The sequence below is a fragment of the Lampetra planeri genome, chromosome 12, assembly GCF_965212315.1.
Source record: "Lampetra planeri chromosome 12, kcLamPlan1.2.h2, whole genome shotgun sequence".
In the NCBI taxonomy this organism is placed as follows: Eukaryota; Metazoa; Chordata; class Hyperoartia; order Petromyzontiformes; family Petromyzontidae; genus Lampetra; species Lampetra planeri.
In genome coordinates this window covers 11,102,828-11,174,916 of record NC_136118.1, presented here as the reverse complement: position 1 = coordinate 11,174,916, position 72,089 = coordinate 11,102,828, and the positions used below count along the sequence as shown (strand labels likewise).

At 43.6% G+C, this 72,089-nt stretch overlaps 3 protein-coding genes across 5 annotated transcripts; 1 reads left to right on the top strand and 2 right to left on the bottom strand.

The window, feature by feature from the left end:
* Positions 1–14,782: 14,782 nt before the first annotated feature.
* LOC144721800 (zinc finger and BTB domain-containing protein 39-like) lies at positions 14,783–24,141 on the bottom strand. The gene is made up of 2 exons (XM_078599722.1): positions 23,874–24,141; positions 14,783–20,845 (listed from the first exon to the last, which is right to left on the bottom strand). The coding sequence occupies exons 1-2, from the start codon at positions 24,139–24,141 to the stop codon at positions 19,002–19,004; spliced, it is 2,112 nt and encodes a 703-aa protein (XP_078455848.1). The 3' UTR covers positions 14,783–19,001.
* Positions 24,142–26,158: 2,017 nt separating this feature from the next.
* LYAR (Ly1 antibody reactive) lies at positions 26,159–35,259 on the bottom strand. Of its 2 annotated transcripts, none has more exons than XM_078599537.1 (9): positions 35,139–35,259; positions 32,198–32,337; positions 31,512–31,626; positions 30,240–30,347; positions 29,787–29,867; positions 27,959–28,406; positions 27,234–27,308; positions 27,009–27,097; positions 26,159–26,859 (listed from the first exon to the last, which is right to left on the bottom strand). In XM_078599537.1, the coding sequence occupies exons 2-9, from the start codon at positions 32,317–32,319 to the stop codon at positions 26,719–26,721; spliced, it is 1,179 nt and encodes a 392-aa protein (XP_078455663.1). In that variant the 5' UTR covers positions 32,320–32,337; positions 35,139–35,259; the 3' UTR covers positions 26,159–26,718. The 2 variants fall into 2 exon arrangements, with proteins under 2 accessions (XP_078455663.1, XP_078455664.1); XM_078599538.1 differs by lacking the exon at positions 35,139–35,259 and adding an exon at positions 34,472–35,113.
* Positions 35,260–41,313: 6,054 nt separating this feature from the next.
* Positions 41,314–68,102, top strand: LOC144721692 (pleckstrin homology domain-containing family A member 1-like). 2 transcript variants are annotated; one of them, XM_078599539.1, is made up of 12 exons: positions 41,314–41,525; positions 47,914–48,056; positions 51,034–51,090; positions 51,355–51,400; positions 52,362–52,459; positions 55,922–56,071; positions 57,372–57,482; positions 58,971–59,039; positions 60,921–60,985; positions 63,400–63,463; positions 64,454–64,534; positions 65,559–68,102. In XM_078599539.1, the coding sequence occupies exons 2-12, from the start codon at positions 47,916–47,918 to the stop codon at positions 65,823–65,825; spliced, it is 1,149 nt and encodes a 382-aa protein (XP_078455665.1). In that variant the 5' UTR covers positions 41,314–41,525; positions 47,914–47,915; the 3' UTR covers positions 65,826–68,102. The 2 variants fall into 2 exon arrangements, with proteins under 2 accessions (XP_078455665.1, XP_078455666.1); XM_078599540.1 differs by lacking the exon at positions 41,314–41,525 and adding an exon at positions 52,709–52,771 and having other exon boundaries at positions 47,918–48,056; positions 51,330–51,400.
* The last annotated feature ends 3,987 nt before the right edge of the window (positions 68,103–72,089 follow it).

Sequence of the window (72,089 nt, the reverse complement as noted above, 5' to 3'; positions counted from 1 at the left end):
CGCAGAATAGACTTACTTTAAAGTGTGTCTTCAGGCAGCACATGCAAAACCTAGTTATGTATGTACTACATAAATCTGCCTCGTAACACACGTTTTCATTTTTTTTTACAAAATACATTACCTAAGGAAACTTCTGAAAAATAACCTTGAGACTCGGTGATCATTTTTTCGTGAATAAAAAGTTAGGGGTCGTCATCGGGCATACTTAAACCACTGCTCGATGAAGAACTCCCCAACCATTGGCTTTCTGTTCCGGTCCTGTGGTGTAATAATCCATCGCAGCTACCTCCACACAAACCCATTCCACCACTCCGTCTCTTGCAGCGGATGTCTTCTTGGGCGTAGTCTCTCGTCTGCCTGTCACTCCATCATTCGTTTTGACCACTTGCCATCCCAGTCCCACTTTACTTTTCTCGACAGCGGACCTTCCGCCTGGAGATTTGCGAAGGTGAAACACTGCCGCCAACGACGACAACGACTACGTCTACTACGTCGTCGTCGTCACACCTAAACCACAACCCTTAAATGGGCGCATTTCACAATCTAGCCTTGGGTTAGAATCGGACAGTTGAGGCCTGTCTCCGGCCAGTGCCGGATTATCCTAGTAGCAAAAGTAGCTACATATGTAGTAGTAGCTACGGGCCCCGCACTTTCAAAGGCCCCGCGCTAAATGCTTTCAAGATATCAATTGCGGTTCAGTGAATCTACACTTGCTCTATTACTATAGTACTATACCGCCTTCAACTTTTATGAACGACTGGGTGTTTAAAGTGAGTGATTTGTCGTATTCTCTGGCTGTATTGCAAATGAAAAAATAAAATTACATTACAATGCAAGTAAAAAAATGTGTGTTTTCATATTTATGGGTTTTTTTTCATTTAGGGTCCCTTTATAACATATGCTACAGGCCCCGCACTAGCTTAATCCGGCACGGTCTCCAGCACGTAACAGCTCACAGGATTAACACAATTTTAAAGGGGCTTTAAATTCCCCCAAAAAAGCATCATGTAAAGAAAATACAAATCCAGTTTTCTTAACATAGTAGAGAACACATCTGGTCTGAAAGAACCCACTTAGCAGATGGTGAGCCTACATATTGTGCATTCATCACTGACTCAATTTGCTTGCGATAACTTGGATAATGAGGTTTTTGGGTTAGATCGCGTAAATATAAATGTGTCGTTAAACCCGCCACCTCCCGGCACAGCCAATTTGTAAGTTTTGCCACGTAAACAAAACATGCCAATTCGTTACTACTACAGCACACCGATGTGTTGGAGAGTAAACCCACAACATTTACATTTCGAGAGCGACGTTTCGCCAGTAATTACAACCAGCATCATCAGGCAACAGCCATCGTTGTGGATACATCCTCTTGTTTCGGGGTTTAAACAGAGAAATACATGTGATGTCGTCACTTGTGAGACAATCAGGCCAGAGGGTGGTTAATGTATGCATGTAAATTACAATGGATAATAGTGGTCGCGAAAGCCTACGTGTTAATGCGATAACTAGTTGGGTTTCCCAAATGTCCTCGATGATCCTTGTGGAGAATTACCAAAATTGTTTATGTCCAGTGTAAGTAAAACATCCTGTAACCCCCGTCTGTTGAAAGGGCAGGCCGTTGAGTTCTATTGCCGTAGCTCTAATCGCGTTTCGATTTAAAGCTTTCGTGACTGCAGGGATTCATCTTCTTGGTTCTTTCGGTAAAGTCACGTAGAAGGGAAATAATACAATTATGATGTTTCATTTATATTATTTTATTATTTCCCTTCTACGTGACTTTACCGAAAGAACCAAGAAGATCTAATCGCGTTGTTGAACATTACCTGCGAATAAGAACGCGCATGTGCATTCCTTTGTCAACGCACTGCTGGATGAGAGATGAGGGACCCCACCCCCCCCATTCGGTACGGGGTGTGGGGGTTCAATTGAACACGCTTCATCGCATCGGTCAGTGCGGGCTTGTTGGAGGGGCACATTTGTGGGAGCTGAGCACAGATGTCGAAAACAAGCAGAGAACGGAATTGGACTTTATCTAAAGGACATTTTTTTTGGCAGTATAACAAAAATGAGGAAAAGTAAGAAAACGTTTTTACCCTTTCTGATGTTAATATGTTCAAAGAGATCTGTTTTAAGATCTATGTGGTATCTATTTGGTGTTTGAACATCTTAATACCCATTTCATCACCACCAAACAGATACCTTTTTTTGGACTTTTCTGTATTGCACTTTGCTGCCAACAAGGTAATTCCACAGCCTATAATCCCTGGTATATGTAATTAATAATCATAAGCAAAATTAACAAATATATATAAACCAGCCGCCAACACCTTGCATCATAGGGACATAACCTTTCTGCACAAGAGGCATGGACAATGTTGTAATGTCCACTGAAGACTCTTTCGTCAAGTGAAAAAGTAAGTGTGTTTACAATTTGCATATTGCTCGAGGCCGCTATCAGGGGAAACCCACAATATGAAGCTAAACAAAGCCATAATTAACCTGTCATGAACTTCCTTATGTGTCAACAAAAACCGTGTTTATTTATGTAGCCCAGTGAAAACTTGAGACAGCAGGATAGGTCTCACAAGAGTGCCCTGGATAGAGCCTCAAGGTACAGTGAATCCCCAGGTATTCAAGGGTGTAATGCAGACGACCTATTTTTTTTATTACCAGAAATGGCCCAAAGGCGTCACGGTCAGGATCGAACCCACGACCCCCTGTATGCCAGACGAGGTAGTTAACATCTCGCCACCGTGGCACCCCCAATTCAAGTAGGGTCACAGATGCGTAGGTATGGGAGTAGAGAAGTACAGAACAGCAGCGGATTTTCCCGCATTGTCCTCCGCTGCCTCCCAGGTAATTCCATAAACAGAACATGCCAATTGGTTACTAGTGCAGCGCACACACCGGTGTGTTGGAGAGCCAAGCCACAACACACCGGTGTGTTGGAGAGCCAAGCCACAACACACCGGTGTGTTGGAGAGCCAAGCCACAACACACCGGTGTGTTGGAGAGCCAAGCCACAACACACCGGTGTGTTGGAGAGCCAAGCCACAACACACCGGTGTGTTGGAGAGCCAAGCCACAACACACCGGTGTGATGTAGAGCAAGGCCACAACACACCGGTGTGTTGGAGAGCCAAGCCACAACACACCCAGTGTGATGTAGAGCAAGGCCACAACACACCGGTGTGTTGGAGAGCCAAGCCACAACACACCCAGTGTGATGTAGAGCAAGGCCACAACACACCGGTGTGTTGGAGAGCAAAGCCACAACACACCCAGTGTGATGTAGAGCAAGGCCACAACACAACCAGTGTGATGTAGAGCAAAGCCACAACACAACCAGTGTGATGTAGAGCAAGGCCACAACACAACCAGTATGATGTAGAGCAAGGCCACAACACAACCAGTGTGATGTAGAGCAAGGCCACAACACACCCAGTGTGATGTAGAGCAAGGCCACAACACAACCAGTGTGATGTAGAGCAAGGCCACAACACAACCAGTGTGATGTAGAGCACAACCACAACACACCCAGTGTGATGTAGAGCAAAACCACAACACACCCAGTGTGATGTAGAGCAAGGCCACAACACACCGGTGTGTTGGAGAGCAAGGCCACAACACACCCAGTGTGATGTAGAGCAAGGCCACAACACACCCAGTGTGATGTAGAGCAAGGCCACAACACAACCAGTGTGATGTAGAGCAAGGCCACAACACAACCAGTGTGATGTAGAGCAAAGCCACAACACAACCAGTGTGATGTAGAGCAAAACCACAACACACCCAGTGTGTATTGTCCTCGTGTAGTGACATGGAATGGGTAACTATGGCGTGTAGCGTGAGCTGCTGGCAATAAGGGTCTCGGCTGCCATAGCAACTCTGTCGACCAGCAGGTGATGGGGGAGGCAGGAAGAAGGGATGTGGGGAGAGGTGACGGAGGGGGCACGGGAGGGGGCACGGGAGGAAGCCAGGAACTTTCGAGGGGGTTCAGGAAGGGGGGCGGAGCCGAGGCTGCGCTGGGAGGATAAAAGGGGGACCCTGGAGAGGACTCGGGGCCGTTGTTGGAGTGGACCCCTGGAGCTCATCAAGTCTTCGTCATCATCTGGAAGACCGCGTCTCGAGCCTCGTCTTCAGCGGTGTGGGGGGTCAGACCCGATTGTAGTCTCCCTTGTGCCTGCGAAGGCGATAATCAGCAGTGCCTCCTAATAAAGTGTCTCTAAAGTGCATCACTAGTCACGAATGGGCATGTTGTTTTACGTGACAAACCTTACTAATTGGCTGTGGCGGGCTTAACGACACATATTTACGCGATCTCACCCCAAAAAAAACCTGTATTATGTATATTTGGAGTTTGCAGGTCTCTCTCCACGTGGTCGCGTGGATTTTTCTCTGGGTCCACCGTTTTTTCCCTCCACATTTAGAAACACGCATTTAGGGTATTTGGCTGCTGCAAATGTCCACGTGATGAGAAGCCACTTGGTTTAGCGATCATTTGTGGCCAGGTCGCTTCTGAAAGAGAGCTACGTAGCTCAGTGCGCCTTATCTGGTAAAATAAAATAATGTAATATGTTAATGAGATAATATTAATTAAAAGAAACACACAACAGCCTTCACTTTGCTTCACGTGGAAGTAAGCTTGTTGAATAACACCCGTGGGAAATTCTGAAGTTGCATTCAGCTTATTCGCGTAGGCATAATCGTATACTTGTAAATGTAATTAACTTAGATTTGAGGGTTCCACAGCCTTGATTGAAATCCATGTATTTGCTTATTTATTCGGTTATCACCAAGCCCCACGAGAAGCCTGAAGCAACTCAAGTAAATCCGATGCCAGACGAAGGCTTCTGAAACGAGGCTGTTGCCTGCTGTGCAATTCTGCTCCTGATGTTATCGTATGCGCTGCTGCTGCTGCTGCTACACACGCCACCTGTTCTACAGAAAGCGATTGTTCGAGAGACAATCAGTGAGGATTACAGATTCACTTGCTGGTGACATTTGCCATTGTGTTACATTCCCACTCCTCATGCATTGTTTGCATTCATGGTGTACGGCGACCGGGTGAAAGGGGGTGAGGGTTTCTCAGCAACCGGTTGAAGAAGTCACACACAGTCATATCCGAATACTTTAGATTTTACATGTGAATGTTAATTTTTGCATATTGCTCGAGGAAGCCATCTGGAAATCCCCCGAAATATAACAAAAATAAACAATTCACTCGAAAAAAAACGTCAACGTGTTTCCACATGTCAAGAGAATAATGCATGTCAACTATATTTAGTGCGCATTTTGGTCGAACGCCATTTCAGGTATCCACCCGGGAGGGTTTAGATACTCCTTCTCGTGTCAGAAAGAGAGAGAGAGAAAATCAACGCGAGCTGTGCAACGTAGCAGACGTGGCAAGTGACGAGCAGAAGCGCCGTAGAAATAATTGCGTAACAACTTTTAACGTGAAGAAAAAAAAACATCCCAATGCGGAGGACATGCATCGTCACTATGTTTCGCGAGGTGGACACGTTACCGGCAGGGTCTCAGTGGTGTTGGTTCAACACGTTGTCTGATAAATACGTACACTTCAATGTACAACGTGCTTTAAAGATGACGAATGCCCATATCATGCTCAACAAACTTAAATCCTCACCTGCCAGTCGATGGATCTGTACGATATGTATTTACTAATATTCTTTCGTATGGCTGCTCTAGATGCAGAGCAAAAACTACAATTTCACATTTAGGTGGTCAAGCCAGACAACCGCGTCAGGAGCCAGCGGACTGTATCGCTGTGATGTCTCCTTCGCATTTGTGGATGGTTTGTTCTGGATGACCGCAGTCACACATAAAGAGAGTTTTCAATTTTCCATTTGTAGCATCAGGTGTCTGCGTCTGCCATGGTTTGTGCAGATGCGGTTTAGGGTGGGCCATGAGCTTCGTGGAAGATCAAAACCGGAGATCTTCGTTGGGTCATTCACAAGGTTAAGTCACGTCTAAAGATAAAATAATAAATTAAATTAAATAATAGAATACGACGTTTCGATTGCAACACAAGCAATCATCATCAGGTATAATGAAATAGCGACATAAAATCTAACCAGAAAACTATAGACAGACATATTAGCAGACAGATATCACCAAGATACATAGCGAGAGCAACACAGGTAACAGAGAGGGGTGATCGTCTCTGTGTGGTGGCCTTAAATAGACAGAGGGGGGGCGGAGGCAGAGAGAGGGAGGAGGGTTAGAGAAAAATTAGCATATCAATGAGTGGTCAACAGACGTGGTGCTGCGAATGCGATGGCACGGCAAGCAAGCCTGAAAATCAGGAGAAGGACACACTAAAATTAAATAACCTAGTAAAAATCGAAATGTAATGTAATACAACACAGAGGGTCCGTCAACACACAATTAACGCATAGCCTGGTTGATTACGTATTTCAAAGATTGCTAAGTTAGAATTTAAGTGTGAACAATCTAAAGAGAGGACACAGGCAGAGAAAACAAGTCGCCAGAGAGAGAGAAAAAAGATAAGCTTAAAACTTCCCCGTAGAAGTGGTTCAATCTTAATTTTAGAACTTTCGTGACTGCAGGAATTATTATTTGTTTCTTTCGGTTAAGTCACGTCTAAAGATAAAATAATACATTAAATTAAATAATAGAATACGACGTTTCTATTTAAGGCCACCACACAGAGACGATCACCCCTCTCTGTTACCTGTGTTGCTCTCGCTATGTATCTTGGTGATATCTGTCTGCTAATATGTCTGTCTATAGTTTTCTGGTTAGATTTTATGTCGCTATTTCATTATACCTGATGATGATTGCTTGTGTTGCAATCGAAACGTCGTATTCTATTATTTAATTTAATTTATTATTTTATCTTTAGACGTGACTTAACCGAAAGAAACAAATAATAATTCCTGCAGTCACGAAAGTTCTAAAATTAAGATCATTCACAAGGTGTTTGTGAGTTTTACTTATGCATGCATGCATGGTTCAGGGGTCAAGTTCGCTTCGCCAGCACCATTGATATTCTGGCTTCGACTCCAGTCAGCACGCCACGACTAAAAACGCATTTCTCGAGTTTGACGAGTTGATGGCTTCAGCACCAAGCACTAATAACTGCACAGATTCAAAGATGTTAGTCCGACATGTAACGAACGCTCTTTGCTGGGCAAATAAAATGTGTCCCTTTAAATTCGGATTCAAGAGGCTTTATTCAAGTGATTTCAAAAGCGTGCCTGTGATGTCATCTCTCCGGGCGTCTCACCGACCGCTTTCTGCAAGAGTTCCTTGGAACACAGAGATGGCTTCATCTCATGACAAGACCCTAAGCGCACAATTGAAATATAATTATTAGCTTTTGACTTGTCCTAATTGTACAAGAGTTAAAGGTGCATCCCTACAATTACTTGCTCACACCACTGCTGCGAGAAGGGCCTGTGCACTCGCGGTCGCCTCCAGAGAGCCACTCAAAAGGGCATTTCAGCCTGAATCTCCCACGCTGGACTGACATCTTGGAAGATGTAGGAGTACCCAACATCTCACCCTACCACACACGATCTCCCGATCCACTGTGTGTACGCATTGGCAATGCGTACCCAACATCTCACCCTACCACACACGATCTCCCGATCCACTGTGTGTACGCATTGGCAATGCGTACCCAACATCTCACCCTACCACACGCGATCTCCCGATCCACTGTGTGTACGCATTGGCAATGCGTACCCAACATCTCACCCTACCACACGCGATCTCCCGATCCACTGTGTGTACGCATTGGCAATGCGTACCCAACATCTCACCCTACCACACGCGATCTCCCGATCCACTGTGTGTACGCATTGGCAATGCGTACCCAACATCTCACCCTACCACACGCGATCTCCCGATCCACTGTGTGTACGCATTGGCAATGCGTACCCAACATCTCACCCTACCACACACGATCTCCCGATCCACTGTGTGTACGCATTGGCAATGCGTACCCAACATCTCACCCTACCACACACGATCTCCCGATCCACTGTGTGTACGCATTGGCAATGCGTACCCAACATCTCACCCTACCACACGCGATCTCCCGATCCACTGTGTGTACGCATTGGCAATGCGTACCCAACATCTCACCCTACCACACGCGATCTCCCGATCCACTGTGTGTACGCATTGGCAATGCGTACCCAACATCTCACCCTACCACACGCGATCTCCCGATCCACTGTGTGTACGCATTGGCAATGCGTACCCAACATCTCACCCTACCACACGCGATCTCCCGATCCACTGTGTGTACGCATTGGCAATGCGTACCCAACATCTCACCCTACCACACGCGATCTCCCGATCCACTGTGTGTACGCATTGGCAATGCGTACCCAACATCTCACCCTACCACACGCGATCTCCCGATCCACTGTGTGTACGCATTGGCAATGCGTACCCAACATCTCACCCTACCACACGCGATCTCCCGATCCACTGTGTGTACGCATTGGCAATGCGTACCCAACATCTCACCCTACCACACGCGATCTCCCGATCCACTGTGTGTACGCATTGGCAATGCGTACCCAACATCTCACCCTACCACACACGATCTCCCGATCCACTGTGTGTACGCATTGGCAATGCGTACCCAACATCTCACCCTACCACACGCGATCTCCCGATCCACTGTGTGTACGCATTGGCAATGCGTACCCAACATCTCACCCTACCACACGCGATCTCCCGATCCACTGTGTGTACGCATTGGCAATGCGTACCCAACATCTCACCCTACCACACGCGATCTCCCGATCCACTGTGTGTACGCATTGGCAATGCGTACCCAACATCTCACCCTACCACACGCGATCTCCCGATCCACTGTGTGTACGCATTGGCAATGCGTACCCAACATCTCACCCTACCACACGCGATCTCCCGATCCACTGTGTGTACGCATTGGCAATGCGTACCCAACATCTCACCCTACCACACACGATCTCCCGATCCACTGTGTGTACGCATTGGCAATGCGTACCCAACATCTCACCCTACCACACACGATCTCCCGATCCACTGTGTGTACGCATTGGCAATGCGTACCCAACATCTCACCCTGCCACACACGATCTCCCGATCCACTGTGTGTACGCATTGGCAATGCGTACCCAACATCTCACCCTACCACACACGATCTCCCGATCCACTGTGTGTACGCATTGGCAATGCGTGGTGGGCAATAAGGTTGGTGGGCGGTGGGGGACATTTACGAAAGCTTGCCCTTTAGTTTTCAAATGCCACGTTGAGAACGGATGACGCAGCAGTACCTGCCACGAGAGAGCTATAGTCTGAAACTAAAACTTGCGTCAGCACAGCCAAGTTGCAGTGCTGCTATAACCGCAGCTTGTGGTGCACGCAAGGCCTACTCAATGCTGCCGTGATGGAGCAGTCACATTGTTTGGTTCTGTTGTTGTGCACAATACACTCCAACTGCGGTCAGTAGGCACTGATGGTAGGATGGTTGACGTGGTTCGTTTGTAAAAAAAAAGGCTTCTGTTGGAGCCACTTGCCGTTTTAATTTAACACGTCAACTCCCTTTGCAGGTTCACCTGGTTTTGCTTGCGTCCCATTGAACCGAACTCTTTTCGAATGCTATTAAGCCTTTAACTATGAGCTCAGGTCAGCATGACCGAGTAATATTCCAAAATGTCAATGAGCAATGTAGTGACGTCCACACATAACGACATTGCCTTTAACAACCAGCGTAGCACATATTACCGAAGTTTAACAGTAACAGAACTGTATGTGACTATTCTAAACGTAGATTTAATTGACCTGTTTTGATGTTTTATAGAAATGTTATACGAACAGCAACAAAGCTCGAGCATAGCAACATCGCTCCCTACGACGAAAACTTGGCAGAAGCCTCCTGAAAGATGTCTCGAGGACTCGGTGAGGTTTTTTTTTGTCGGGATGGTGTGCGGAGTGCATACACCCGAGTTACATTTCAGGCCTCGACTTAACATCGGTGGCACAAGTGATACCTGAACCGATTTTCAGCCTTCCTATCCCTGCCGCGTGTATTGGCCAGTGAGGTGAAGTATGGTAACGCCTTCCCCCACGTCCGATACACCGCATTGGGGAAGCCTTCATCCAGCAGTAGATCGACAAGAGATGGGGTTTTTTGTTTTTCTAGATGTAAGATACAGTTATTAACATACTAAGGAGTGGAATGTGTAAAAAACAGATAAGCAGCAGATTTTCAAGTCTTAGAATTAAAAATAAAATATCTTAGGTTTGTGAAATAAAAAGAAAGCGACATTACAAAGTGACATTCACATTTATTCGACATCAGTATCGGGACACGGATGTCAAGGGGGAACAAGTTTTTTTTAAATATAAATATGGTTAACGCAAACTTGTCAGTCCATAAGGTTTATCCCGTCTTCTTGTACAGGGAAATGTAGTTCAGGTCCATACGGCATAACAGCCGTTTCAATACCGGCCAATTAAAAAAAAACATCTATTTGTTTGTGTTTCTCCCTTGTGATGGGGCTTTGTAGGATGAACGTTGAGATTCATAAGGGGTACGGGGTGACCAATAAGGTCTGATAAGGGGTTGACAGATATGTAATTATAGTAGTGTAGTGTATGGTAGTGTCAACCCATACGGTTTACCTCGTATTCTTGTACAGGGAAATTTAGTTTTCAGGTCCATACGGCGTAACAGCCGTTCCAATACGGGCGAATTGTTTATGTCTGTTAGTGTTTCTCTGCTTGTGATGCGACCGTGTAGGATGAACGTTGAGATTTCCAAGGGAGACGGGGTGACCAATAAGGTCTGAATAGGTCTGTAATAAGGTGGGGCACTACTGATACGACGTTCAGAGGGATGGTTGACAGGTATGAGCACGTGGCTCGAGGGAAATTACTTCACGGACCAAGAAGCACTGGCCGCTCTCGGGCTGAGGACATTCCGTGATTCTTACCACCCCACCCACTTCGGCAGATGTCGCGTGAGCTCACGCATTGCACGACTTAAATGTTTAAAAAAAAATATTTGACTAGGCAATGCCCACTGAGCTATGTAGCTATTGTTTTTTTCAAAAGCGACCCGGTCATCATAATCAACTAAAGTGGCTTATATCGTGTGGAAATGTATATAGAGGAGCCAAATTATCGAAAAGCGCACGTTAATTGTAGATGTGGTGGGGAGGAAAAAAACGGAGGACTTGGAGAAAAATCCACGCGACCACGTCGAGAGAGACACGCAAACTCCAAGTATACAGCAGGCGTCAGGGGTCGGGAACGAACGCACGACCTCTTGCATACCAGGCGAGGGAGTTAACATCTAGCAAATGCGGCGCGCCCTTTGCGAGCACACGGGTCGCAGATCTTGCACGCATCTCTTACCGAGAGTTACAACCCTTCGCGTCACGAATGGGACACTGCAGAGTAAACACTGCACCCTTGTGCGGCCACACGGGACAGCCTTGCAAGTGGACTGCAAGCCACTTCGCATTGTGTTCCAATCAACAGCCGCGGCGCTGCAGGTTGCGTTGAAACATTCCTGCTCAGAAAGCTCCACGTGTGTGGACGTGTGTTCTTCTGCAGCCAGACGCACGGCATGTAACGTCCTTAACAAGGAACACATTTAGCTTTTAAACTACTCTCGATTTGCAATTAAAATTACGTGTGCATGATTATATTAAGCGATACGCATCGATATCCAGTTTCCGCAAAACTGCCTGTTTTCATCTACAAAGACAAAGATCCCCACAGCCTTTAACAGTCTGTTATGGGTAAGTGTTGTTAGCAAGCACCTATTAAGGCCGGCACGTGCAGGCTTGCAGACATTTTAGCGGAAAAAACCCCGTAAGTCATTACCACTGCCTTCAAAAGAAGCAGCATATGAGAGGTTTCATCCGAGTGGTCCCCCGTCTTAACAGCACATCGGCTAGAGGTAAGAGTATCACCTAATAATGTATGTAGTTTACCGAGACAAAGTGTAACTTATTATTAATAACATTTGTATTAAACAAAACATGTTGATAATTGTTTTGTCAATAGCTTTGATTGAACTTCAACAATATTTGTTTTATATTCAGAGCAATCTGTCGTTGTGGTTGATCGTTAGACGCGTAAACCACAAAGGCAATTAGAAACATCACTTCACGTCTACCTTTCATCCTTACAAAAGCATGCCTTGACATTATGATGAATGCCTGTTCAAGTGGATACATGTAATATGGAGTGTGTGATGTAATTTTGAAGCCACAAAAACTAAAATGTAAATCACGTGCGACGATTGTGGTAAGCTAACCTTTGAGCTACCCTATGAGATTAATGCAGAAAAGCCGTGCTTCTTGTTGAAGCTGGGGGACTGTGCATTTCAGTGTAAATACAAACGTAAACGACTTTGTAAATACTGCTAGATGATCTCCCCACACCGTATCCGTCATGGACATTGTTTTTCCATACATAACCACGCAATGCTCGGTGTGGGTTGAATTAGAAACCTCGGACCAGTGGTGCCATTTAATCAACGCCGATTTTAACCCCAGAGCTGAGAATCAAAACCTGGTCGCCGGGTTCATAGCACAATGCTCTCAACCACTGTGCCATTTTGCTCCATACTATTTCAGGTGCACGTGTACATAACATTATACGACCACATTCTAATTGTGCTTCAGTCATCCCACCCCCAATCTGGGTTTCATTAAACAAGAACCTTGGCTTGATCTTGCCCTAAACAATGTAATCAACTTAATCGGTCTGTACCCTTTGGTTTTTTCGGTAAAGTCACGTAGGTACAAAATTGAAATAAATAAAATCACGTTTCGGAGGCGGAAGCTTGTGTTGCCTCCGAAACGTCGTGATTTTTTATTTTTTTACCTACGTGATTTTACCGAAAAAACCAAAGAGTATGAATCCTTGCAGTCACGAAAACTTCTAATCTAGAATTAATCGGTCTGCACGCGATGCTAGGCATTCAAGGACTGCATTGTCAGTTCAGGCAGTACGGGGGGGAAAAAAACCGTGCGAGTGACAGAATGTCCAGCCTTTTCACCCAGATATTGTATTGTAACTTACAAATGACAATGGTTGTCATTGTTTAAGTACTTTGCATCTGTCAAATGGGCGAATACTTTAATGCATTGGACTAACTACTCTTGGTCAGATGGACTTGGTGAGAGAAATTGCCGTGACATGTAAGGATTTACCGAGGGTTGAACAGAGTATGTGATGGAGCTGGGTAGTTGATGTTTTTCTTTAGTTACGAATTAAAGGATGTTTAAAAATGTGCATACATCAAATATAGCAGCCCACTGCTACAGAAAACCTACTTGTCCACATTAAATTTCACATTACCAGTCTGTTACCGTTCTGCGACTGTTGCGTGAAATCACAGAAAACCAAGCAAACAATGAAACAAGTATGACTATAACAATGCACAATCAAGCTCAACGGCACCAAGCGATTAAACCGTTAGGACAAACGTAACACGATTTGTGCTTTTTGAAAAAGGGATTACCGTCATGAATACAGAGACGGGACCAACTACAGAATAATTTAAATGTCATGCCAATGGTCCATTAAACTATAACGTTACAATGCAGACAAAAATAATTCCATGACATCAGCCAGTCAGTCAAGCATTGACTGAGAATTCAATGCGAGGCCTTATGAAAAAAACAGACACGCAACGCGAAGCTAAATGTCATGTGCCACTCAGACTGCAACCTGCAGGCAGATATGTCTGTAACAATGGAAGCCAGTTACTGCTGGACACAGAACTAAATAAACTGGATATCTAGCATTGGCTTTTCTATCATGTGTTGCTAAACAGAAAGTATACAATTTATCTATTTAACCATTGTGGAAAGGTGGTATTTTTTTCATAGAGATATACAGTTGAGAGCTCAAGCATTATTTGTAAATAGTTTGATGTGAAGCTTTCGTGACTGCAATGATTCATATTCTTAGGTTTTTTCGGTAAATGGCTATTACCTACGTGACTTTACCGAAAAAACCTAAGAATATAGTTTGATGTATTTGGATTCCATTAGTCATACGATCAAATGTCTTCCCAACATTCATTTTCCAAACATATTCCTGCCTGCAATGTCTTAGGTACCTGAAAATGCCACGTGATAAAAACAGTGGATACCGACATGTGTGGTTAATGAATTAAAAGTGGCATATCTCACAAGTGTACTATATTATACTATATTATTTTTATTTTGTTTTATTTTTCTACCTACGGGACTTTACCGAAAGAACCAAAGAGTATATTATACTATGTAACACGATTTTTGTTCCTGGGTAGTGTTATTTTCTAATTGTTTAAGCCTCAAAAGTATAGAAAATGGCTATTATCCTCCACAAACTTTGCTTTTGTGATCAGGACTTTACGTGAAGACACAAATGCACACGTTTTCGCATTGAAAATAGGTAAATTTCAAAATATCACTGTCCTGAGCAAAGTTTGTGGTGAATAATAGCCATTTTCTGTACTTTTGAGGCATAAGCAATTGGAAAATAACACTTACTACCCAGGAACAATTTTTTTTATGTTTTAATGTATAGGCCATTTGAAGCAAAATATGAAAATGTGAGGAATACAGATGGCTACATTGTCACATGACACAATGCATATAAACACAATCGGGATGAATTCAGGAAAAAAAACATTTTACAAATGTTAAAGTAAAAAGACCAAGAATACACTTAAAAACATTGGCCATGGCCTCCCTCCCCAAGTCACCACCACCTCCCGCGATGATCATCTGCAAACCAGCTTTATTTCACACTAATTCCTCGATGGACATCCTCAGACACATTTCCTTTCCTTGGCTGCCCACTCCATTATTCTTGAGCATCATCCCTTCTATCGGCATGTCCAGGAATTTGTGAACCACGTCATATCAGTTATACATACCGATTAAAAACTCTTCTTTTAAGCTTCACCAATAAAACCATTACAAAAACAATCTTGATTTGAAGCGTTCGTGACTGCAGGAAACCATACTCAGGTTCTTTCGGTAGTCACATAGGTAGAAAATAACAATAAAACACGACGTTTCGGCCGAAAGAACCAGAGGAGAATTACAAAAACAATTCAGCTGTAACCGCAGCAGACTCACCTAGATAAATCAGATGCAAACCAAAGAGATTGTTTTAATATATTTATTGAAGTTTTTTCATATTTTCATTTATCTACTTTAGGTTGTTATTTTTAAAAGTATGGTCTGGCGCGTTAAAAATAACCAAAACAAAAAAATTAACTATTCACAACTAAAAATGAAGTTACACACTGAAAATATTTCCATTATCAACATAACATTTTCAGATATATCGGCCTCCTACTGGTCACGAGCCCCCACCTTGCCTTTATCCTTAGAGTATGCAATGCAATGTTATAATTGTTAACAGATTAAAAGGCGAGCAATGCAAACTTGCACATTTATCATCCTTCGAACAGAACGTGCCTAAAAAGACGCACTCATTTTCTCTCTGACAAAAGTGTTTAGTGGTTTAAATGTCGTTCATCCAAGCTTTTCTGTTTATATCATTTAAATAATAGCTTGGGTGAGCTTACAAGGAAGGTGGGCACTGAACTCTGCAATGAATTATTTAACAATATACACCATATATGAAACATTCACTCTCATGTCAACATTTTAAGCAAACGAGCACACTGCAAGTTTTCTTCGGCATGAGACATCAGTATTCTTGGGCTGCCACAGAGCCCTCTGCTGGGGCCGTTTCGTTGCAACAGGTCCCAATGGTAGAATATCCACTTGCTGCTAGAGCAGAGGGCAACCCTTGAGCTTCTGCAATTAAGACACTGAGCGCTGTTTGCCGAGAAGGGCCAATTGCGTGGATTAAAGGACATCTGTTGCGCTGCAATAGTTGAGTCTCACTTTCAAGAACCGTGTTAGCACATGTGTATCGCTACATATATGTGCATGTATATATGCATGCAACACAGCCATTACTTGCATTGGAAAACTGGGGGCAGGATAGGGGTGTATAAGACACGATATGCTACCCGATCAGTCACAATGGAATAAATAAGCCATGGAAAGCGCCTGTCCATTTGGGAAGACTTCATCCATTCCTCCCAAAAGAGCCTCAGTTTTATGCACTTGTAATGACTTATGCATTCATAAATGCATTTCTTAAAACACAACGAGCTACCTTAACTTCCTGTTTAACCACTGCACACCAAAAGGTAAATTTCACCCTCCGCATGAGTAAAAATCCAATGCTCTCAATTGTTACACTTTTAGTTCATGTTGCAGTCAAAGAAAAGAAACAGTTTTAATGAAAAAAAAAGCTGTAAAAGTGGATGGTTAGCGAAGGAAAAACCATGCGCTATTTTCGTAGAACAAAAAGGTAAATATAACTGGCAAGTATAGAGCACAATTGGCAGAATGTTAATTGTTGAAACCGGGACCATTACCAAAGGATGTGAGATTCAGCATAATTATAGGAGTGTTACAAAAATCGCTTACATATACATTTTGTACACGTTTATTACAAAATAATTAACAAGACTTCCAATTCAAAACGTGACAATGCAAACTTTAACCCAATCGCCATCACCTAAGCCCAGATTTGTTAAAAGCTTGTTGCAGAATAATTTTGCCATATAATTATATAACCATGTTTTGAATATAAAACATAACAGAAATTGTGCACCATATTTTTACATTGGACGGAATACTCAAAAACTGTCCATGTTATATCGTAAGTTAATGAAGATGAAGTAAATGTTCCCTGGTTGGAATATACAAGATACCAGCTTGAAGGAGTTGCTCAGCTGCTCAAGTTATTAAAATTACAAACACCTTTTTTGGTTGTGTTCAGCAGTTGCAAAACTTTTTCAAGTTGCAAAAGGGGTCAGGGTACAGACGCTGCCCGTAGCAAACATGAAATCCATGTCAATTTACACCAAACAGTGGCCATTGAGTAATGGAGAAAAACCAGTGAACCACTTTCCATCAACGACAGCAAGACAGTATGACAAAACCATCCAACAGTGTTCGGTAAGTGGCCCTTTAAGGATAGAGCACAAAGGAAATAAACAAAGCAACACGTCTTTCGTTTTAGTGAAAACTGTGATGGGGTTCTGTGGAAAGTGTTCATCGAACGTCAGCGCATTTGTCAACACGCCTTTTATGTAACAAAAGACAAAAAGTTGTACTTGTGTTGCTAGTTCCGTTACATCTGATAACATACATGTACAGCCCTTTTTTCCCAATATACTGCTGAAGGAGGGCCTCTCTTTATCCGTCAATGTCATGGAGGATATTTTACCAGAACCCCACTGGACTGGTCGGTGTGGGTTAATGAAAACGTGACACATTTTTTACTGTTTGGCCGTGTCGGGTGGTGGAGGGTTACGACACATTTATACATATCGCGATCCGACCTAAAAACCTATATTATGTATATTATGAAGGCAAGGGATTGTAGACCCGGGAGCATAGCAGACCAGCACAGCATTGGCTTTTGCACAACCCTCTGCTGCTTGCTATGTCGCCCCAGTCGATAACCCATTGTGCATGTGGCCACCCATCAATGCATCAGGCATGAATAACTTCCCAGATCTATGGAATTTCCGAGAGATTTGGTCATAGGCCTTTAAGAAAATTGTATTTATTAACTGGCGACATGATTCGCCAACACTAACCACGAGGTACTTGCAAATGGGAAAACCACGAAGGGTATATAGCCAAAAATAACACCACACTTTGGACAAAAATAAAGTATACGGAGGACATTATTCACAGCACACGTGATGTGAAAGCCACCAGTTGATAATAGTGACTTCCAAGAATTAATTTCTTCTGCAGAATTAGAACTAAAGACTCCCAGAGGTTACAAGCGCAGGAGGCTCTGCTGAGCAGGGATTTTGCCTAAGGGTTTAGTCCAATGTATCTGTACCCCTGTAATCATCTTGCAAGACACCACTTATTTTGAAACAAGGAGAGGTAAGAACAATTGTTTTTTTTACCATGCCTGCAAAATATTTTTTTACCATGCAGCAACCATGGCACAAGGGACAGGGTATTCGGGAGGTTCGTCGTAACAGCTTCAAGGCTCCTCGCCGATGAGCATTAGTTTGCGACCAAAAGCCCAGGGAGCCCATTAGACCCAAGTTGAAATAACCAACAGTCAGTGACGACATCTGCCCAATGACATATGGACCATTGTGGACAGTTGCAATCCAGACCTACCGATATGGGGACCAAGAGTTTTTTTCAGGTTAAGAGCCCAGTATACCCTTTAGACCTGCTCATTACATTTCGTGAATGCACCAAAAAAGGAATAAAGAAACATACGGATGCACGTGTTTAAAATTCCCTACGTGAAAGTCCAATGTTATTATAAAGGTAGACAATGCTGTGTTTAAAAAAAATAGTCCTGTAACACCAGCAAAGCACAAATACAGCATATTACAAACATGCACAAGCTCTCTCAAATGTTGACATGTGTCTTTAGTTTGGCACAATTGTCAGAATGTTTCAGCTGTACAATCCCTTACTTTTCAACGGGATGGATTTTATGTAAAGGTTTATACGCACAACATAATTTAATTGATGAACGTGGAATTATTGGAATGCAGAATGTTAAAAATAATAAATAAAAAGGATTGAAAAAAGGGGGACAAAGGGAAATATATAACTTACTTATGCAGTTATCATAGACATGGGCTGTATGTCAATTGGTCCATTGACGAGGTGTTTGCAAATGTAATATGCAACAGTGTTTGTAACGCACGCAATACATACGCTGAACAAAAGCACTTATGCGAGATTAAGAGTTCAAAAATGTCAAAATATGAAAACGATACCTATAAGCATCATCAATATAATTATCAGCTTCTTTCATTTAATGAACATTTCAAAATAATAATAATAAAAATTACACGCATAAGAAACACTAAGACACACGAAACCCTCGTTGGTTTGTGCCACGTAAATACGCGTTTACGTCTGGAAACTATTTTCGCCTTCCACCGGCGCAGACGACTGGAATGATCCTGACTGCAGGTAAAAGTGCACAGCCTCCGCCACCTGGGGGTTTCCAGCAAACGAGCCGGACTCCGGCCCCGGCGCGTCCGGCGTAGACACCGCCTCCTGCACCATGCACATGCGCCGCTGGTGCTGCTGTAGCAGGCTCTGGAAAGGGAAGCCCTTGCCACACACGCTGCACTCGTGGATGAACACGCCGATGTGCAGCAGCGTGTGCTTCACTAGGTTTCCGCTCGACGTTGTCTGCAGGCCGCACACCTTGCACACCAGCTTCTCCATGTCCACGTGCAGCCGCGCGTGCCTCCGCACCACCGCCATCTTCTTGGGCACGGCCATGCCGCACACCTGGCACGGCATGGAGCCGTAACCATCGTCCGAGGTGTCCGCTATCCCGTCAGACGTCTGCTGCGGCTGCGAAGGCTGCTGGCGCTGCCAGGCGTTCTGCCGACCGGCGTACGATTTACGCATCTTGCAGTTCTTGTAGTGCAGGCTGAGCCGCGCGGGGGAAAGCAGCTTCTTACCGCAGTCATTGCAGGAGAGGACCGTGATGCCGGCGTGGGACAGGATATGCTCCACCGCCCTGTTGAAGAGGCTGAACTTGCGCCTGCACACCCTGCACTCGAGAGTCTCGCGATCGACATGCATCGTTGCATGCTCACGCAGGGAGGACATGTTCTCTTCCAGGGTCTCTCCGCAGATCTGGCACTGCACGTACCCGTACGCCTTTGGAGAGTCAACAACTGATCCTTCCTCAGGCGTTTCGTTTTTCAAGCCTGAGGCCGTCATTAACGCCGTTGGCATGTACTTTCCTTCCACTCCAATAACGTTATAATCTTGTTCATTCTGCAAAATCTCAATCTTGTCTTCTTTCGCGTGCATTCCTTGGCTACCAACAATGTCGGCAGTGTCGTAGGAACACATATTACTGTCGTCATCCAGCTCTTGTTTAACCTCTATCATGGGGAGGGGCAGCTGTCCATTTTCGTCCTCTGTGGACCCGCGCGGGATTCCGTCAGTTCTGACCTGATCTCCGGAGCTCCCATTGTGAAATCCGATAATGGACTGCTGCTCAGAGTTTCTCCTACACCTACCCTGGCTGTCATCGGAACCACTCAAAAATCTCGGACCCAAGGTGGGAAAGAGGTCCTTTTCATTTCCGCAGCCCTCAATGGCCGACTCGTGACCTGCATATCGCTCCTGGAGACACTGTGTATTGTTAACACGCTCAGTTTTTACATCGCAGCTCATCCGCGCTTTCCTGTCTTTGAAGTTTGCGCTCTCGGTTCTCTTTTTCAGCTGAACCAGCTCCCGGACGTCTGCAGTGTATCGCTCCTGTTGCACATCATCATCGAAGGAAGTGCTGGTACCATTTGCGATCTCATCCACATCGTCGAGCGTTTCCAGGATGGGCTGGATGATCAGCTCGAGCGACTCGAGGCCTAGGTTCTGCGCCGCACTGTAGAGTTCGCGCACGTCACCCCGGCCGACCAACACGTCCCCGCGGTACAGGAAGTCGAGGACCTTCTCAAAGGCCACCACCCCCACAAAGTCCAACACAAATGGACCCAGGCTGCTACAGGGAGCATTGAAGAGAACGGTCCGGAAGTATCTGCAGGTGCTGCTCAGCACAGCCTTGTGGGCCAGGTAGCGCCGGCTCTGCACCTCCACGACGACGTCGCAGAAGGAGCCCGTCTGACGGAGCTCACACAGCTCTCCCAGCAGCTCGGGCATCATTTGGACGTTCTTCAGGCGAAACCCATCCTCCACCGCCTCCGCCATGGTAGACTCCCCTCTGTCAACTAAAGGAGGGGAAAATGTGTGTTGGAATTAGTAAGAGCAGGTAAAACAAGCATTTCCTTATGTTTATAAAAAAATTAATGTAAAGTTTGGCAAGCCACAAAATGACGTCCTGCTTGGCATTTGCGCACGGGCTAATGATGGCCACAGCAATAAAGCTGCTAGGTGCTGATAACATTAGCTTGCAGGTATGAGTTCATATCGCACACAAAAAAACCCTCAATAATCTTACCTATATTTCTGCGTTTTTATCAATGTTACATCGTAAAAGAAACCACTGTGTTAAAGTATGCCAATCAATAATGTTTAGCATGCCAAAATGAAAATTAAAGCACAAAATCTATTTTGCTCATGTGTGTGCGTTTTCAAAAGTCCACTCATCATTCTGGTTCACATACATTGTCAGCCTCAATTCATATTTGAATAAGATGTGCATTCATTCAGCTGTTTAACAACCAATGTCAGCTGCGTGAGAACCACTAGGGTATAAAAAGCTGTTACTGGAGATAAGGGTATGTGTGTGATATGCACACCATAGTAACTTTTTCAGACTAATTTTATACTCAATGCTTTACATTCCCCCCTATTGTTTTAAATAAAGGATACTCAAATGAATTGTATCATTGCAGTACTCACTATTGTTATTTTTGTCAAAAGGTTTCCTTTTGGTTGCAACAAGCGATTGAGCTGGTCACACAGGCAACATTGCTCTCAATGATGCAGTGCACATTCTGCCAACACCTCCAGGACCAATTAAGACGGGAACACATTGTAACACACATCTATACCGTTAACTTAATTCACTTTAAAAACATCATTAAAACTCATTTTTATCATGAACGAAGTTCAGGAGAGACAACCTAGGTACACAGCTACAAGTGATGTTTTATTAGCTGGGTCTTCCTTCAACAGATATCACTAATTTCATTTTATGCTCCTGTGATGAAAGATTGGCGCAATTATCGAAATGGAGTTGTTGGTTTCCATCAGACAACTTCAAGCTCATCAGTTGGACAGTCCATCTTTAAATAAATTAATCGTCCAATAACAGACGATTCTCGTCAAAATGTACATACTGCATGTTCATTCAGATGAAAAGATTGACCGACAATGATTCGAGTTTATTATGTCGGATAACCATCACGAGACGAATGTTAAAATACCATCCACCAAAGGATGTAGAATGAATTGTGGAGTATCAAAACTCACTTTTTACTTCTTATAAGCTGCATTGTATTTAAGTTACAGTATCCTCTTAAGGGGGCAAAGGCTGACAGCCTTTTTAACAATACTCATACAGTATGCGATGTTTGCTGGCGAGGACGTCCAGTCACAAGTGATTGAGCTGCAAGGTGAATAGGACCTTCCTCGCGTTACTCGCGACTTTTGTGTTTAGTATTTTTCTCTATTCGTGTTTCTGAACAATGGGAATTCCACCCCCCCAAATGCTGTCTGTGCTTTTATTTTATTTTTTCATTCAGTTGGTTAGGGTAAAAAAAAGCATTTGAAAACAAAAGGAAAGCGAGCGGCTATGCAGCGGCTGGCAACAACGGCTGGTGGCCTGAAAAGCAGAGCAGCAGATGGGGGGGGGAGGAAGGAAAAAAGAGACGGAAGACAGAACTTGGCCCAGACACACACGGCCAAACTACGCTTCCAGCTTTAGGGCGTCTCGTGAAAATACCGTCGACTACAAAGCCTTGGGAGCGGCGCACAATACACCGGGCAACACCGCAAATGCGCCCCCCTTTACTCAGTGTGCTTGCAACACACCTGGGGCAGCGAGTGGCATCGTTTTGCCAGGGCTAGCTCAGCGGTTTGACACTGTAAATACACCATGCACTCGGACAACAAAGGAAGGCTTTTAACCGCACCTCAACCCACGCTACTAGACAGAAGTGGCGTACATATACCGCTCCACGTACATATACCGCTCTACGGAAATTCACCCCCCCCATCCTCCTGCAGTATCACAGTACAGCATCGAGCCGCGTTATATACGTGGGACCGATTGCACGTACGGTTGGGTTACTCAATCAACTTCTACCCACGCGACTCTGCGTGCAACGATTAAATCGTGACGATTAAAGAAAATAAATGGCACTTACAATGGACGTAACATTCCGACTAAATGGCATTATCGAGAGAGATGACACGCCGGTGCAAAAAGGTACCAATAATCAATAATGGGACTCTCGATTATTTAAGCCCAAATTGTGTGCCGATGAGACCCAGGAGGAGGAGGAGGCCCGAATCCAGTCCGGAGTTTTCTTGCGCAAACAAATGCCCGTGGGGGACAGATAATTGCTTGGAAAAAGACAACGAATAAGCTCTCCGGACCTAACAAAAACCACCGTAACGTCACGGTGGGAAGACGGTCAGAGCGAGATGCCGCGTGTCTCAGACTCCACGTAGAACGCCTCGACTGCGCTGAGACCGCGATCTGATCCCTCGAGGTACCGGGGAGTGGTGGTGGTAGGGGGGGTGGCCGGAAAGCGGCCACACGGCCTCCTCACACAGCCACTGAGACTCCGCCAGCCTCGATCCCAGGCGCCACCGGCGGCGTTAGAGAGGCGTTCAACCCTCGTCCTCCTCGACACCGACGGCGAGACAAATGCGGGATAGGACAACAAGCGTGACGGCGGGCATACGGCAGCCGCAAGCCACGCGTCTGATATCCACCCCCACCACCACTCACCACCACCAACCACCACCACGCATCCGGCACGGCGCCTCCATTGAGCGGCGGGGCGTGTGGGAGAAGAGACCACTGGGACATTCAAATTCATTGTCTCACGCCAGCCCCGGCGGGCGGCATTTTCCCATTGTACTGCACCGATCGCGTGCCCGCCACACAAACCCCCACTCGGGCCCTGGTGGCTGCAATAATGTGCCCACCTTAGCGGGCGTGTGTGTGTGTGGTGGCGGGCGTGTGTGTGGCGGCCTTCAGCAACAAAAGCGTCCGTCGCCACCGAGTGAGGGCCCCCGAAATGATTGTCTTTTATCCCTCCAAGGAAGACGCGAACGACTCACGCCGTGACGAGCAGAGCGGGTGGCAGAGGGAGGCGGACCGCTTCGTGTTGATAAGACGACGAGAAGGCTGTGGCGATGAGTGGGGGGAGAGAGAGAGACGAAGGGCGATGAGTACCTCAGACGCGAAGGCCGCCACCGCCGCCTGCCTTGCCGCCTCGCTCGATCGCTCAGCCAGCCTCCCGCTTTTGCCCTTTGACCCCCCTCCCCCGTCGCGTGACGTCACTGCCTGCCGACGTCCCCGCCTGCCGTTTCCTGTGCGTGACGTCATTGCTGGCTGACGTCACAGCCCTCCCCTCTCCTCGCCCGCCGTTTCCTGCGCGTGACGTCATTGCTGGCAGACGTCACAGCCCCCCCCTCCTCGCCCGACGTTTCCTTCGCGAGACGTCACGGCCGTGAGATGGGCGGGGCCCGCTAAGGGGTGGCAGTTATCGCCGTGGTAAGACGAACGCTGATTGGCTGAGAGGCGAGTTTAAATAGTGGGGGGGGGGGGGGATTTGTTCTCCTGCCTCGGCAGCTCTCCGGCTATGTTTTTTCACCTGATGACGATTGCTTGTGTTGCGATCGAAACGTCGTGATAATTTTATTGTTTTTGTATCTACGTGGCTTTACCGAAAGAGCCAAAGAATATGAATTCCTGCAGTCACGAAAGCTTTAAGTCAAGATTTGATGTGGCGCCCTTACACAGAGGCTACGTAACGTTAATTCTTACCGATTTATAATGAGAACGATAGGAGTTCCAGTTTAGCACGTAGGCTTTCGCGACCAATATCATCCATAATACAGGTTTTTAAATCCTTTATATTAAGTTTACTTGCTTGCTTGCGCGCTTACGACCGTGCAAATCTTTCGGTCGTTTTTTAACCCACTTCCCGTGATCCAATCGAGCTGATATTTTTCACACAGACTCGTTGTGCGTGACAATTAATTTTCGTGAAATTTTTTTCCATAACTTTACACTTTTTAGGAAAAAAAATATTATATTTAATTACCAATTGCTTAATGGTGGCAGGCAATCATCTGACCCATAGGTGGCAGCCATCTCAAGCCAGAGGACGAGAGCACTCTAGCCGCCACGCATATAAAGGATGTATAGTGAAAAACTTTGTTTTTACGGGTTAAATTTGTTTTGGGTTTGATCGCGTAAACAGCACGAATCGGCATGTTCTGTTTACGTGACAAACGTTACTAATTGGCTGTGATATTGGTGGCGAAAGCGTACGTGTTAAATAGCCAACTAGAATAAGAAATTAAATGCACGCATAGGGCATCCATAATACAAGGCTTCATTATACATTTACTTACGTACATTATTCCCAAATAATTTGCTCGTCGTGCACTTACAAACTGCCCGCGTACCCCTAACCGGCATTACGTTGTACACACAATACAGTCGAATATCATGCGAATCTCTCACATTAACATAGCCACTTCCGTACCCTCTAATTTCTCACATTAACAACATGCGAATCTCTCTCATTAACAAAGCCACTTCCGTGCCCTCGTCTAGGAGGCCGCTTTCCTTCTTTCCTAGTTACATGCTAATTTCTCACATTAACATCACTAGCCCCGGCCACTTCTTTATGACCCTTAGGCTACACCCATTTCAAACCTTTTAAAACAGTCTGCCTCAGCAGCAGACCAAGCTTTCCCACCTGATGACGGACGCTTGTGTTGCGCCCGAAACGTCGTGATTTATTTTCTACCTACGTGACTTTACTGAAAGAACCAAAGAGTATGGATTCCTGCAGTCACGAAAGCTTCAAATCAAGATTAAATAGTCAAATTTTCATGTTTGGACAATCCGGCAAGGTGGATGGCAGGGCGAGTAGCTCGTCAAAAAGGGATTCCAAGTTGCAAGTTCCAAGTCCCGGGCAGTATATTCATGTTATGCTGCTGTAAGTCCTCTTTCAGCAGTCAGAAATAATCTGAATGAATCCGATGTAACTTTTCAGTACCACCGTATAGACGTGGCTGTTGCCCCCTCCAAACACAATCCTGGCTGAATTTTGCCTTTAGCTGCCGAGATTGGGGATTCGTTAATAGGCGTGAAAAATATATTTGGATATATAATTAAAATATAAAGAGCGTGTATTCACGGACTTGAAATGAACACGAGGTAATACACACTCAGGAAAAAAAACATTTCAATTTATATTTCTTCCGAGTACAGTATATGCTGCTTATTGCCTTCAATTACCTTATTTTCCATTGAAGTCGAGGGGAACTAAATTCAACATGCATTGAATGCACATAAAACTGGATGAAACAAGTGAAAATATTTGCAGTTTATGGTTAGCATATACGTTTTTATTGACAAGCCTTAAAATATCCATTCCAAACCATTATCAGTTTGTACAATTGCCGTATAAAAATGGAATTCTGCATCATGTTTTTGATATAAGACAACAATAGATGTACGTTACTACAGGTAAAACGCTCACCCACGCAATTTCACCCAAAATTAAATGTACAGCATTTACAAGTACAGTATGTAACCAGGTTTGATTTGGCACACAGCACTCTAAAGAATGCAAGGGTCGTGTTTCAATCCAGGCGCCAAAATCTCAACCACCAACTCGTCATCTGTTCCCAACGTTTTTCATAAAAAAAACAGCTTGTTCCTCAGAATTCCAACAAGACGTAATCCCAGAAGCTTTTGAAATGTGTTGCAGTGCATCAATAAAAAGTGTACAACATAACCACTTGTATCACGATTACATATTATACCCAGGTATATCAAAACATATCTCAACATAAAAAAACATTGAAGTTCCTTCTCTGCTCTGATACAAAGCAGTTCAATTACTGATTCTGCAAAGTGTTCCTGGCTGGACGATTCCTTGTTCTAGTCGACAAGCCGAACGACCTTGTCCTTGAGAACTCTGAACTTTGGATTACTTTGAATCTTCTTATTGAACAAGGCCAAGAGTTCCTCTTCAGTGTATGGCTTCCCACCGACGTCCATGGCCAAATACTGGCCCAATACCTGTGGGTAAACATCACAAAATTGATGACCAAACGAAGCGTCATAGACGCTTTTTAGAGTAGCTGACCGAGAAGATCGAGAATAATCCTGTTGACTTAATAATATCCTTAGTCGTGATGGCACTCTTTTTTATGCATGTGTAACATTACCTTCTTCCTCAGCTTTTTAACCGACATCTCCTTGTTCTCAGCCACGCGCAGTACAGCCGTGATTGTTCCTTTCCAGTTAAATTTACCTGCTGACAAATGCAGAAAGATAAAAAAAAAGTTTAGCAGGCATCTGACAAGTTAAGTACATGTATACACAACATTGCAGGTATAATCCAAAATACCTGCACATTGTTCTTGATCAGCTTCGCATCAGGGCTCTCATACCTTTCTGTGCGCCATTTTCGCATTCGTCTTTCTTAGCCTCATCTGATATCTTACTCTTCTTCTTTTCTTGCTCATCTGAGAAACACAAGAACATTGTTCAAATTAAAACCACCAAATAATATTGCAATGGGGGGCTTGAGGTGTTGGCTCAGTGGTAAGTGCACTTGAGTTTGATTCCAAACCATGGCCAAAATCGGTGGCGAGTGATTTCTGAAATATCTTGAACATTTCTGGACTCGCAATCGTTCATCAATTCACATTGAGCTGCACGGTAAAATATGGTCAAATAATCCCCATGACTGAGAGGCATGGGGAGGCCTTTATCAAGCACTGGATTTAAAAAGGAGTATTTTTAATTTAATCCTAAAATACATTACTACACGGAAGGGAAAAATAAATAGCAATGTCCAGTAAACTGGAAGATGACCAGTGCTGAACTAAAATGTAAAATGACATTATGCAAAAAAATCCAAAAGTACGATTTCTTTAAGTAAGGCCTGTCTGTGATGCCAATTCTAATTTACTTCAGACACGCTAGGACCAGGAGTTTCAATATTCAGGTGAACTACGAAAGTGAAATGTCCCTTTTTGATACACTTGCTAGCAGATGCTTTTTTTTACAACCTGAAAAATACAAGCCGTCAATATTGTCAGCTGGAGGTGTAGTTATCGTCAAACTATGCGTATATGTTAACAGTGGTGCCGTTTTGATGACCACCCCTCACCTCCATTGCGTTTGACCTTTTTAGCTTTGCTCGGCTCCTCGCTATTCTCATTCTCACGAATCGCCTCCTCGGCCTCCTCCCCCTTCCGCTTGCGTTTCTTTTTCCCTCCGGTCTCTCCATTCTTCTGCACCTCCCCATTGCCCTCCTCCACCGCCTCACCCTCTTCTTCAGTCGCCTGTCCTTTCTTGTTTTTCTTTTTACTCTTCTTGCTCTCTTCATTTTGCTCCGAGTCATCGGTGTTCTGAGTCCTCTTATCCTTTTTCTCGACCCTGTTTTGCTTTTGCCGCTCCTCCTTCCGCTCTTGTTTACTCTTTTTGCGTTCCAAGGGTTCCTGCTTTGTGTTTTCATCATGCAGCGAAGTCCCGCCATTCGTGGGCACCACATTGCTTTGTGGAGTCTCCTCATTCTCCACCTTGTTCTGCTGCTGGTGGTTGGGGTTACCTTGGTTCTGGATGGAAAGAAAACCCAATATAATGTTTAATATTGTAAAGTATTATTTTGTTCTTCATCACAGCTGTCAGAATAAAACAAAAGGTAAAATCATGTCCTTGACGAAGGGATAAGTGCTATGGAGTTGGCGGCTAGCTACATAGTATCTCTACATTCATTAAACTTGATTACATTACTGTTGGTCTTGTTTGATCAGTTTGTATTGTTTACAAGCCTATCATTTTGTACCATCAATTGTATTACCTGCATCACTCTACCTGTACTATGTGTCCTCGTCTGTATTGTTTGTACCATCTGCGCCATTTGATATTGTTTGATCCTGTGCTCGCTCTTGCATATTATGTCTATGCCGTCCTTAGCGCCCATCTCATGTTTAATGATCATTGTTTTTTTTCCCTCTCCAATGTGAACTGTCTTGTTTTGAATAACTTCCCCATTTCGATTGCACGTCTCGTGCTTGTTTTCCCCGTTTGCAATGTCTGGCTCTTGTTTGCACTCTTCTATTTATACTGTCTGCATCACGAGTCCATAGTAAGAAAAAATTGTTGAAACACTCCTCACCATAACCCTACCACCTTCCTTGAGCTCAGAGGCAATCGTGTTATTGATCCAGTCCCCTCCAGGCACCAGAGCCTTTGGCTCCAACGCAGAAACTTCCAAACCTCACGACCAAACTGTTCTCTTACGTGTGGTGAATGATCTTTCTTTAGACCCTGGATCACTCCCAATTGGAGTTCTTCACGAGCATGCTGATGCTTTTGACACCACAAATAAGAGTCCTGCAATGGGTTGGGTACTCAAGGATACCCGTGGGCATCCCACAAAATGAGTCGGTTTCGATTAATGCCGAAAACGTGCTCAAGGCTTGCGGTTCGGGATTTTAAGACTTGCGGTTCATCGCAGGTTACTCGCGGTGACCCGTGACTGGCCTGTCGAAGCCCCAGTCAGTCAACCTTCCCTCAGTGGGGGTTTGCCCATTTTACTCTGCTGCCCACGTAGTCTGGAACCGCATTCCCCCTGCCATCCATACTTGCTCTTGTTCAATTCCATGCTCAAGACTTAGCTTTTTTCCCCTGCATAAGCCAACTGTTTCTGTACACTGGTTTTATATGCGGTCTCATGTAGACATTACATAATTATAAATGACATTGCACTGTATACAGCAAGATAACCGTCATTAAGCTCATACGTTCAATTACCAAACTTTTTGTTCCAACATTTCATACCAAAGCCATATGACGTGACCTGTAAAACAACACTTCAAGCATGAAGTAAAACCACAAATAGTGACATTTGGGATCTGACACAAATAGCATTGCTTGTCGTATGCATATGCTTGAGCGCGATGCACAAAGACGAGGGGAGAGAGCACCCTCACCGCATGTGCCGAGGAGAAGACCTCCCACACCCTGTCCAGGAGCTCCTGCTTGTGAATACGCAGGCTGTTTTTCATCCAGTTCTAAAAAAAAAACACATTTTCCACAAGCAATGCAAATGCTACGAGAAGACACAGGGAACAATTGCCACTGACAAATATTAACCTTGCACGCCCCTTGGATAGTGGATTTAATATTTACATGTATTGATTAAATGACTTATGAGTCGTTCTCCTCACCGTACGTTGGGTATGTACGGTACGAAAGAACTTCCAAAATACATGAATTTGGAATAAAAAAATATTTTCATGGCATCTGAAACCAAATACATTTTACAATATTCATACAATTGATTACAAAAAAAGTGTTGATTTTTAAACTTCCAAATGAAAAATGCTGCTGTAATTACAAACTACTGTATATATTTAACCAATAATTACAAAAAATTACAATACCTGGAACTTTGGCTTCTTCCTTGGGACATTGTCATAGCCAACAATTGAGTTCATGATATCACGGACCTGGGGGCTGATGCCTGGGGCATTGATTGAATCTTGTACTTTCTGAAGAAATCAAACACAAATCAAATTATGCGGTGATACTAATGGGACATGAACTAGCTGCAACCAAAGTAATGCATACAAAAGAGTATTTTTTTCCAACAAGAAACTGCAAAATTAAATGTAATTATATTTCTTAGCATGTCAGCATGTGTATTCGCATTGTTTTAAATAAATACACTTAGGGGTGCTATCTCTTTGATAGAGCTAGATATCGAGTTTGTGCGTGAAAATTGTATTTAAAAATGTATCTACCTCAGTGAACATGACAACGATGTAATCAGGGCAGTAAAGGCACAGTTTTTTTAAGAATAAAATGTAAACATTTAGCCCGAGTTGTTATCTCCTTCCATATAAGGAGTTACAGGATTGAAGCAACATAATCAGCTCAGTTAATCTGCAGCTTGCAATGTTCTGGTGCAGACACAAGGCACGAGGTATGCATTTATACAAAACACAGAGGCGGCACACACCAACTACAGATAACCATCTGCATTGCCACAAATTGAGCCCAGACAACTGAGCTGGCACACCGTGTATACCACGAGATGGTGATACCATGTATTTTGATTTAAAGCTTTCGTGACTGCAGGGATTCATATTCTTGTTTCTTTTGGTAAAGTCACGTAGAAGGGAAATAATAAAATAATATTAATATAAAACAAAAATTCTCACAACGTTTCGACTGCTGCGGATTTGACACCTGATGATGATTGCATGTGTTGCAGTCGCAACGTCGTGAGAATTTGTATTGTCTTATATTTATATTATTTTATTATTTCCCTTCTACGTGACTTTACCGAAAGAACCAAGAATATGATACCATGTATGTTCACTACACACAAGACTCTGCGAGAATACCACCAGGCTCACAACACGCACATTAAATCCCATGGTGTGTAAGAACTGGGTATGTCCGGCTAATACAAACCATACGCAAATGAGACGTGCATATTACATCAAGGTTAATGGAGGGAAATAAAAAAGTAAATATGTAACAAAAAAATTGAAGTAGAAATGAAAGAAAAACTATTTTTGTTTATCGAATTATGCCTCGTAATTGTGAAAATTCATTGAATCGCTGGGGAAGGTGAATTATTTTATACCAAGTGAGTACACTGGACCATTACGAGTCCTCATGAGAGCGCATTACAAGCCAAGAATTACCTGCAACCACAGCTGCTGCTTGACATCTCCTTTGTTGGCCTTTGCCTCAAATCCCTTGCCACCGTACTTCTCGTTTTCGCTGATGCACCGCAGGTGTGTTTTGTAGTCCTGACCCCTGTGCAGGCAAACAGATTACAAAACATGAAATCGTATCTCATCTTATATAGGTATATATAGCACCTTATTCCAAAGCACTGCATAAAATGTTCAATAACAAATACATACAAGCTCAACAGACCTACCATTTGAAGACTGTTGTGGGGCATTCTGGGTACTACACGAATCACCTTCCAAATCTCAATACGATGGGCATCACTAATGCAATGGCTGGACATATGGAGGTTTAAAAGGCTGAAACTTACACAAGAAAAGCTTCAATAGACTAAGTGTATGTGGGTATAGTCGTTATTGGTTGAGCTCAAACTATAGTTTAATGATTTTATAGGTAAGATTACATTTTTATGAGCACGGTGTTTGTTGAAGATGGCATTACATTAACACTCAGATGCTGTTATTAATTTTGTGTATTGTATTTAAGTAGAATTTCACTTCATCTTGAATTGTTCCGTGGAACGTGTTTTCTACATTGATGTATTTTATTTAGGAACCTTTGAAAATTTTTTTTGCATAAATGGCTCTGAGCTGGGTTTTCCGGTGAGTGCAATATCTTTCAACCAAATCCTTACCGGAAGTCCTTCCCACAATCGATGCAGGACAAGCACTGGCAGTTACGGCAAACGTTCAAATGCTTCTCTACCTGGGCCTTCTTCACAGACTCCCCACACGCATCGCAAGTGAAGAACACCATGGTCTGCTTCTCTGGCACCTAAAAGCACAACAGAAAAGCCAGAGTTAACAAAAAATACAGCTCAGCTGCCACTGATTAGACTATGGCACCTCAAAGTACAACAGAAAAGCTGAGACTTAAATAAAAACCTACAGCTCAGCTGCGAATTAGACCAGACTTGCATCGACCACTAGGGGGCAGGCAAACATAAGACAAGAAGACCTTCTTCCACACTTCACCTCCGACAACAAAAGTTCAATTCAATGTTGGACCACAAAAGTTGAAGCTGAACATCGTTGTTTCTTGCCCTGACGATAGCAACATGTCGCTTAAACAATGTGTCTGCTCTCGACTGTGATGTACTATGGTGGGTGTATATTCACTTGAAATTTGGGCTGATACGGAGCAGGGGAAATAGCAGTCTAGCCAGTTTTAATTACTTACCGTTAAAACCTATTAATCCCGATCATGGTCTGGGCACCAGAGCACACTGCACAACATCCATTTCGGTATTGTACAGTATATCTATGCTCCCCACTTAACCAAGCCACACTGTGCACAAGATAACTTATGAGAGGACATGTTTATTTGAAAGTTAACTTGTGGTGTTTCAAAATTGCCATTTTAGGATGTCAAAACGTTTTGAATGTACATGTGCGCTTTGTTGAAACGCAGCAGTTTCATAATTTGCCAAGTGCTCTAGGAAGTAAAAGATAAGACTTACGCTTTCAGCTGTGCAATAACTTTTCCTTCCTCATTGGCCTCCGCAGTTCTTACTCGACTGTCCCCTTAAGGTATGACGATTGTTTTTAAAGCTGCTGCATGTGATATGTTTGATGTATTGTTTGATCAACAGAGCCATAGGCTCCATTTACTTGCAATGCGTCCAAATTGCAAATCTTTCGTGCATTTTTTTCTAAATTCATGTTTTGCTTTACTCCATTCACCTCTTACTTTTCTTGCAAGTTTGGACTATAGTAATTATTGCGATCACATTAAAGCCACGTCGTTGGATACATTCTTAGTAAAACGACTTTATATCTTAACATTTTTTATATTTTCCAAAAATCGAGGCTTTACCCATTGACCTATATTCCAGGCCAGAATCTTAAGTTTTTTCGCAAGCTCCCGTCTCTTTACAAAACAATGTACACATATAAAGAATCAACACGTGACACCACGTCCAATCACTGTACAAAGATGTGCCATGAGATACGGACGTGTGCAACTTGGGATGAGCAATATTGAAGAGGGAATGAAGTAGTACTGACGGGAAGGATGGTACACCATGAGGATGTGTGACAGAGGAAATAATACCACAGTAAAATGCGTGGGAATCAAAGGCTTTGCACTGCATCTTGTTTATGGTGCCACACTGTTTTATTGGGTGTTGAATTTATTGCATTTGAGGTTCCATAACGGCCCCTTGGGGTCATGCGTTGCGACGCATTGTGGGAAAACTGATCTGAAAGGCACTGCTGTGAGTTTAATCGACCAGATAAGAACCAGAGACAGACATCAGGCAGCAATAAAATAATATACAATGGTCTTTTTTCTATTGCTAAAACACATGACCGTTTAACTACATCAATAGGAATTTCAGCAGATACTGCTTGAGCAGGCCAAGCCTAGAACAGTTTAAAATTACAACACTACACTTTCTTAGTCTCGCCAGCAGTATGTGATATGCTGGATAAACGTTTACGAGGGACGACAAATCCGATCCAAGTACATGCGACTGGAAAACCCCGATCTCAAGGCCCATAAACAGACCCCTGGCCATGACTTTGTACCCCACGGCCATCGAATTTGCGCCTGACCATTGATCATTGAACAACTGAGCATCGTCTGTTATTTCCTTGACCCTCCTCCACACCCCCCACCCCGACATAAAAGCTAGTACTGTAACGTGTTGTCTCGGTCGACTGTACATTCACTGCCGGATGAGGGCCGAGGGCGTTATTTGATTATACTGTACTTCCACCACACTGCTCTCCGTACTAGTTGAAGGCGGAGAGCATTTAAAGCTTTTACAACTTGGCAAGTACCGTACGAGGCACGTCTGCTGATCTATATGCTCGTACCTACTGAATACTCCCAATGCATGTCCATGCACTGCCCTTGGCCCAGCGAACCAAAAAAAAACATTGAGGTTTTCAGGGTTATACGTCACCTGAGGACTGCTGCTTGCGTTGTGGCCGAAACGTCGTGAGAATAATTGTGTTTTATTTTTTATTATTTGAATATTTCCATTCTACGTGACTTTACCGAAAAAAACAATAAAATGTTACCGTAGTTTCCACAGACTTTTGGTACTGCATTTGATGAATTCGGCGGTGAATACGACCATCGTGTGTTGTGTATCAATGAGAAGCCCTGATTGTGAGCCGGGCAACGGAGACGCAGGCCATTAAAGCGACGCGGGTGCTATACGGGGCAAGTACTTGTGACTCGCACACACTTATCAAACTTCCAAACCCTGCGAGGTAGCCAACGCAATGCAAACAAAAATGGGTTACGGAGTTTTGAACGGCATCGCCTCCAGTGCAACCCTCTCGTTAATTCTTCCACAGTTCAACGTATGTATTGAACTGTCCAAATTATACCGAAGCAGTTCGGAGTTAACGCTCTGCGACATTTGCCTTGACACGGACACGCCGTTGTTCTCATCTCTTAGCCCGCTTTGCCGGCGCTCCAAATTCAATACCGAGGCCACGTGGCGAGCGCTCCCCGCACCAACTCAGCTCCCTCTCCCACCCAACCACAAGCCCCACGGGGCAAAGCAAGACGTTCCAGGCACAAGCTGGACACTGGGTGACCATCACCCCGTCCCTTGTTACCTGAGTCCAGCGCCGAGATCCTCAAAGACTCTGTCTGCTGCTGCTAAGTGTCGGCTCCGTGTCCTCCTCCCACGTGTTTCCCTCTGACCCTTCACCTCTCACCCCGCGATTCGATTCCACGATTCACGCGAGGGTGGTTGAGTTACGATGCGGGAATCGATTCCTTTTGCGCCCTGGGTTTTTGCAGCACATTAATAACCACAATGAAGGTTTGTTGGGTTTTATTTATTTTGGGTTGGGCTAGATCGCGTAAATTTCATTCATTTCATTTCATTTATTAGGTATAGCCCTGTGAGCCATTCGGCTCTTGAATCGGGTGCAGCCGCAACAAGCAAAAAACATGAACAAGAAAACATCTTAAAGTGACTATGTGACTCTAGATTTGAAGCTTTCGTGACTGCAGGGATTCATATTCTTAGGTTTTTTCGGTAAAGTCACGTAGGTAAAAAACATTAAAAAGTAAAATAAAATACAGCTGTCGTGGCTGTGACGGTACCACCTGAGGACGCAGGCTTGTGTTGCCTCCGCAACGTCGTGATTTTTTATTTTATTTTACTTTTTAATGTGACTTTACCGAAAAAACCTAAGAATATGACTATGTGACTCTGTGCAAACAGAAAATCCAAGAAAAGACAGCAAAATATTGCAGAAAAAGCACCGTATACCAACACTGTGTGCAAAATCCCAGTGGGATGCAAGTCAAACAACAACAACAACCGCAAGACAACTTAGATTAAAGCCATCAGTCTAACTCTGTACTAGAACAAACAAAATATAGACGTGTCGTAAAGCCCGCCGACACCGCCAATTAGTGTGACTAGGTTCAGCACTCCGGTGTTGGAGAGTAAACCCACAACAACTTTTACAATTCGAGTTACTGGCGCTTCGCTGGTGATTAACAACAACAAACACCACAGACATTTCGATTTAAAGCTTTCGTGACTGCAGGGATCCATCTTCTTGGTTCTTTCGGTAAAGTCACGTAGAAGGGAAATAAAAAAATAAAAAAATAAACCAAAATTAAATTAAATTCTCACGACGTTTCGGCCACAACACAAGCAGCCGTCCTTAGGTAAAAAACAGAGCTGTCTGAAAGACAGCGCTCCAATGAACACTGCTAAGCTTGGCAGCGTATTTTAAGCTGGGTGGGAGGAGAAGAGCGCCTTGACAAAGGAGTTTACATATCAACAGAAGAATTTAGCATTGAATAAGCTGTGTTAATGTGAGAGAATTAGCAGGATGTTAAAGTAAAAAATTAGCATGTAACTGGGAGATTAGCATGATGTTAATGTGATGAATTAGCATGTAACTGGTCACGGAAGTGGCTATGTTAAAGTCAGAGTTTACATATCAACAGAGGCATTTAGTATATTGACACTAAAGAACTGCAACCACCCACTATCATACAATAAACCGATGTGAAAAAATTAATATTAACTACATCAATATAAACAATGTACTCTATATTCTCCAATAAGCTGAGCTAGTAACATTAAGTAACTGGGTATACAATTCACTCTATAATGACTATCATATAGTGAACCGATAAAAAAACTAAAATATAAACTACATCAATATCATCAATATACTCAATATAATCTCCAATAAGCTGAGCTACTAACAATAAGTCTATACATTACACTTCAATGTCGCAAAAATTACAAAAAATGACATGTCAACCCATACGGTTTACTCCGTATTCTTGCACACGGAAATCGAATATTCAGGTCCATACGGCGTACAGCTGCTTTAATGCGGGCAAAAAATATTGAATTGTCCATTTGTGTTTCTTCCTCGTGATGAACTTTGAGAGTTGCACGGGGTGACCGATCAGGTCTGAATTGGTCTGTCATAAGGCAGAGGTGTGGACTCGAGTCATGTGACTTGGACTCGAGTCAGACTCGAGTCATGAATTTGATGACTTGCGACTCGACTTGGACTTGCATAACAATGACTTTGTCCCACCTATGAGATGTGGACTCGAGTCATGTGACTTGGACTCGAGTCAGACTCGAGTCATGAATTTGATGACTTGCGACTCGACTTGGACTTGCATAACAATGACTTTGTCCCACCTCTGTCATAAGGTAGACACTGATTAGGGGTTGACAGGTATGGTTTATATTAACGCGATCTAACCCACAATCTAACCCACAAAAAGTAGTTATGGTTATTGGTCGCCGAAGCCTTGCTGCCCACGACTACTGCGTGTTAATCTTGCCCAGCATCGGACCCGCCAGCACGACAGAGTTGTAAGCACAAACAACAACCATTGGAACCTCCTTTGCCAGTAGCAAAATATGAGAATTGTTTTTTTACCCTTTTATCTGGCAACAAAACTGACACTTTTTTTTACAAGGAGTCATGTTTGGATTGACCACAATACCTGCGTTTGGAATGCAAACAAAAAACACAACTCTGATAATGTATGCACTGTCCTTGAAATTGATTGGTCCACACCCGAGACAGCTTTTCTTAGAGCCTAGTCTCACATGGTGTTGGACCAGATGACGCCAAAAGGCGCACAACTCAAAGACAATGCACCGTCAGAGGATGAGAGCTCGGGCGAAGCATTTACACCATTGGAACCTCCTTTGCCAGTAGCAAAATATGATAATTGCTTTTTTACCCTTTTATCTGGCAACAAAACTGACACCTTTTTTTTAACAACTCAACACGTTCTCCAATAACTTTGTGCGTATGTGCGGCCTTAAAAGGGGAAAACATAATAGGTGACGTTCAGGGTAATGGCCCTTCATAAGGGGCCGTCCATAAATGACGTCACGCAATCTTGGACGATTTTTGACCCCCCCCTCGTCACACGGCGTCACAAGTCAGATCCCCCCCTCAAATATGACGTCACAAAGCTCTGCCCCCTCCAAATAAAACATGCTTCAAATCGCTTTAAACTATTGTCATTGTAGTGCGTATTTAATGTGCCGCTGCACTCTGATGTTGTAGGAGAAAATATTTATTATAAGTAAATTTTATTAAGTGGAAAGTGTTGTCTATATTTATTTAAAGTAAGCGCATTTTGATGTGACGTCACATTTCTCAACCCTCCACCCTCGTCACACATCGTCACAAATGTCTGACCCCCCCCCTAGGTGCATGACGTCATTCCTTGTCGCAACATACAGCGGCTGCTTCATTGAAGCCAAGTTGGCCACATATTGAATAACAAATGCAGCGTTTGTTTTCGCCGTAATGACATTAAAACATTGGAGATACGATACTAAACTGAGTTCGTCTCTTCAACATCCGCAGTCTATTCCATTGTCAATGACCTCTCTATGCCGAGTGTTCGCTCACTCTTGACCCTGTGTGGTTGGGGGGATGTGTTGTTGCCAAATGTTGTTGATGTGAACGTTTGACTGGTTTCCATGACACATCGACAAACTTCTACTTCGCCGTGTAATCGCTCACACTCTGTATACACCAGTGACTACAGCTCTTGGTAAACACGCAGCCCTTCTATGGAACCTCTTTTTTGTCGGTATCAAGACGACGAATGCAGACCCAATGCCTGACATCTTAGCACCGCTGTTACTGCCAGAAAGGGCAAAAGCCTTGTATTTCATCGACGATGTCCTTCCTATCACCTCTTCTCCACGAACGCAATGATGGCTCTTCCATTCCCGAAGTGTTCAATCAGACACGAGGGGGAAATTCATCATCATCATCAGAAGCCGTGATCAATCCACTGATGGATGAAGGCATCCTCCACAAAGTCACCGCCATCTCTGACGGTGCTCCGATGACGATGGTGGTAACAATCCACGTCGCACCAGCACATGGGGTGGATTTGTCTGCTTCATCTCCTGATCGGTAGACGTTCTCACGGTAGAGTTACTACATTCCTCCTTGGCTGGGAAATGGTCTCTGCATATTTTTGCTTGTCCCTCTGTATGTACAGTATTTTCTGATTTGGCCGCAGCTGAAATGTTAAATGTCCCCGGTGGCCTGTCGTAAGTCTAAAGGCATGGACACCCCCCGTATTGTTTTACGATTTTCCTGTAAGGCCCTCTGTCTCCACGGACTCGCATTGGTTAGAGCAGGAGCTATATATCCCAACATGTGTTGCACAGAGGACCGCTTCAAGGTCGGTGATGGGGAGAACGTGCACGTGGTTGTGGTGATGGATGGAGAACGTGTTCTGTTTGGTGGGATAAGTGATGGTGACGATTTCTGTTTTCTTAAAGTAAAACTAAACGAATTTAATTTTGCCAATTAAGGCCCGGTGAGCTATATTGCTCTTTTTCAGAAGCGATCTGGCCACAAATGATAGCTCAATTAAGTGGCTTATCAAGTGATGTGGACATTTTTAACAGCCCAATACTCTAAACGCATGTTGATTCTGTATAAATACCTGTCAACCCATACGGTCTACCCGTATGCTTGTACAGGGAAATTGACTGTAGGATGAACGTTGAGATTGATAAGGGCACGGGGTGACCAATAAGGTCTGAATTTGTCTATAATAAGGTGGGCACTGATAAGGGGTTGACAGGTATGTGTATATGTGGAGGGGAAAACGGGAGGACCCGGAGAAAATTCCACACGACCACGGAGAGGATTGCAAACTCCAAATATACGGCAGGCGTTAGGGTCGGGATCGATCCTCCACCTTCGTGCATATCAGGTAAGTGGGTAACATATCGCTACCATGGCGCTATTCTTGCGTATGGCAGCAGTACGTTCAGGAGCTACATTTCCAATTAGCGTTGAAGGAGGTGTTATTGATGGTCCATAGTTTGGGAAGCATAACCACGGTCGTACTTTGGCTTGAAGGAAATGTGTGCATCAGCCTGTTGTTTGATTCGATTTATGATTACAGGAGGAGCAATATTTTTGGGGTCTCCAATGAGGCGATTATTCTGGACATCCGCGTTGTTCCACTGTTCTTCAGTATTCTTCCGGATCTGGGTGATAATTGTTCAGATTCAGGTAACATGTAGAGATTAAAAAAAGTTCTTCTTTAGACGTAAATTGGCATGTTTAGCATTATCAAGTCACACTTTACGACATCGCTCCAACGCGCTCTCACGGTGGTGCTACTGGACAGAGCACGTGGTGGTGGTGTAGCGAGAAGAGACACAGAGAACGTGATGGTGGTGGTGTAGCGAGAAGAGACACACAGAGCACGTGGTGGTGGTGGTGTAGCGAGAAGAGACACACAGAGCACGTGGTGGTGGTGGTGTAGCGAGAGTACACACAGATCACGTGGTGGTGGTGTAGCGAGAGTACACACAGAACACCTGGTGGTGGTGTAGCGAGAGTACACACAGAACACGTGGTGGTGTAGCGAGGAGACGACACACAGAACACGTGGTGGTGTAGCGAGGAGACACACAGATCACGTGGTGGTGGTTTAGCGAGAGTACACACAGAACACCTGGTGGTGTAGCGAGGAGACGACACACAGAACACGTGGTGGTGTAGCGAGGGGCCACACAGAACACGTGGTGGTGGTGGAGCGAGAGTACACACAGAACACGTGGTGGTGGTGTAGCGAGAGTACACACAGAACACGTGGTGGTGTAGCGAGGAGACGACACACAGAACACGTGGTGGTGTAGCGAGGAGACACACAGATCACGTGGTGGTGGTGTAGCGAGAGTACACACAGAACACGTGGTGGTGTAGCGAGGAGACGACACACAGAGCACGTGGTGGTGGTGGTGTAGCGAGGGGACACACAGATCACGTGGTGGTGGTGTAGCGAGAGTACACACAGAACACGTGGTGGTGGTGTAACGAGAGTACACACAGAACACGTGGTGGTGTAGCGAGGAGACGACACACAGAGCACGTGGTGGTGGTGGTGTAGCGAGGAGACACACAGATCACGTGGTGGTGGTGTAGCGAGAGTACACACAGAACACGTGGTGGTGTAGCGAGGAGACGACACACAGAACACGTGGTGGTGGTGGTGGTGTAGCGAGGGGACACACAGATCACGTGGTGGTGGTGTAGCGAGAGTACACACAGAACACGTGGTGGTGGTGTAACGAGAGTACACACAGAACACGTGGTGGTGTAGCGAGGAGACGACACACAGAGCACGTGGTGGTGGTGGAGCTTGGTTGTAGCTGTCGCCGCTGACCACACACCCCGCGTGGGCGGCTACTCCGGCCGCAGAAGCGGGAGACGCGGAAGCGGCGGGTGGCCCCGGGGGAGGGAGGGGAGAGGCTCGTGTGGCTCCCTCCTCCTACTCGATAAAGCGGAAGGGAGAGAGAGCGAGAGGAGACAGTACGCACACAACACGGCGCCAGACGAGGCACAAGCCGCCTGGGTCCTCACAGCAGAAGCAACAACAGCAGCAGCAGAAGCAACAACAACAGCAGCAGCAGAAGCAACAACGACAGCAGCAGCAGAGACGTGCCAGTGAGTGACCCACCCACACAACATCATCGCAACTCCTTCCCCAACCCCCCCCCCCCAAAGGTGAGGGAAGCACCGGGTGATTGGGGGGAGAGGTCACCGTGGGTAGGGGGAGGGGGTGAGAGGTCACCGTGGGGGGGGGGGGCAGGGAGAGGTCACCGTGGGGGGGGGGAGAGGTCACCGTGGGGGGGGGGGGAGGTCACCGTGGGGGGGGGTAGGGGAGGTCACCGTGGGGGGCAGGGAGAGGTCACCGTGTGTGGGGGTGGGGGGCAGGGAGAGGTCACCGTAGGGGGGGGGGAGGTCACCGTGGGGGGGGGTAGGAGAGGTCACCGTGTGTGGGGGGGGGGTCACCGTCGGGAAAGTTCGCGCGTTGCTGTTTATCGCACGAGCTGGTCCATATGTCTTGTGACCTCCCCCCCCCCATTTAATTCCCCAAAACTACATTTTATTGTATACCAATGATGTTAAAACAGAAATGAATAAGCAAAGTGGGGGGTGGGGAATGTCGGAGTCAATTAATTACGGGTCACAAGACATCTAGACCACCTTGTACAATAAACACGGACGTGCAGCTGCTCATGTTAATAAGAGTGAATGAACACGACAGCCTGTGAGATTGAACGCTTGTCTTATCGTGAGACCCGAGTTTATTCCTCACAGTTCTAGTAACAGGTAGCAAGCAGCAATTTTCCCACTCTCTATCAACTGCGGATAATCAGACCGGGAGAGGCCGAGTACGGTGTGTGTTTAGGTATACTGTACCTGCATTCTGGGTATTACTTGGGGAATACTGTCAACATTTGTGTAACCCAGGCTCAATCTTGCAAATGAGACTCATCCTGGTCTCTTGACTGCTCACCTGGTTAAACAGACTAAACTGGAACGTGCGCTTTAAACGCACGGGCTTAACTGCGCTGATTTCATCAGTCAGCTATGAGCCGAGTACTTCCCGCTTGCCAGTAACTCAGTGCTGTCACAGTGCAGGACATTTGATGCAGTCCACCATTACAAACAACCCAAACTATCTTACGTTGAGCCTTTTGATGAGAAGTGACAGCATATTTTACTTGATGACACTGCGTGTTGTTTCTTACAACGAGATTGTATTTATTCATATTTGGTTTGTTTTCGGTAAGCCTATGGGGAGGATACCTTTCTTAAAACCAGAAAATCTCGACCTAACCCAAAAGAAACAAATTATATAATTATCAATCATGCTGGTCGTGAAAGCCTCCGCATACAATTAAGAGTGTACAATATATTAGCCAATTTATATGGTCCCAGGTTCTTATGACTTTTCATGCCACTGAAATTTAGAGTGAAAACTTATTTTTGTTACTTCTGCAATACATCTCAAATTTATATTTATAGAATGGAATAAGGAAGTTCTCAACTTTATCAGTTCACACGTGCATATGTACAGTGCATAGAATAACACAATTCAGATTCGTAAAAGTCACCTTTTTCATGGAATAAAAAATTGTTACGGAATAAAATGAGTTCACAAAGTTTATTACCAAGACTGGCTCACAACTACAACTTTAGACCTTTTTGTAAGTTGTTTAGGACAGCATATGTTCAGCAACTTACGATGTTAGCTATGTGGGTTAGATCCCGACCCTGCCGCCTGTATATTTGGAGTTTACATGTTCTCCCCGTGGTCGCGTGGAATTTTCTGCGAGTCCTCCGGTTTTTCCCTTCACATTTAGAAACAGGTGTTAGAGTATATGGCTTATAATAATTTCCACATGATAAGCCACTTCGTTGAGTTATCATTTGCGGCGAGGTTGTTTTTGAAAAAGAGAAGTATAGCTCAGTGGGCCTTACCTGGTAAAATAAAACATAACTAGCTTTTTTGCCCATCCAAGGACGGGTGTATATTGCAGTTAGTGTAATAGCGCCGGCTGGTGGACAGCAGTGGCAACTGTGGTGGACAGACAGCGCACACGCCGGTGAGGGTGTGCACGGTGTGTGGACAGAGGGGAGGAACTAGAGCAAGGGTCACGGAGGACCCCGTCTGGAGGCCCCTGGAACCTGCTAGCGGGTTCGAGAAGGGAGGCGCGGTCAGGGCGGAGCCAGGCTGCGCTGGGAGCATAAAAGCAGCCGAGAGCGGGAGCTCGAGGCTGCCGGTTCTGGGAATGGACTCGTCTCATCGTTGCTGTTGTCTCGTCGCCGTCGTCGCTAAACGTCTCCGCTAGATATTGCGCTGCAAAGGAGAGTAGTTGGCTATCTCAGGCAGCGTCGTCAGTGTTAGGCGGCTCGTGTTGCGTACAGGCCCTAGGCTGAGCTACTGTGGAGAGGGTGTGGACGAGACCGTGAAAGTTGTTAATAAAGAAAGTGCCTCCTAGAAACTCTGTCTCTGAATCGTTGACACTACACTAGTACAGCACACATCGGTGCGTTGGCAAAGCCACAACATTTACAATCTGATTCATATTCTTTGGGTCTTTCGGTAAAGCCACATCGATAGAAAAATAATAAAATGCAAAAAATATCACGACGTTTCTATCGCAACACAAGCAATCGTCATCAGGTGAAAACATATATAGCGGGAGAGCTGCTGAAGCAGGATGTTATATAGGTTTGAGATGGGTGTAGCCCAAGGGTAAGTGGGCGGGGCTAGAGATGGAATTTGCGTGTAAATGTAAGATCGGAGAGCTGATATACCTCCACGACGACAAAGCTGTGGAGGTGGCCATTGTATTGTGAGAGATTAGCATGTCAATATAAGAGAACCATTACAATCTGAGTACGACGTTTTGCCAGTAATTACAACTGACTTCATCAGGCGACATCCAGATTTGTGGATGAATCCTCCTGTTTAGTTCCTTAAATAGAGGGATAGATATGATGACATCACCTGTGAGCTCTTCTTGCACGAAGTTGGGGGGGGGGGGTTAATGAATTCATATAAATGGTACAAATTTATATGGTAATCATCATACATTATGCATGTGCATTCTGCAAGCCCATTGTTCATGTATCTCCAGTCGATTATGTGCACTAAAATATCCGTCCCTGTTATTGTTCAACGGTAGCAGGTAACGACACATTTATATATTTACGCGATTTAACCCCAAAAAAAAACCTGTATTATGGATGATATTGGTCGCGAAAGCCTACGCATCACCAATTCGATCTCCCGGCCACAACAATGGGCAAGTTTTGTATCCCCAGCCACTCTGTTCACCCGGCAGCATAAATGGGTGGACCACAGTCGATCGACACACAGGCCGTGCGTGTTGGTGGAGGTATGGATACTCCCAGCCCTTTCCAAGACGTTTGGCCGGCATGGAAATACTTATTCCAGCAATGTATGTATGTTGAACTTCTTTCACACCGCACGTAGCCCACCACGCTAATCGCAGGTGCGGAGGAAGGATAACAATCTAAAGAACTTAGCAATCTATATATAAAAGTGCATAGCTCCAGTGGCTTCCTAATAGAAAGCAAAGGTGTGAGAAATCATTTACAAGGCTGTACCTTTACCTTTTACATACAGTAGCCCTCTAGAACTATATAATGTACAGTGGCAAAGTAATGTGGAATAACTTTGTTGGTTCCATGACCCAACATCAGTGGAACATCTGGTTTTCTACCCCCTCAACATATTTCCCTATATGGGTGAAATGAAGCAGTGAAATTATTTCATTCTTGGCGTATGAGATTAAAAGTTCAACGTACTCTATTTCCCTTTTCGAAATAAAGATCCGACGCAATTTTGTACATTGAAAATACAGTTACATTTCAATGTCTACATAGTATTTATAAACGTATACATAGTATTTTGATATAGTAACACAAGTAATATTGTTGGTGAGATATCAAATGCCAAGAAATGTGTTGGTCACCCAGAACCCCTATTGCAGGACATCTGCAAGCACGACTGTAACATCAACGTCAATGAGTGAGAAGCTCTGGCGAGAGAAAGGGGAAACTGGCGCAACAAACTCTAGATAGGTACACACACGGGACTACGACGTGAAACGCTTTCAGCAGCGATGATGACACTCTTATCTACGGCCCCCCTTATCCGTGGGGGACAGTCACGTCCGTGAAAACTCTCTGTCATCACCAGCCCTCTTCTTCCAATTGTCAGCCATCACCCGCTGGTTTTTTTCCCCCGAGAGGTTACTTTGGATCGGCTTACAATTTCCTGCATCTCCAGTTCTCACGGTTGGCTACGTACGCGGTGCGAAATAAGTTCAACATACATACTGTACATACAATTACACGTGCAATATTTTGCGGTAAGAGGAGTTGCACGGAAATGTGTTTCCATTACTCGTGGGTTAGGACGGGGATGAACGCACACCTGCTATGCTTCAAATGACAAAGACCCCTGTTGCAATATCAATGCCTGAGCATTACCATAGCGAATGCAACACTTTTAAAATGATGCGCGCATTTTAATATAAGTATGGTCGTGTGGAAAATTTATTGATTTACCTGTCGGTTGTCCATAGGTATTGCACAGCTCTTTTTCTTGCCACGCACTCTGGGCAAATACGCCATACAAAATCTAATTATCATATTTTTTTTGAGCGGCAAGTTACTCCATTTATTCGCAATTATTTTCCATTTTTTTAGATGGATGAGTGGAATAAGTTTGTGCATAACCCTGCGGATAATAAGATCTGTGATATTGGGCTCCCACATGATAAAATGTGCATCGATTACATTTGATTGGATACCCCTATAGTCCCCGTAGTACAGACCCAAGAGCTGGTCCGAAGGGCAGCTGGAAGGTGATTTATACATTATACAGTGCTATATAGAGCGTGGTGTTTCCTGCATTGCTGCAAATGTAAACACGAGCCCTTGTGATCCCATCGCACAGGACGGCTATTTGCTCCACAAGGGTGAATACTCCTTTTAGGGATGAATTGTGGACTTAAAACTTAGGATTTTTGAATTTTCAAAGACGATTTTGGATCGTTTTCAAAATTTTTTTTATCATTTCCATTATATTCACCCAAAAACACTTTTGGGTGGAAAAAAATTGAGAAGTGACATCCATATGAGTGCTGCCATTTCTGGTTTCAGATCATTCCGAAACAAAAACTATTCTCATATTGACTGAAATTTTGTATCTAGGTCTTATTTTCGGATGAATCCAATTGTTTGTTTTAAATAAAAAGCTGCTTTCGTGGAATTACATTGGCAGAAGAGCCGGGCTATCCAATTTCAGTATTTAAGTAATACACTACTCTGCTGGTTACATTTTTTTTAATTCCTCAACAAATCGGATAACGCGGAAATAGCTGGGAAAAAAGCCTCTGCTCTGTTTCCGCGTGTGACACTGGATGGAAGGTGATGAGCGGGAGCCGGGTAATGGCTTCGCTATCACCAGCCAAGCAAGTCACCCTGGGCGGCAGCTTGTTGGTGGCTTTGGGAGGCAGAATGTGAGGGCAGCCAGTAATTAGCCACAAAATAATAGTCGACTAAACATCAATGTCAATTGACTTAACTCCACTAATTGCCCCAGCTCTAGTTAGCAGTGGTGTTAAATCTGGTGTTACATTATTACAGCACAGTGTTCTCATTGGCCTTTCCAAATACAGCCCTGGATTAAAATGCAGTGCGGCATGATGATATTTTTGGAAAGGAGCGTTGCCCAAAATGTGTGTTTATTATATGCGGTAGAGTACGGTGTTTCTCGACATGGCAGTGTTTGTGACGGCGGTGGTTGGCGTATAGCATTAATACGGTTAGTTAATCGGTAACAATGCACGCTATGTTTGGGAATTCACACATTGCCCTTGGGTGTTTGCAAACGGTGAAAAACTTTAGCAAGTTGACACTCGCATGTTGCATGCAATGTTGGTTCAATAACCACACCGCATCAAACTAAATGATCGTGGAAAATGTTATTTTAAACGTATCATTGCAAAGTGCATTTCTTTTTTACAATAGCGCAACATTATTTGCCGACTAAAAACAATTTTCAATAAAGCGTAGAGCCTCTACATTTTGATTGGCACGTCCATTATGTCAACACTTCCCAGCAGGAGCAATAAGCCTCAGCGCCGTAGTCCAGAAACGTGTTCGCCATCCATTTAAGAACACCCACAGGACAAACTATCACAATAAGACAGAGCTGGACATTATTATTGTGGATTCTCTGTATGAGACGTTGAGGGATGTTGAAAAATTAAAGTGCACTTGGCGTGCACCTCCAATGTGTGCGTGTGCCAGGAATGTGTCCTGTTCGTGTTCTACGAAAAATATTTGTAATAATATACTGTACATCATGATGAAAACATGGTAATGGAATAAGTGACTTTGATCAATCCTTCGTAAATGCTACCTTAATTTAACAAGTGAGACCATCGGTGGTTTTATTTTGTTTCAGACAATTAACCCGTGACTTCTGATGTTTTCCCGACAGACATGCCGTACCGCGATCGCGAGGGGAACGTGTGTGGGTTTTTGGACCTTGAAGAGACCGAGGGCAGCAGTAGGTTCTTGCGGCGATTTTTCCAGTTGGACGTTACCACCAACACACTGAGATGGTACATGGACAACCCACAGGTGGGCAGTTCTACTAATTCAGCAACCTCGTGGTTCAAGATTAAAAAAAAAAGATCCTCATAATGCACAAAGAAGTGTAATTTTGAAAGCAATGATCTTTTCATCTCTACGGAAATAAAGCTAATGGTTTGACACATTAAACCGAATGCAGGATCGCTATCCCAGTTTGGCTGCAAGTGTTCATTTGAGTACCGCCAATGTCGTGGTACCGTATATGGTTTTGTATGAACATTTCTCCCTTGTTGTAATGGATGGCACAGCATTTATAGAGTTGCCGCTCCACCGGTCTGGAATGCTCTGCCAGGCTGACCTTCGATCCATTCGGTGTCACGAAACGTCCAAGAAACATTTACGAAAAACATTGTTACGTGTGGGACAGGCTACGCGAAACAATGCCCCTTCACAGTCGAGCATCGCCACAGGCCGCCTCGGTCTCGTGACATCGTCTCTGAAACATGGCGCTGGACAAATACATGTGCTCATTATTATCAAGGGAGGCGCACAGATGATTATTTATGTCTGAATTACAATCCCAAATGGTTGGCGTACTCTGCCCAAATGAAATAAAAAGCACTTTATGATTAGACTCATGATTGGTCACATCTTTGAAGTGTCTGAAATGCACGTCCAAAAACCTTGAAACTACCAAGGTCTGACACGCAGACTGCATACTGTACTATTTCCTCCACAATAGCATGCAAAACAGCATATGTGCATATTCAAAATAAGTACATTATTTATTATTTCACATCTCTTCAGCATTGTGCATGATCCGGAAGGCAGACATTTACGTACGTCTGTTTATAGGTCCCACATGGCTCAGAAATAAATCGTTTCCTGGGCAGCTAGCCAACACACTGCAAGTTTATATTTAGACTTCATATACATACACATTATTAACCGAAATGATAAATACTGTCATACAAACTTACATTTGTATACATCCTCTTCCATGGCCATGTTCACCTATGCTTTGAGACTTACCAGTCAGTTTGAAAGTGGTTCGAGTAGCCACACTTTAAAATGAAAAAAACATATATTCCATCCATTCTCAATCTGCCAATTGATGAAGGCCTCCCCATGTCATGTCCGCCATGATTTTAAAATTTATATATTTTTTTTTACCATACTTCATGCTGGTCAGTACGGGTTGGCAATAGTGTGGGAGGGCAGGACAAGTTCTAATATTACTCGCCGCTGGGTGAAAAAAACACTCAGTCTTTCTGAAATTTGGTTTCCTGAAATGAATTGCCCCCTCCAAAATTTTATCTGGGTGCACCGCTGATGTCATTCTGTGTTTACAATTCATGGTCCCTTGAGGTTATCCGCGGGTGGCTGCTTAGCCTCGTCATCAGCACCCTCACTGCTGTCGGTTTCAGGCAGCGGGTAGATTCCCACAGCAACATGGTAAAGTTCACGGGAAATTAACAGAGGACATTGTCCATTATTTTTGATGGGTGTTGGAGACTGTGACATTAGTCGCAAGTGCAAGTCAAATAAATAAACAGACTGGTCACTGTTATATATGATTCCCAGTCGATGCTCACCTGGTTAAATAACATGCATAAGCAAAAATAATGTATTGTCATGACTTTCATGAGGGCATATAATAGCAGAGCATGTGCGAGAGTGTGTCCCCTACTGTGTGAAGGAGGAGCGGTGTCGTGTAGCGGTTAGCACGCTGCACTACGAACGTGGCGATTTCCTCTCATGGCCAACATCAGTGACGATTTTCTGAACCGGTCCTGGGCCTCCCCTAGATCGATTCAGCCTCAAATGAGTACCTGGTGTGGTGTGTAAATATCTACCACTGGGGAGACAAAGGCGGCTGGGCGTGGTGCTGGCCACCCACCCCCTTGTGTGCCGTTCTGGCCTTCATAGGTGCTCGCTAACAGCACAGTCTGTTAAGGCTATACGGGGGATCTTTGTTGTAAAGCATTAAATAGCGCACATGACAATTTTTTTCTGGAGAAGTCATGCAAAAAAACTATCTCATCTGTGAGCAATCCTCTCCTTCAGAGCACATTTGCTGTTCCAGATTTCCAAGTGTAATGTTCATCTCATGGCAAGACACCACAAGTCCATTGGGGCAAAAAGACCAACCATTAAAGATGACGTGTCCTGTATCGCTCAGATGCAGTACACGTTCTACATAATTTATTATTCTCTCTGCACTGTATCAAATCGGCTTTCTTAATGGCCAAGGTCAGTAATGGTCAGTCATTATACACCGGCACATTAAGGGCATTATTAATGCATGTGTCTTCAAGCCACCCAAGCTGAGATTGACACGAGCACTAGAACAATTTTGCAATCATGACATGAGAGACTGCTGGTGATGCAACCACATATTGAGCCATTTTCACTTTGGTATCGTAATTTTGGTGTCGATTATAAATTGATGCTTGCAGTGCTTATATTTTTCCGATTTTCTCACCCATCAGTTTTGTTCAAGATAATGCATTGTAATTTTTTTTTAAATCTATGACCAAATCACCCTAGCTGCACCAAATCTAGTCAGATCTCAGAAAGTATAAGCGTGGGTGTGCCGCGCTAGTGCTGGCATGGGTGACCACCAGGACTTGTCAGTTGTTGTGAGGTGAGGTGCTCAGGAGATTCCGATGTTGCAGAGTAACCCCTCGTATCTGTGGGCCCTCTCTCGGGTACTCTGGTTTTACTTCTACATGCCAAACATCACATTGTGAATGGCATTGGCCAAACATCCCATTGCAGGACCATCCTGAAAGAGGCGTGATGCTCAGTGAGGCTTTCCTTCCTTTTTCTACTGAATATTAACATTATTCGTGGAAGTTCAAAAGGGAAGCACAAATATTGAAATGTATAGAAGAAGATGAGTTTGCACTTGAACTCTGCCATTGTCTCACTGTTTAATTATACTGTATGTGTAAACGTGGATTCGTTTGATCTGTGTGTAAAAATCCGTGTAAATGTGTATTTGTGTGTTTATTTACTGCAGAATCTTCCAGATGGCACTGGTCCACTGGGGAACCTTAGCCTCCCTTATATCTCTATGGTGAGAATACCACTACATAATAGTAATAACTTAAACATGTTTTCAGTAAACTGCATTTTGGTAACCTTATGTCCATATTTTCGTGCGTGTGTAAGTTATATTGCAAATGTTACCTGCTTTGTGAATGATCCTGCTTCAGTATTTAAAGGGTCGTTTGTTAAATGTGAACTCAATACACATTCACTGTACTCGTTTGAACAGAGCGGTATTCGTGCATCACTGATGGCAACATGCGACAGTGTGCTAACGATCTCACGGGTACAGGTTTCAGATGCTTGCAAACTCAGGCCAAAGGTGGAGAACTGTTTCGGTAAGTGTTATAAAGTGGAAGTACATATCCTCGGAAATTATAGTTTAACACGAACACTAGAATGTACTGTCATTCACACCACACAGCTGAACTTACGTGCAACGGGTTTTTAGTCTCAGTTCAGTGGACTCCTGGACTTGTAATCCTCCCAGTAGTTTCTGCACTAACATGTTAAATATCGCAGCTAGATAAGTATTCTGGATATGAGAGATTTTCTAAGGGAACGCAATTAAAGGTTAAGGTGCAGCCCTGAAATTGCTTGCTCACGCCACTGCGTCCATTCGTGGGAGATCTAGAGAACCCCTCTAAATGGTAATTGGCCTACTCTTTCACACTGGTCGGGCCCCTTGTAAGAGGTGGGAGTACTGACATCCATCCTGCCGAACAATAACCTGTTGTACCCATTTATAGTGCTCAATGAACTCGGTGCACCACCAGAAAAAAAACACAAAAAAAACTATCGGTCATATAATCACTTTTTGATGAAGCCTTCTTAGGACTCATGTTTACAAAATTAAAACGATGGAAATGTGCAACGCTGTGTTTATGATTTTGGTTTATTAGACCTGTTTCATATTTGCCACTCTTGTAATGACCTAGGCCAGGAGGTCGGCAATCAAAATAACAGGAAGAGACATTTTTTTTTATTCGGTAAAAAAAACTCAAAAGCCGCAATGCACTGTGTGGTGAATACGAGATGGTGGTGGTCCTTAATAAATAACGGTTACAAAACAGCCCTTGAAGAGCCACCGCATGCGGCACCAGAGTCACTGGTTTGCATACCCCTTACGAAGACAAAATATTGAAACTAGACCAAGGTTTTAAGTGTGGCTGACTGCCCACCCGCACTATAAAACCACAGTTTACTCTAAAGGTAAATATACCAGCTGGTGAGTAATATGATGAATTTGTGCTGGCAAGTGCATACCATGACCATTGTGCAACTGATTCTGTTTGCCAGTGATAACCGCCATCAAGAGGAAGTTCTTTGTGCAGGCAAACGATGACCGAGACCTGGAGGAGTGGGTCTCTGAGCTAAACAACCTTTGCAAGATCACGGTGAACATATTTGCTATTTTATATTTAAACATCTTGTTCTTTAGTGACACTTAAAAATGTGCAAACATGTTTTTTTTAAAGTTGAACAGCTGGTCTTCTTTGCTGAGGTAGTAGATCTCAGAGGCTTGTTTGGATAAAACTTGCACCAAAAAAATGTGCTCTTTCCATAAGGAACACTTTGTCTCTCGTCGAGACAAATTTACCACTGTTCTAAAATAATACATCAAACGGGGTGAATTGGTGTTACAGTGGTTTGCGCTCTGCGTTGTGAACCCAGCGACCCAAGATTCCCGGCCACAGCTGACCTCAGCGGTGAGTGATATCACAACTGATGCTGCCCTTCTCCTCACCAGCAATCCTCATTGACAAGCCTGGTGAAGTATGGTCTTAAACTTCCATGATCAACGTGGCATAGGGAGGCCTTCATCCAATGGTGGATTGAGAATGGCTGGAATTTATTATTATGACTACTACTGTAATTGCGTGGCCTATTTCAATTTGCTTCCCGAGCAGAGGTGCGGGAAATGTATTGCTTAAAAAAAAACTCCTCCACGGAAACTGTATTTGCGTTCCCGAAACAGGAGCCACAATGTGCATGTGTACGCGCACAGCCCTCTTATCAATCCATTGCTGGATGAGGGGCTCCCCAAACGCTGTGCGGGTCATGGGGGTTATTTGAACATGCTTCGCCATGCTGGCCAGTGCGGGTTGGTGGAGGAGGAGCTCATACACGTGGAAGCACAGAAGCACAGTACAACATTGGATTCGTCTGCACTGCCCTCTGCTGCCCACCACGTAGCACCATGATATCTGTGATGGGTACTGCAATTTAATACAGAATATGCTTTTATGTTTATTCTGTAATAATCATCCAACTGACCACTAAAATGTAGCGTAATTTAAGATATTTTATGTATTAGCCAGTATTATACTGTGTAATATATTTAAGATGACGACATTATTTGGCTATTGAAAGCTCAATCAGGCCACGCTATATGACTAATATGAGAAAACACTGCTTCGTGTTTGGGCCACTGATATCTTTATAATGTTGGACATGGGGCACCCCACTGGGCATTAACAAAGCAAGGAAGGAAGACATCAAGCTAGAATGAGGTGCAGATGAAAGGACCGTTTCAATGCGCACTTGTAACTCATAACTTTGTATGGGGAGAGGAATCGTAAAATACGAGTTGTTGTCACGTGTTACAGTGCATAAGACTGTCTACAGTGTTCTGTTTAAGTGTTTGATCTCTTCTAAACCTCACTGTTTTCTAATATGAGAAAAGTAAAAAAAACATTGTGCAGTGATGATGATGCTAGAGTGATGCCTGTGATGACAACGGCCGTTTGAATGAATAGTGGAAGCTTGAGTCATTTTGTGTACAGGGAAAAGTAGGACTTCATTGGCATTCTCGTTGTTTTTTCTCATTGGGTACAGCAATTCTCTTGGGTGCAGTGGAACATATAGCCTAGACAAAAATTGTTGTGGGAAATTCCATAATCACATTACGCATTATGGGCGGCTGATTTGGCTATTACATGGCTAACAGTAGTCCACTGTTAAAAAGTGTCATGGGATTTTTAAGTTTCTCAAGTGAATAGCACAGCTGGCTTCATAGCTCCCTGCTAAAGACTGCAGTATTATCATTTAGCCACGCATAGCAACAACGGGCATTACATTGGAAATATTTTAAATTCAGACAAAAATTCTACGGAATGTATGCTACTTTCTTGCGGCTCTTTTGAAATAAACTCCTCGGTTCTGTATTGACATAGCATGTTGTTTTGCACGTATGAATGTTGAACTTATTTTGCACTCTACATAGCACACCGTGCCGATCGGAAGTGCGGGGGGAGGCCAACAAACTAAACACAAAAAGTATTTCTGAAAAAATTAGTTTTAAATCTAGATTTAAGTAAGTTGTAAAAGTAGGATAACCTGTGAAGAATGAGGTGTAGCTAGTTTGTATGATGTAACATGAGACAACTATTTAAAGAATGAACTCTGAACCTAGGTTTAAAAATGAGGCTTTGCGGGACAACATGGTACCACCGCAGCGTAGACGCTAGGCCATTGGCCCTCCAATCCAAAGGGATGAAGTTTGAATTCTGCTGGAGGAAAATGATGTTCAACATGCATGGACGGTCTTCGTAGAAACATCCCAATGCATGATCTTCCTGAAAAAGAGTCTGGAAATCAAGTGAGGCTTTTCCCGGGTAAATAATTAGCACATTTGGCATCAGTGGGAGCAACAGTGGGAGCTGTCACACTGCCAGTGCCTCTGTAGCCAATGATGAAACGGTCTCCACAAGTCTGGCGACCAAACTGTTGGGGCGATTTTGGAGTTCACTTGGCTACTCTGCAGCAGCTGCAAGATCCAGCAGAGTGTAGAGTGTTATCAAGCTGTGGCGGCATCAGTAGCTTTGGGGTCATGATGACATCTTGATCTCGAGTGAAGTCAACTGATTTGCAGAATGCGTGAAGCGACGTGCAGTGTCGGCATGGAAGAGTAGGCCTTGCAGATCTCCCGCTGAAAAGAGGCTGCGGCGGGGTTCGTGAACTGTATTTTTTGGTGGGCCACAACGTGAAATTAGCACGTGCTGGCGAGCCACTCGACATCATAAGTGACGTGTAGATGTGTTTATAATGGAGCATTGTGCAGCGACGTCATATCACCTGTAAAATAGACGGCTCATCCACACCCCTTGTCTGCAGGTCTCGTCCTTCTCTTGTTTATCTCACTTTCATCGCGGTAATTTTATTTCTCTTGTTTTGCTACCACATGCAGATGTGGTGACCGATACATGACAAAGTGTGCTTCTGTGCACTTCGTGATCGTAACATCGTGGCCTCAGACCGTCTCAGCCAGACTAGCTTCAGCAGCAGGCTGTAACACCTTGATATCTTCCTCACGGCTTCACACCACCCCTGAGGAAAGTAGTCCAAATAAGCAAGTTTCAGACAGAATGTTCTTCTGTAGCGTCCGGAAGCACGCTTTGTCACCTCTTTTGACTCACCAACCCGTGTATCGTAATGTCTGAGCCGAGCCGTGTCGCTCAGCGGGCAATAACTCGGCGGGCCACTCCCAAAAGCCTTTTGTGGTCCGCGGGTCGCTCGTTGAAGAATCCAGCACAGTTGTGCGGCTGGCTACGTATCTTGCTATTTCCAGGAGTATTGTACTCTATTTGATGACGCTGTCCTGGGTATTCTGCAAGCCTTCCTGGAACATTAAACTCCCGTGTTTTTTTTCTTCTTATTTCGGTTGTGCAGTAATGCACCACTCAAAGACAATGCATGTATATGTAGTCCGCCCCTCTTCCGATATTGTGAGGTATTATTGTGCACACGATATGTCCCGATTTTCTTTTGGACCTCAGAGGTGGCAACGCTGATGACAGTATGCACAGTGCCGATCTTCACCAGACGTGGGAATAGCTTGTTACCCTTGTGCCCTGTAGGTGCCTCGACAATGCTCGTCCCAGCTGGACAGCACCGCGGGCCGCCTGGAGGAAAAGGGTGGCCTCCATCCGCACCACGGAGCCAAGAAAGCCGGGCCCTACAAGACCGAGGTGATTGGAGGTGTGGTCATCAAATCACAGCTCAGCCAGGTACTGCTGTCACACAGGGCATGGTTGCAACATTTAATATCTCAAGTGTACAGTCATTCGTTCAGAGTATCGTTTTGCCATGAAGCACTGTTTGCGTTGCCTCATGTTTTCATTGCATTGTTGCATAAGCTGTCACACCCTTTTAAACTTTTAAGATTCAATTCAGTACTGATGTTACGTCAGAAGTCTCGTCCATCGGCAATCTTCCTCTCTCGGGATGTGTCCTGGCCAAGCCGACTTCTCTTAAAAGTCTATTTGATGTTTCGAATTTACATTTGCTCTCTGATCCATTCATTCCCTTTTCTGGTTCTCGGTGGAATTTCCAGCCGAGCTACTTTGCCCACTTTTCAGGTTTTTAGTAAAAAAAAAACATTCTTTGTTCTTGTCCATGACTATGATTCATGTATCGGAGCAGGTAATATGCGCTCATCTGAAACCTCTTCTTGCTTTAGGTAGAATGATAAGTTGCTTTTCATGAGCCAATTTAATTTAACAAAAAGTGCTCCAAGCTGCTCTGTGTAAATTTCCTCATTTAGATCCAACTTCAGTAATGTCCCGAAGATGCACAAACGTCCCTTGTTGGCTATCCAGTTGTATCCCTACAACAATTATTTTCTTTTTATTCAACCTTCACGTCGTGCATGACTTTACCATCGCTCATTTATCTTTGGTCCAACCATGTAGCCTGTTAAAAATTTGAATCTCCTCCAAGGTCTCACAATTTTACAAGCTCACACAAACCAAGGCGCCTAATACATATAAATGGAAATGATCGTCTGCGCCTTAGATTGTGTAACTCGTGTAAGAAATACGAAGCAGGAGTAGGCTTTTCACAGTCACATTTAAAGTTGTTCATCAAAAATTGTATGCGAAAAATAAAGGCATACACATGAGTGGGGAAAAATGTGTTCATATCTCAAACCTCAGTAGCTTATTGCAGCACTCTACTGTATATTTATAAACTGCTGTAAATGCATAAATGACATCTTGAGAATATTACCAACATATTGTATAACTTCCTGTCCAGACAAAGGTACAAGGTTCTACTTTAAAACATGACCATGAATGAAAAATTGGCACAGAAACAGAGAGCATGCAACGATTTTCGCAATCAGTCTTACTCGAAGCGGTCTTCTTACACTCCACACACACGCAAACACACGTGCGCATGTACTCTAAATACAAACACATGTAAAAGTATCTATGAAACACGAATGGAAAAAAAACCGTACAGAAAACAGGCCAGCTGTTTCTCTGTTGATGAGTCGAGGTGTTTTTCATTGCACTTGTGTGTTTGTAGGAGGATGAGTCACAGGAATCCACAGACCGCGGTCACGGAAGGAGGAACCGTAACTCAGCCTCCTCCCTCCCGGCCATAAAGTCGGGATATTGTGTCAAGCTAGGAGCAGTGGTATTAAGCAACACACACACACACCTGCTAATGCCGTACAAAAAAAACAATTCTGTTTCAAGGCCAAAGCTTGTTTTTTTGTTTGCACACCAGTTAACCGGTGTATCTTACCGTTGCAACAACAATACACGAGAAACACAGTTGTATCTTGGTTCTTTGGGTAAAGTCACGTAGAAGGGAAATAATAAAATAATAAAAATATAAAACAATAAAATTCTGACGACGTTTCGACTGCAACACAAGCAATCATCATCAGGTGTGAAATCCACAGCAAGAAAATAAAAAAAACTGTTGTTTTAAAGCATCTGATTGTAATTCATTTTGGCAAGGGGGATGAAATCGGTCAGGTGCCACGTGTTATTTTTTTTTCAGCTCTCCACTTGCATTGAATGTATTATTTTCGAACGGCTGTGTTGTTGTTGTTGTGCACCGCATGTGTGCTTTATTGACGGCCAAACATAACACGTGCATTGGGTGCGTTTCGACGCATGGAGCGTGCGTGCTGTGAAACTTGTTCTTTCGAATGTATTAGTGCTAGGGAATGTATATTCGAGAATATTTAATGTCATATTTTTAATTGCTGTGTTTAAGACCGTCCTTGTTTTTTTTACAAAAACCGCCCGTGATCCTATGACCATGGATATGTTTGTTATGCAATTTCATCTATGACCAAACCACCAAATAACCATAAATGCACCCAATCCCATCATATCTCAGCAAATAAGCAGGTTCGAGCCTTGATAGTGATTGGATGGGTGACTATGATACATCAAACACATGTTATAGGCCGCACTGCTACGTGGCGGGCGGTGCAGCAAAACACATTGTTGTCATACAATTATATATTCCCGGGTCTGAAACTCTCCACATTCATCGACCTGCACTGAACAGTGTGGCAAAGTGTGGTCAAATAGCCCTCCCATGAACCACACGGCATGTAAATTCCGTCATCCAGCAGTGAATTGACATGTACTAGACCATTCCTGAAAGATTCTGTTGATTTTTCTTAGGTTTTTTCGGTAAAGTCACGTAAATTAATAAAAGTAAAATAAAAATAAAATCACGACGTTTCGGAGGCAACACAAGCTTCCGTCTTCAGGTGGAACAGTCACGGCACAATTGCTGTATAAAGTGATATATGTTCCACCTGAAGACGGAAGCTTGTGTTGCCTCCGAAACGTCGTGATTTTATTTTATTTTTATTTTACTTTTTTATTAATTTAAATTTTTTACCTACGTGACTTTACCGAAAAAACATAAGAATATGAATCCTTGCAGTCACGAAAGCTTCAAATCTAGAATTCTGTTAATTCATTTCAGTGCGTGTTTTTGTTTTGCTTCTAAATTGTCGAGTCACATTTGAAGCGTTGTCTTCAGTCATGAGCACTGGTTAGCATTGGCTATAAACATAGCGAGCACGCAAGGTCAGACACTATTCTTGTGTTACTGCAGTGCTGATTCCCGCCGATTCACTCTTCTCATTCGCAGATGAAGACCTGGAGGAGAAGATTCTTTGTTCTCAGCGAGCATTCGTTGAGTTACTACAAATCTGAGCAGGTGTGTTTTGGCATTCTTGCTCAAAATCAAAGTAAATTCACCCAATCTTGTCAGACCACGGAGGACCAGCAGGGTTGAGTCTGGTTGCTACTCAGATGGGAGACAGCCGGGGCAGTGAGGTGGCCCAGGAGATGGCCGTATGGCAATGCATTGCATGCATCTGTGTGGCGTTTTCAGTGTCGCTCCATCTGCAAGGGTTTCCTCTGGGTATTCCAGTTCCCAAACATACCATTGCAATACTTTTGTGGAAAGGGGGTCTTGAGACCGCTGACATAAAGGGCATTGTTAGTATTATTGCACATCAGGGAATCTACCCACTGAGATGGTAACATATTTTGGAAAGAAATCAAAACTCCAGAGGTTCCATATTTGCCACTTAAGCCGAGCAGTATGGCCTATACAGTGCAGTAAATGCAGTGCAACGTTCTGATTATTTAAATGGAATAAAAAAAAACTGCTATGCGGGTTATTATTCCACGAACGTGACCTTTTACCTCCTTGCAAAATGTGAATGCTGTTACCTGCAGCCAACTTTATGACCTTTATCTCACGTGGAATAAACATAATGGGTCACGTGCAATGCTCACTTTCCTGAGGTGAAACAAAAATAAGTAATATTAATAAAACTTTTTTAAAAACACGCTTTAATGAAATGTACCCTACTAGTAATGGAAGAACTCCACGACTCCAGGAAGTGGCCCCGAAGCTTGCCATAACGTAATTACAGCCAACGTCAGTTGACCGTGGACAATTAGACCCAAGCCGAAACATAACATGTAAAAATGAATGTTAAAAAATGTTTTTTTATTTTTTATGATATAATATAGTGTTGTCATCAGTATGACATAAGTATACCAAGTTTGCAGTCGATACCACATTGGGAAGTGGGTTAAAATTGAGTTACAAGATTTGAGGATACAAAAACAACAACAACAACAGACAGAGCGAGTTAAATAAAAGCGCGTAATAATAACAATCAAGTTTTATGAGCTACTTCAGTTTGATATTTTGACACTTAGAAAGTACACTATGTATCACCAAGACAAATTAACTTTAACCATATGTGAACGATTTTGATACAAACCTGCAGGTGTTTTTGCTGTACGCTCTTCCTCATTAAGGCCACATGCTTAAGGTCATGTGGTTTGTGGGATGATTTTTATTCTGCATTTGGGAGTTCTCTGTAGAATATTTAATAATAGTTTTAGGGATAGTACTAAATAATGATTGGAAATTAATGTATTTTAAAAAAGTACGTATGCATTGTGCAAACGTATAGTTGAGAAGCAATGCATTGAGTTTGATTCCATTATAATGCTTAGATGTTTTATGTAAAAATGTTTAGATTTTTTTTTCTTAAAGCATATTAGAAAATATGGGTATGGACATTTCTGAAAGCTATATTATGTTTCGATTTAAAGCTTTCGTGACTGCAGGGATTCATCCTCTTGGTTCTTTCGGTAAAGTCTTTCCGACAGCCCTGTTCTTCACCTGAGGACAGCTGCTTGCGTTGTGGCCGAAACGTCGTGAGAATTATATTTTATTATGTTTTATTTTTATTGTTTTATTATTTCCCTTCTACGTGACTTTATCGAAAGAACCAAGAAGATGAGCTACATTATGCTTACATTTCAGGACGTTTTTAAAACGTGAAATACTTTCCAGTGCATTACAACACAACTATATATATAAAAAACACGTGATTATGAATAACATGATTTAATGACGCATAAATACGAGTTGCATCACTTGTTTTAGACCACGTAGTTTATCGCAGCTCAGGATACTGAAGAAGTACTCTGATAATAGAATAACTCATTTGTTGTTTTTGTAAAACCAGCGGCGCGCGATCACATTTCATTTTATCTGTTCTACTTTTAGGATAAGGAACCCCTGAGGTTGATTCATCTGAAGGATGTGAAGAATGTAAAGCAGTGTGAGCTTGGGTGAGTATCACAAAAGCATTGAAAACATTTCAAATGGCACAGGAACTACTTGTACCGATCTTTTTAAAAAGAATGCTAATAATGTTGTGCATTTGCTATTCGCGCCGCATCGTGAGTACAAGATCATCATGACGGCGCTATGTTTCACGTAAATCGGTTGCGGTGCTTTCAAGGTAGGAGGTGATGTTGCGGTGTGCAGTCCTCAATTGAGTTATTTGCAGGTAATTTTGTTCAATATTTACAATTTTGGACCGTGACGCTTTTCGAAAGCCGTCGGGCGACCTTTAACGTCCACTGGTAAAGCAGACGGCACCATACTTTATGGCCAATTCATACTGCAGTGATAACCAGGGCGGCCTGCTGGATGATTTGAGCTCCGTAACGAGCACTGATAATTTTATCGGCATTATTGTCACGGAGAAATGCTATTGGATGATATCGAATGCCCAACAGATGTTACATGGAGCAGTCCTCAGAGCAATTAAAGCAAACCGATTTTGAAGGGAGTGGGTAAATTTAGATTTTTGCAATGCAATTGAATATGTTAAAGTGCCACAATCCGTTTTAAGTTTAAAATGTTATTGTTTTTCATAAACAGGCACATGTAGCACAAGGCAGCTTTAAACAAAAATAGCCTCAGTTATGGTCGTCTGTACAACATTATTGTGCAAGAGCATGCATAGCATTTATGCTGACATTATTTATATAGCAGATGTTACTGGTATTTGTAAAAAAAACACTTTTACACGTTTCCTGATTTGAAAAGCAAGGACGTACGTGCCCAATTAACAGACGCCTCCTTACTGCCAATTGTTGATTTAAATCGTGTGTATGTTGCCTGTACACCACTGGAACCTCATTTGCCAGTAAAAAATATGATAATTGTTTTTTTACCCTTCTATCTGGCAACAAAGCTGACACCTTTTTTTAGTGCGCCTTTTGGCGTCATCTGGTCCAACCCATGTCAGACTAGGCTCTAAGGAAAGCTGTCTCGGGTGTGGACCAATCAACTTCAAGGACAGTGCATATATTATCAGAGTTATGTTTTTTGTTTGCATTATGGCTGCAGGTATTGTGGTCTATGCAAACATGACTCCTTGTAAAAAAGGTGTCAGTTTTGTTGCCAGATAGAAGGGTAAAAAACGAATTATCATATGTTGCCTGTGTTTGCTATTCCATTCAGCAGCGGAAGCAATCTAACATATAAATTCACGTGATATGATGAATTGTGAAAGCTATTGCATAAGGTTAGAATGTACACTGAGCACGGTTGCGAAATAAGTTCAGCAGACGTGCCTACACTTAATGTACGCCAAAACAAAATAATAATGGAAAAAATAAGGAACTTACATTCATGGTGGTGTAGCAGCACAAGCCAAAACAAGACAGCCACCCGGCAATCACGTGGGACGTTTCTCCCACTCACTCTCAGCATCGTCAACAAGTTGCTTTAGTTTGGCCATGTGGAGTTTACGCACTCAAGTGCGAGTTTATACGCCATTTGGAATTTACATGCCGAATCGTAAAAAAAACTTACACGTTGCCCAGTGCGACAGAGGCAGCATGCATGGTTCTTAAATCCACTTGTTGCCGAGGTTCTTGCCTTCGTTGTTTCCTTCGACGTATTCGTAGCGGGAGTCGCGTTGTTATCCGCGGTGCGCCCTGTCGTGTGCTCGGCACGTCTCGCTTGCGCTAGTGTTTCCCCGCGCCAGCAGTGTACGGCGCCATCACCTAGCACATTCTGCCCATTTGTTTTTTTGCGAGAGCCTAAAATGCTAAATGTGTTAATTGTGATTTTGTAAAAAAAAAATTTATTATCGTTGGTGAATGGAAATTTTTTGATGTCACTACTAGACTCCAGGAGCTTCCATTTAGTATAAACCCTATATTATTAGCTATAATATGTGAACAAAGAAAATGGATTTGTAGTTGTATACGATCACTGACTGAATGTATACACCCACATTCAGCATCAACTCTGTCTCGTGATGTTTTTGTGAACTCGTCTTTCTTCAGAGTTTGTGCCGTGGGTGCCCCAAGAAATATGGATTTGTTTTTTTCTTCTTCTTCTAGCAAAGAGGGTTCAATTGATAGTGAATAAGCTTCTATTATATGTTGAGAAGTAAATAAACCATTGATAAGTAATATATATGCCGTATACTGTGTAACATGTTAGAGCTGTTTCCCTGAAATATCACTCTATTATATATTTTTTTCTGCGATCAGGCGAGGTAGTCAACATCTCGCCACCGCGGCGCCCCAATGTGTTACTTGAGAGTATCAAACAAAGTGTGTTTCATACTTTCAAGTTAGAAACAATTGAAATGTCCTATCTAGCTGTGTGGCACCAGCAGGAGTATTGTGCAGACACACAGCAAAATCTGCAATGACTGCACCTGCCTGTGTCTCAACAGAGAGCAGATGATGCGGGACAATCTATTTCAAGTCGTCACTTCATCCAGGACCTTCTATGTGCAGGTGAGAGGCGGCAGCTCTAAACTAATAAACATTTTTTGTTTATTGTACCTGGTCAGGCCCACTAAGCTGCATAGCTCTTTTTCAGAAGTGACCTGGCCATAATTGATAGCCCAATGAAGTTGGCTTATGTTGACATTTGTAGGAGCAAACGCATGTTGATTTTTAAATGTGGAAGGCAAAACCGGAGGACCTGGAGAAAAATCCACGTGACCACGGGGAAAATATGCAAACTCCAAATATACAGGCGTCAAGGTCGAGATCGAACCCACGGCCTGCTGTATACCAGGCGAGGGAGTTAACATCTCAGCACTGCTGCGCCCATCATCAGCACTGTGGCTCTGGTTGTGAAATACTGACTGGGGGAAAGGGTTTTGCTGGAGAAGCCTCGGAAAATTAAAGGTGCAGCCCTGCACTGACTTGCTTACGGCACTGCTGGCGGAAGGGCCTCCACTACAGGGGGTTGTGAGGAGTCCCTCTCGTGGATATTTTGACCACCTCTTCCCCACTTCTAGACAAAAAAATCGCGTCCTATATTAGTTTCTACAGCGAGATGGAGAGATATGTTGCAATTGATTTAAAAAATTAACTATGTTCACATTGTGGTAAATGGTAGTGCTTCTAGTGGCTGCAGCGTGACATGAACCCATTACATACAGTACAAATAGAAACCAACATTGCACACAATTCGATGCTTGCATTGTGAGCTTAAGAATTTACATTGATAAATGAATAATGTTCCAGCCCAAGTACACAGCATGGACACTGCCAAATGTATGGGTTCTTGAGGCTTCTGTAAATAAGTCGTAAAGGAGTCCACGTGTCAGAATATCCTGCATGTCTAATCTCACCACACGGAGTGGCTTACCTTGGGCTTTACCGTACCACTGGCAGAACACCGGACGCAGAAGCTACGGCTTTATTAACATCCCATGTTGCACAGACCTGGAGAGACTGCGATGTGTCAGTGATGTGTCCTCTCTCACTCCGCAGGCCGATAGCCCCAACGACATGTGGGACTGGATTCAGGCGATCAGGAGGGCTTGTGGTATCACTGGTCGCCTCACGTCCACGGTACAGATGCACACAATATTTGCCATCGCAGCAGCATCATAACGGTCCCCCTCCACATTCAAATATGACCCTCTCGATAAATGCTTCGCTTGTGAATGTAGTGCAGCAGTTGACATAATGGGTAATTTCTTAAATCTCGCCCCGCCTCTGTCAACCTCGCTGTATATATGGGTAGACCACAGTCAATCGGCGAGTGTGGAAACGTGGGCTAAAATACCCACTCTAAAGGCTCTTTGGAGCTCTCTCCATGCCTCAGGGCATGCTTCTACCCCCGTATGAAACACGCTGTGCCCTCTGATTATGCACAACCCTGCCAAGCCACGCCCATGCCCCCCCCCCAGTTGCCAGAACATGCTTCCTGGACAGAAGCTCCCTCCTTCACTCTTCTGTCCGGATATTGAACTGCCTCCCTAATAAACACACCGTCTGCGAGATCACTGATTCTGGTCTTCAGGCCTTCAAATTCCAAGCGCACATGGTACATCTAACTTAACCACACGCCGTGTGGGAGTGAGTCTTTGAGCTGCAGTGAACCAATGTTGATGCCGATTGGATGTATTCATCATGTCTGATATGGCCGCTGTTCACAATTGCACCCAATAAATAAGTATAACCCGTAAAAACAAAGTTTTTCACTATAAATCCTTTATATGCGTGGCGGCTAGAGTCTTCTCGTCCTCTGGCTTGAGATGGCTGCCACCTATGGGTCAGATGATTGCATTGCACCATTAAGCAATTGGTAATTAAATATATTATTTTTGTCCTAAAAAGTGCAACATTTTTTTCCACGAACATTAATTGTCACGCACAACGAGTCTGTGTGGAAAATGTCAGCTCGATTGGATCACGGGAAGTGGGTTAAAACACGACTGAAAGATTTGCACGGTCGTAAGCAAGCAAGCAAGCGAACTTAATATAAAGGATTTAAAAAAGGCCCTTCTGCCAGCACCAGCAGTGGCGCCAGCGTTCTAAATTGGATGACTGCACCTTCACCGATGTTGACCTTCACCGTTTGGTCTCGCAGGAATCGGACCCTGGCGTGCATCCCACGAGCTGGGCAGACCCGGCCGCCACGACGAACGAGCACGCCGCCACGCGCTCGCTCGCCCCGGCCGGCATGCCACCGCGCAGCGTGTCGCTGGGCTCGGAGCACAGCGAGGCGTCACAGGGGGGCGCAGAGAGCGAGCAGCAGTCGAGCCAGGCTGCCGAGTCGGGCTCAAGCCCGGGTTCAAACCCCACATACAGGTTTAACTGGGACCTCTTGGATAGCCTCAGAGCTAGCGTCGTTTAAGTTTACGATTGAAGTTACGATAAGTTGTACACGTTGCTCCGCATCTAGGTCTGCCTTACGAAAGAGGAAGATTGAAGTAAATTAGCGTTCGGTATTATGACATTATTACTTAAGTGGCATGGTGAATGCAAATGAGATTTTTGATTTGCTATAGAGTACCCAATGCATGTTTTACAAAGTCTCGTGCTTAATGCCGCTATGAAAACCATTATAAGTCATAATTAAATTGCATAAATGTGATTTTTTTTAATATGGGACCCATAATCCACAGAAAATTCAAATCAGTTTTGCGTGTTGATTTTTATGCTTATGTTTGTTTTCGCATGCATTCTAACATGTTGTTGCTAATGTTTATTACGTCACGAATTGAAATTATTTACATCTTCATAAATGTATGCATATTTCATCAAGTAGTGTTGCATATACCAAATACTTTTAACGCATTTAATAGGTAATTTAACAGCATAACTTGTGCTCTTAGACACTGTACTCATTAACTAAACGCCTATGCAATTTTGTTGTATGTTGATTTCATTTTACTTTTACACCCTATCAAGATTGTGCAAGTTATTTAGTGGGGTTTCTGTGATCAAATCACAAATTCTGCCATTATCAACGGAATTTGAAATATGTTGTAAAACATGTCACACTGTAAATGTGCAAATCGAGTGACGTTTTAAATTTTCAAAGATGAAAAATAATCACCTACTCATAACAACAATGACTTCACCTTGTGATGTGCCGAAGAGAGAGAATTACCCTATGGCGTGAGGAACCACAGACAAGTGGGGAAGGCAGCCAGGTGACAATTTTCTCCCCAAAGTTCTGCAGTCCTCTATATATTAAGGTGTTATCAGCCAATTGATACGCGCTTATACACGCGGGAGGAGACTGGAGCACCTGCAGAAAACCCAGGCATGTGAGGGAGTAACACTCGATCCCAAACGGAACGGGCAGAAATGAGTTGTCACCTCCTCCTGGCAAGCCAGGATATGGCATCAACTCGACGCTCATGGAAGAGTAGTTTCACAACATTTGTGTGATCCACCAGCCCTCTCCTTCACAGTGCTGAAAGGAGAGGGTTGGTTGAGCACACAATAAACATTTTCTTAACAAGTGCAGGTAAAGTAAATACCTCTTAAATGGTGTAAAATACGTACGTTCACCAGTGAAAAATAGTTTGTGCTTATCTAACATTAAATATATATAATCACCGAAACCCCCACCAATAGGGAATGGTTCTAATTCAGTGTTTCTCAACCCCCACACCCCTGGTGACAACGCGTTCACGTATCTCTCTAAATACCACTTGTGCAATTATTCATACTATCGGAACTTAAAAAGTTTTGTTTTATAGCTGTAAAGTTTTTTTTTTGGGGGGGGGGGGGCATTTAGAATAATCAGAATTTGTATTTTTACTGTAGGAATCCGATGGGCTATAAAGTTCATTTTCACATGTCCAGTACGGTAGTTTAAGCAAGGTAATTTTTTTTATTCAATAACAAGTGAAATATTCATTCACGTCCGAAACAAAAGGTATAAACATCGTCAGTATTTCCGGATCAACCTACACGTGAACCTTATGGCGGTACCCCGGGGAACCACTGGACCTCGGCTCTCGCATGATGTCCGTGATGCAGTCATCTTTAGTCTGTTGATGGTCGGCGATGCGGCAATCGACTCATCTCGACGAGCTGTACACGATGCACTATTAAAAGCTGAATTTTGAGATTTTTTTAATGCGAATGTTCGGCGTTCCGACATCGCGGAGTGGCACTGATTTCGGAATGATTGGTACCCCATTCGCAGAGTTGAGTAACACCCCTGGAAAAAATAGTGTCCCAGAAATAAAAATTTTAATTGCCTCGGCCAGTTTGTATTATTTGGTACCCCGGGGTATCCGCCATCAGGATCATTTTGCATCACAGCTCCGCGGACCACTCTCTGAGAAGCACAGCACTAATATAATATGCACTAACATACTGCAGCGTTTGGCTTGCATCGTAGCAGTGTGCCGCTTCGCATTGAATGCCTTTCTCTCATTCCCGAAAACTTTCATCCACGAGTTCCGCTTATTTTGTAAATCTTACATTTTTTTAAGTTAAAACTGAATAGTGCCGGTAATGGTCACACATACCAATTGCGAGTGTTAAATGGCCACTTTAATATTGGCTTTATAGTTTGTTAAGTACGTATTTAATTTGAAGCACAATGTTGGTATTTGAACAATTTGTGTTTAGGTACAATTTTTGTTTATAATAAAGTTCTGTTTTGATATCTAGGAATAACTGGTGCCTGTTTTTTGTAGCTATCCTCTAAAAGAGACATCCAGTTATGAATGCAGAGCGGTAAAACATTGTTTTGCAATTGTATTATCGCCACGTGGAATTGTGAACACAAGGTGGCGCTGTCTTGCAACAATTGGAGAAAATCCTTGTCCAACATTTTCGAAGGAATATTTTGGTTTGTGTTCAGGAATCAACAACAAGCCATCCCAGCCCCTATGAATCTTCACCGCACAAAAGTCTAAAGGTTCCATTTCTGTCACTTAAATCCGGTAGTCTGGCCTACGTTGCATTTACTGTGCACCTTTTGGACTTTTGAACGACAAGTCAACTTTATTACCTCTAGCCTCCTCTATTCACGTAGCAGAGTCGACCAGGAACAGGGCTGACGTATATATAAACAGAGTTTAGCCTTTAATTCCCACGTGGGAAACAATAGGAGACCGTGTTGTGCTTTCAGGTAAGGGCTTCATGGGATTTACAAAGAGTAATTGTATGCTTCAAGAAACGTTTAACTTTGCTTATTCACTTCATGTCACGCGGTTGACACTTATTAAGTCCCTTATGTACCTCAAGATAAGTTAGCTTTCAAATTTTTTTTTATTATTTAGCCACGAACCTGCAGCCTCCGCAGGCTTTACCACACTATTGATATTGCCGATGAGACGGGTTTTCACATCTCACACAAAACCACAATACCAGTTTACTAAAGGTTACGTGGCATTACAACCATAGATTGGTTGTCATTAATGATAATAGAGTCATAAGAATATGAAACACGTAATAGCTCTAACCTGAAACATATCTGCCAAAGATGTTATTGAGGACCAGAATAACTTATGCTGGCTTAGTATCATAAAACGTTAATATTTTAACCGTGTTTTTCCCAATATGATACTGTAAAAACTCTAATCATTTCTATTTTAATTCGATATTACATGTCTTTAATATGCGAACAACTGTATACAGGTATTGGAATAGCAGTCATACTGTGTATTTTATTTTACTTTTATTAATTTAAATGTTTTACCTACGTGACTTTACCGAAAAAACCTAAGATTATGAATCCTTGCAGTCACGAAAGCTTCAAATCTAGAATTCATACTGTGTAGTTTTACATTGCAATTGAACGTTGCATTGAAATGTTGAAGTGTTCAACATGCGCAAGTGCATTAAGTGTCCAAGGTGCACGTGGATATTTACTTAAAACCAATCATTTTTGGCTGGAATATTGACATGAGCAACACCCCCCACCACCCTCCAAGCATTCCATGAATTATGAATCACGGTTGTGAGTCTATTCATGCTCTGTTTTTCATGTGGTGGTGCCACGAGTGGCAGGCTATAGGTGTGATGCCAACCCATTGCATAAAATATGCGAAATGAAACACATTGATTCCTAAAATCATAGCTGTGGTGGGGTGAGTCACTCCACCACAACCATTATTCCATGAAAAGTAATTTCATAAACTGCAGTCACCGGTTTTATGATTAATTTCCTGCAACGATTTCACGGTAAAAATTTCCTTCAATAACTCGACGCGATGTTTGTGCTCCAAAGACTTGTAGTCGGCAGAATACAAGGAACTCCAGAACAACATGACAGGTATAAACCAAAAGCATGTTGCAAGAAGCTTGGACAACAATTTTACAACGTTATAGAAATGTTGTTTTCACCGCACTAATGGGTACAAATAAAGGTCTGAAGGGAATAACAAAGCCACCCACTGTAATTATCATGTCCCCTGCAAGAAAAGCGAGATGATTGCGGAAACTGGGTTTGTCATGTTACCACTTTTCAGAGCAGCAGTAATGATGACAAACGCTGAACTGTGCCCAGCCTGTCGTGAAATAAATGACTCCCTGGTGTATTGTAATGCCCAAATGAAGTCAGTAGCACCGTGTAATGTTTCTGTTGCGGTGGATTTCCTCGTCATTTTCATATTTGAATTCGTACTTCGTACTGCAAATCGTCCGTGCCCATGGATTGCTTTTTTTTATTGAAGGTATAACTCGGTTGTCGTCAGAGTGGCTGTTAAGTGAAGTACACGGGCTTGGGGAAGGACCTGTTGCTCGACAAGATGATGGCCGGTGGGCGATACTAATGATGGAGTGGCACCAATAGGGGGAAACACGCATGAGAGGGCATCTCCTACAGAGATGGAACAATGACATCAGCTCATGTGTTGGCCCGTAGATAGATTGTTGCATTGCGACACCGTGAGAGATGGCGATGACCTGAAAAGGCCTTAGTCCAGCAGTGGTTTGATCATGGCTGATGGTGATTTAGGGGAAGGCCCAATGTAAAACTGACTTTAATTTCGGCGGAAAAAAGGCTGACGTCAGATACGGTCCAATGTGAAATTGTGTCACTTTTAAAGCGATAGAATACGATACCAACTTTGAGGATCTAACAATTGGCCTCCAAGCTTGGGTTCCGTTACCGCTCATAAAATGCACACATATGGACCTAAAAGCATATCCAGGCCACACATTTTGGGTATTAAATTGCGCCACAGGCCGAAATGCCCACATTGGCCTGGGTCCCCTTGCAGTGTGAACCACGGAGCTCTGTTGTTGGAGTGTGTGGCCACTCATTCACTGGTTGTTTTCTAATGACGTTGCATGGAAAGGCGGAAAATAGTTAACAACAACCAAGTAAAGAAGAAGTGAGAAAGATGGATAACTAAAGAGATAAAGCCATTTTAAACGGGTACGTTTTAGTCGAGATTTGAAGGTTTGTGTCTCAGAGATAAAGCCATTTTGAACGGATACTTTTTAGTTTAAATTTGAAGGGTTGTGTCTCAGAGATAAAGCCATTTGAAGCGGATACGTTTTTAGTCGAGATTTGAAGGTTTGTGTCTCAGAGATAAAGTTAAGTGAAGCGGATACGTTTTTAGTCGAGATTTGAAGATTTGTGTCTCAGAGATAAAGCCATTTTGAACTGATAAGTTTTTAGTCTAGATTTGAAGGTTTGTGTCTCAGAGATAAAGCCATTTGAAGCGGATACGTTTTTAGTCGAGGTTTTAAGATTTGTGTCTCAGAGATAAGGCCATTTGAAGCGGATACGTTTTTAGTCGATGTTTTAAGATTTGTGTCTCAGAGATAAAGCCATTTGAAGCGGATACGTTTTTAGTCGAGGTTTTAAGATGTATAAGTGTTCTTGGAAGTCCTGATCTCGAAGGGCAACGAGTTCCAAGGAACACCGAAAAAAATGGACATCACTTGATCATTTATTTCGTTCAGAAACCCCCACACGTGATTGTGCACATCCCTTAAACCAGTTCGAAACCTCTGTCGAGGTGGAGTAGAGGTGGAGTAAGAAGAAGGAGATTCGATCCACGTGCTGGGGTGAGATGGGTATCATACAGCACTATGGTATCGCAGGATCGCGAGTGATTGCAATGAGATGCAGAGGCCTTCCATCCCGTAGTCGATACAGAATGGCCTCCTGCTGCTGCTGCTGCTGATGATAATTATGAATTACAGAAGGCCAATATTTGTTTTCCCTTTGGAAAGGCGCAAATAAAACAAATATATCTAAACTTAGACGGGGCAAAATATGTATACAATGAGAAGTCTAATTCTTGTGAACGCATTTAATTGCATGTGCATATAAACAAAATGTGTATTCATTGACGCAGTACAGGCTATAGTTAGCTGCGAACAGCTACGCATGGGATGTTTATGGAGTATGGTAAATGATCCAATGAAAATGTACTTGTCGACTTAGTTTATGTGCGCTGCGGTCACATAAACAGCACATTTAAGCCTAATACACGACAGTATATCAGATAGAGTCGAACGCTTATTACAGTCGCATTATATAATAAATCAACTTTCACGGAATTATGTTTTTAGAAGACGTTGGTTCTTGGAAATCTGGGATTATCAGAAGCTTGTGTTAAAAATGTGCGAAGAACTGTAGCAAGCGTAGGAGGCAAATCCTCAAGCAAGTTTAGTTACAGCTGTGCTGAAG

Excerpts from the sequence above, each read along its gene's own strand:
- LOC144721800 (XM_078599722.1), bottom strand. The coding sequence starts at position 24,141 with ATGACGTCACGCACAGGAAACGGCAGGCGGGGACGTCGGCAGGCAGTG. Across the intron at positions 20,846-23,873 it reads CCCGCTCTGCTCGTCACGGC|TTGACAGAGGGGAGTCTACC; the intron begins GTGAGTCGTTCG and ends CCCCTCCTTTAG.
- LYAR (XM_078599537.1), bottom strand. The coding sequence starts at position 32,319 with ATGGTGTTCTTCACTTGCGATGCGTGTGGGGAGTCTGTGAAGAAGGCC. Across the intron at positions 29,868-30,239 it reads GGAAGAAGCCAAAGTTCCAG|AACTGGATGAAAAACAGCCT; the intron begins GTATTGTAATTT and ends TTTTTTTTTTAG. Across the intron at positions 28,407-29,786 it reads TCTTCTCCTCGGCACATGCG|AACCAAGGTAACCCCAACCA; the intron begins GTGAGGGTGCTC and ends CTTTCCATCCAG.
- LOC144721692 (XM_078599539.1), top strand. The coding sequence starts at position 47,916 with ATGCCGTACCGCGATCGCGAGGGGAACGTGTGTGGGTTTTTGGACCTT. Across the intron at positions 48,057-51,033 it reads GGTACATGGACAACCCACAG|AATCTTCCAGATGGCACTGG; the intron begins GTGGGCAGTTCT and ends TATTTACTGCAG. Across the intron at positions 60,986-63,399 it reads GTAAAGCAGTGTGAGCTTGG|AGAGCAGATGATGCGGGACA; the intron begins GTGAGTATCACA and ends GTGTCTCAACAG.